Below are 71,905 nucleotides of genomic sequence, written 5' to 3'. Positions count from 1 at the left end.
CCAGTGAAGATTCAGAAAACAATGTAGTTAACTAATGATGCTAACTATTTTACTAATTTTAAAATATACGCTGATAATATGTAAGAGGTTAGCACTTAGCATGGTTTTAACAGTGAGTCACCTAGCAAATCCAAATAATGGCCCGGTTATGGCCTATCCATAATGCAATTTTAGAGAACATTGCACAATTCTTTAAAGTAGAACAATATGAATATCCATTTGCTGACCTGAGAACGAAGATTTTCTGTTCTATCCACCAGAAGCTCAATTCTCTCACCACGGTCCAGAACCTGAAAATTTTTGGTTAACTAAAAACACAAAAACGGATCACAAATGCTTTATCATCCATGACCCAAATTTTTGTAAAGCCAGGCTCTTCTCACTTAAAACCATTGTTCAAATAACCAAGCCAGATGTTCAAACTAGTTGAATTGAGAATCGGAAGTCCATTTGTCCAGCATATATCATTAAACCAGGAGTTTTTTGAACTGGCTGATAAATGGTTGAACCAATAACAACCAAAGCCCAGAAAAACTGTAACGACTAGTGTTAAGCTTTTCTTATTAAAATTCTTTATGAAAACTTTAGTGAATTTAATGATATTAGAACATTTAGCCTTTTGGATTTATAATAAAATTTACATCGTTTAGCCAAACACATATTTTATTAAATAATTACTATATTTAACCCTTTTTTATTAATAGTCCTTATTTAGTACAACCCTGAATTTATCTCACTTATTCAATCTCCTGTTGGATTTTTTAAACATTGCTTAAAACCGTCACATAGTAGTCAATGTTATCATGTACAAAAAGCCAACTATTAAAGATAAACTTGAGCCGATAATTACCTTCTCAATGTTTTCCATCATAACTCCTTTAACTTCTGAAACTTGAGCTTTCACTTTGGCAATCTTACTGATCTCCTCAGGATGATCAATGCAATACTGCATATGCTCCTTTAATTTTGGCCTATATTAATGATGTAATAAAAACATAGCTATCAATCTACTTGACACCAAAGAAGACATTCCTTAAACTATGTTAAATCTTTATTTTTATTGAAATATTCTTGTCTCACACAACATATATGGACATGGAGATGTGACCCTATTAAGATATTCCAAATACATGGAAAAACTTAGAAAAATTGATCATGGCTGTATTGGAAACTCACATCCGAGTCTACATAACATAGTTCTTTACGGTCAAGGAAAAGAAAATACCCAAACTCCTTGCTCAGGCTGTTTGCAGGGGCAGATGCAGCTTTTCCTCCACCATATCTCTTGGTGAAATCCTCTTTAATTCTCTCAAGAAATGCCATAGGAACCTGTCTGCCAACGGATTCAATAGCAACCACACAATAAGCTGCAAAGAGGAAGGAGTGAGGTTATAACTCAAACAAGTAAATAGGTAACCTTATATTCATGACGGAGGATGCAACAAAACACAAGTAGGGAAATAACAGGAAAATATATCATGTAAGTAGCAAAAGTACCCTTCGAAACGAATACCTAGGCTTTCCATCTTTCAACACATAATTAAAACATTAATGGAGCAAACCGCTCATTCTTCTTCTACAACCTATGAAGTACGAACACTTCTGCTAGGGGAGCATGCAAGTATCAATTGTGTTTGACACGTTAAAATACATGTTGGACACATGATGACACATCCAAAAAAGTAATAAAATCGGATTGATCAAAACATGTTCATGAAACAGATGGACAAACCCGGACACGATGAAGGTTTTCCTTTTACCAATAAGCATTTTGATTCAAATGGGTATTTTAAGATTCAAAATTTTAAATTAAATATTGAAAAACTATTGGCATGCTCATGTCTAATTAAAAAAATCACTTTTTTATTATTATACAAAATTATTTTTATTGTCTTGTCCTACCTAACCCAGCCCATCCTAATATTTTAAAAATTCACTTATCACCACTTCCGTATTATATTGTACCTACATTCCATGTCCATGTTCATGCTTCTCAGTCTACAACCATAAGGGATGTGATGAAAGGAAACTAATTATTTCCTAATGTAAACCAGCAATCAAACTGCATAGCAAGTTAACAATCCTCCAATATATATAGTACAAGCAAACAGAGCCTTCAAACTAAAATTTGGAAAGCACACAATCAGCCAATCATACACTTGACGGAAATGAAAATTGCCAAAAATTTGAATCATACTCAGTTATCACAAGAAGCAAGCAAGGTAAAAACTAAAATTATTCATATTTTCTTCCGAATATGCAATTATGATTAAATTATCGCATGCATCGATACATAATTGTTCATATAAAAGTAGAATCAAGGCAGTTCGATTGCTAATAAAAGCTTTTATGTTTCTCATTTCCAATTCTCCAAAAACGCTACAATTTGCTCTTATATCAAAATGCTATCCATTTCTTTTCGCTTCAATTTGTGGCTAAGAAAGCCGTAATCATCACAATATTTCTATGCGAGTTTAATTCATTTGAATCGGCTAAACACTCAATCTTTTAGACAAACTCAGTTTTCAGAAGTTTCAATTACAAGTTAAATCATCTCTTTTCCTGGGATAAAAATAATCCAACTGATCCTATCTCTTTTTCCTCTCTTACGAATTAAATTACGCTAAACACAAATAATTTAAATAACCTAAAACAAATAACACAAAACAAAACTAAGAAAAATCGACCAACAACAACGAGAACAAAAACAAGCTTCGTCATCAGATGAAAGCAGCAAAATAAGGCAGATCATGGACAGATCGATAAGCAAAATCGTAAAAAAAAGAAAAAAAAAAAAAGGAGAAAGACAGAGAGAGAGGAGAGATTACTGAAGCCGTTATCGACGAGATAGTTAAAGGTATGGCCATCGCAGTTGTAAGTGAACTTGTTGTTTGAAGAAGGAAGTTTCTGGAGACACTGAGAAGCTATGCCGGTGAAGTTTCCGGTGAACTCCGTATAGTCGGCTAAGACCACGGTGCCTCGTGCCACGAAGGCGTAGATCAACGATTGTTGCCCCATGAAATAACAACCCCTTCTTCACTAACTCCCAAACCCTAGCAGAAAGAGAGAGATATAGAATCGGAGGAAAGGGAGAGAGGAAGTATCGGAGGTTTTTGGAAAAGGAAAAGGAAAAAGAAATGGAAAGGAAGGAGACTTTCCTTTGTCTTTTTCGCTTAGATGAGAAGCTAAGGTAACCGGTCGGTCTTTAATTCAGTGTACATCCGATCCGGTTCGATTTTTAAATTTAAAACTTCCATATCTATCTGTACGAGATATGTAACTATCTATAAGGAAAATCTCATAGGAATAAAAATGTTGAACACGTGGCTTCAGCTTCTGAGCTAGTGCTTCTCATATTTGTTCTGCTTTGATAACGTATATATGTAAGGCTGTAGCGTCTAAAATTAAAGGCAGAGTTCGAATTTTGGATTGGATGAATTTTGGGATATTTAAAAAAATATGTTGATTTTAAAGATAAAAGTGAAAATACATTTTACAAGACCTATTTTTTAACTTTTTGATATATTAATTTTTTAGTTAGATAATTAAATATTAATAATTTTATCTTTGAATTTCGAGTTAATTTCTCTTCTATTCACATTTGAATTTTTATTTCATTTGTTTCAAGTTTTTCTTTTATTTTTAATTACTAATTTTAACATATTAACTTATTTGATTAAATGATCAATTAATAGTAGTTTTAACGTATTTTTATTTTATGTTATTTCTAATTTTTTAATTAATATCTTTAATTAATAAATATATTATTTTCAATTTTTCTATTTTAATTCCTCTTTTAATTAATAACTTTTTATTTATAAAATCAAATAATTATTATCAATTATATAATAAAAATATTTTTGATGAAATTAATCTTTATCATTATATTAAAAATATATATTTTAAAAAATATATATATATATTTTATATTTTAAAAACATCAATTAATTGTTTTGATATTTTTTCTTTATATATAATATTTACATTTCAAATATTTATTTTCTCCAACTATATGGTAATTTCTAATATTATAAAATTAAATAATTATTTCAAATATCATTCTTATTTTTATATGTAAAATATTTTAAATATCATTGTTTTTCCATCTACATTGTGAGTATGATATTTCAAATATTTTTATATGTGAAATATTTTAATTAATTATTTTAAATATCATTATTTTTATATGCATATTTCAAATACACATATAAAATATATAATACTAATATTTACTACACTTATCGTGATATGGATTGAAAAATAAATATTACACATAAAAATTATATTTATTAGAAATAATGATATATTAGCAATAATTATTTGATTTTATAAATAAAGTATTTATTAATTAAAAGATGAATTAAAATAAAAACTTGAAAATAATAATTAAAAAAAGGCTTGAAACAACATGAAATAAAAATAAAAATATGCTTAGAAGAAGATTTGAACCTAAACTCAATGATAAAATTATTATTATTTAACCATCTAACTAAATGAGTTAATATGTTAAAAGTAGTAATTAAAATAAAAGTAAAATTTGAAACAATATGAAATAAAATTCAAATATGAATAGGAGAGAATCGAACCTGAAACTCAAAAATAAAACTATTAATATGTAGCCATCTAACCAAAATAATTAATATATTTAAAATGCTAGAAAGCGCGTTCTATAAGAAACATTTTTAATGGCAAGTCTTCATGCAGGACGCGTTTTCTGTTTCTTTCTAAAAAAATCAACTTATTCCTCTAAATGTCTCAAAAATCGACCCAAAACCTTAAATGTTTTTTAAAATCAACATTTTTTTTTCAAAATGGGCCAAAATTAAATATATCTGATTTTGTTTTTTTAAAAAAGGAATTCTATATCTAATGTGAAATTAAAATATTGTTGGTATATATTGCAGCCTTGCAAATCAAAAGTGGTAAAAGTCTCAAGAAAGTTTTTGTATTTAAAGATGGATTGCATTTTGATTTCTCTACTAAATTAATGAATAAATTGGTTTTATACATTTTGAAATGTGTAAATTAACCCATTCGTTATTTGTTTGTTAAATAATGACATGGAACGTTAATGTAAATGTTAATTAGTAATTTAGTCCCTCAACTATAGCTAAAATATCATCTTGATTTTTAAAATTTTTCCTAACAATAATTTAAAAATAATTTAAAATTACTATAAATTATTAAAATTATGTTGAAAATTCAATAAATTTAGCCCTCAATGTTTACAAATTTTTTATTTTAATTATAATTCTAAAAATTTAATAAATTTGGCCTCAAAATTTACAAAATCATCGTTTTAATCCTAACTCTAAAATTTAAAAAAAATTAAAAGCATAATTTTTAACTCTTTGTAACCTATTGACGTTATGTAAAGATATTAAAATACGAAAAGGAATACATTCTTTCAAGTCACTTGCAAAATAACTTAAAAAGTTGAGATAAAACACACACAAAAATTAGGGTAAACTACACCAATTGTCCCTAAACTTTATTTAAAATTATATTTCAGTCACCCAACTTTCAAAAGTTACATAATAGTCATTAACTATTTTGGTGACTTGTCCATTAACTACCACTAAGAGGATGACATGGCACATTAATTTAAATAGTTAATTACTAATTTAGTCCTTGAACTAAAGTCAAAATTTTATTTTGGTACTTTAAGAATTCTTTTTTTTACCTTTTGTTATCTTCTTTTTTCCTTAAGAAATTAAAGCTAGATTTCCATTAAAACAAAACCAAGCCAAGTTTTATTAAATTTAAAACTTACATTTAAAGAAGCTTATGTTTTGGTGAATCATGATTTTTTTTTTTGTATGTGAAAATTTGAGCTTATTTTAAATAATAGGGAAACATTTTTCATTTCCAATAAAATTCTTGATTTCATGAGAATTATCTAATGCAATGAGACACTAACTTTACCTGTTAAATACGCTCTCCATTACAATTTTAAAAGTACTCATTTCAATAAAATCATGGTCTTGTTACTGTTGAAATACAATTAAACTAAAGAAACAACATATTTATAGTAAACAAAATCTTTCGATTTTGTATGTCTTTTTGGCGACGAAGAAGATGAAAACAGAGAACTCCTTTCATTGTTTCTTCACCTTTAGAGACGTGTTGATGGCTTTGGATTAAAATTCCACTTTTTATATTTTATTTATTCTCTTAAGTTTAAAACATTATTTCCTAAAATTTCAAAATTCATGGAGTTCTTATTTAGAACCCATAAATTTATATTAAAAATTCAAAACCCAGTAACTTAAAGATTAAAGCTTCTTAAGGTATTAAACAATAAGATCTTCAAATGAAAAAGTTGTAATAACCAAGGGGATGTGAAAATGAGTAATTAAAATTTTATAGCAGTGATTATACACCATCAAGACATATGAAAAGCATAAGAGATGCAAAACTGAGTATTCGCTAAAGTAGAATAAACTAAACGTTAAATAATTTTTTATGTATCTTTTAGTTGAAAGCATGAGTAGCGAAGATGCAAATGAACATTAATGAAAGCATAAGAAAATTGAAAGTGAGTATTTTTATGTATTTTTTTTCACTTCAATCAAGTTTTTATCTATTTACTTATTTTTGGATTCAATTCAGCATGAGAAATCTTTTTTATTTTTCTGGGTTTTGTAAAAAAAAGGAAGAAAGTCTTGTAAAAATATGATGACTTTTGGGTTTCGACTCGAAAGTTTGATAAATTTTTTAAAGATTTTTTATGTAAATTTTTAGATTTGTTTACGTATATATTTTGAACTTTTAGAATTTTTATTTAGAATTTTATTCATAAAAATATTTTCACATAATTTTAATATTTTTAATATATTTTCAATAATCTATATTTATTTTTTCAGATTCTTTTAATTTTTATAATTATTGTTAAAAAATTTAAAAAATCAAAATCACATTTAGCTATAGTTTAGGGACTAAATTAGTAATTAACCACTTAAATTAATGTTCCGCATCATCATTTAGTATTAAATTTTAATAGAGTGGCTAATTTGCATGTTTCAAAATATGTAAGAGTTAATTTTACCCTTTTTTTTTTTTTAATAGAAGGGTTAAAATGCAATCCGCCCCTAAGTTTAGGGGCTTCCTTAGTACTTCTACCAATCAAAAGCTAACATAAGATTTAAGTAACTAGGAGGATTTTACATAAATAGAACAAACTTTGAATTAGTAAAACATCATAAGTAGAGGGGCTATTTTGGAGATTACCGTCAAGTCGTGCTAACTCGTTAACACACCTGTTACCATTGTGAAAGACATACCTAAGTGCTTTAGAAGTCATACCCTGGATATCCCACACTTATCAATTAGAGGGATAAATACAAATTAGAATTTTTATCATAAGAAATGAAAGGAAAATGATAATGGCATCCATTTCAATTTCAAAATTAACAATGTGAAGATCTTCGGCTAAACGACAATATATATTTTAAAGCTCAAAGTTTCACTTCAATACTAGTGGCTTGTAAAATATGTTTATACGCTCTAGTTTATCCAACCACTTGTATTACCCCTAATAAGAGCTCCAATCCCGACTCTTCCAGGACCTATCAGTATTAAGTTTGCCACAAGTCATTCCTCCCAAGTTCCATCAACAACGGAAGAGACTTGTGCAAAAGAGTATATCCAATTCCAACATCTCCTAATAACTTGACAATTCTTAAATAAATGTCGTATATCCTTACGTGAAATGACGTGTAAAAGGTATTAGTTCTCTATCAAATGAATTTTATGTCTAAGGAACAATTTGGTGGGTAGGGTTGAGCGTTTGATTGAATTGAAAGAAAAAAAATTTGAGTTGATGAGGCTCATTTTATTATTCTAACTCGATTTGAAATTTTTTCAAATTGAATCGAGTAAAATTAAATTCGAGTTGAGTTTAATTGAATGGAATTGTTCGAGTTAAATTAAAAAATTAAACATGTCAAATTAAAATCTTATTACAATATAACTAATTCTATGTTAGAGCATATAAATTTAATATTTTTAAAAACTTTTTCAAAGCAAAATAAGAGGAAAAAATGATAATTTAGTATGATAAACTTGAATAATTAATTTACTTATTTAGCTCATACAAATTATTATTTTAGATTTTAAATTTTTATATCTTTATATTTTTAATACTTTTAAATTTTATAATTTTTTAAAAATATAAAATTTAGATTTTTATAAATATTTTGAGTTTTTCTTTTGTAATTTTTCTTTGAGAGCAACTAATTTGTTTATTTTCAAAATTGACATGGGCCAAAGGTGTATTTACACTAATCTATTATTTGAGTTATTCGAATTATAACTCAAATTATTCGATGTTGAACTCAAAACTCGAATAAGTAATTCAAGTTTACTTGAAAAAATTGAATAACTCAATTTGATTAACTCAAAATTTAAAATTTTCAATTTAAATCGATTTTTAATCTGCCTACATTTCCATTTGATAATTTTGGTTAAAAAATTAAATGATTTGAAAAATAGTCAATTAGATCTCAGCACCTATTTAATATTGAAACAGAAACAAAAAAGACGTAGAAGAAATAGTGTGCAATGAAATCAAAGGAGAAAAATTAAGGTTATGTTTGTTTGCCAGTAAAATATTTTTCAGAAAATGATTTATTTTTCTGAAAATAATTTACTTTTCTGGTGTTTGAATGAATCTGTGTAAAATATTTTCTGTTGTTTGACAGATTTTCTGAAAATAATTTTCGGAAAAACTGTTTTAAATTTTTAAAAAAATATGTATTTAATATCAATCATGTACAAGTTGCCAAATTCTTATATTACTCTAAAAAAGTTAGACAAAAAAATTTTAAACCATTATATAAGAACCATTGCCATGTTTTGGGATTTATCTTGGACAAAACAAAAATTCAAGCATTGAAACAAAAATAATTGCTTAGTTCAAACTCGAATGTAAGAACAATTGCCTAACTTAGAGGAAAGGGGAATAGAAAAGAAGAGAAGAAATGGTCATTTTTAACTGTGGAACTGAAACAGAAGAAAATATGTGTTCTTCTAATTTTCTTGAAAATGTCTTACTGAATTAGAAACGGTAAGACATTTTCCAAAATTAAGGGTTCTTTTTCCCGTGTTTTGTAATTGATTTTTCCTTGGGAAAATATTTTCAACCAAACAAACAACGAAAAAGCCTGAAAACCTTTTTCGAAAAATATTTTCATTTCAAACAAACAGACCCTAAGTGAAAAAAGAAAATCATAAATACGTGTCAAGTATAATACAATCCAACAAATATGAGGTGTAGGCGTTGTTTATCTTTATCTCTTTAAATTTAATATTTTTTAAATTAAATTAAATTGATTGATTAAATCGAAAATCGGATGAAATATTGATCTAAATTGGATAAATAAATTTTATATCGATTGAACCTAATTTTTTAACACACATTTTTTATAATTTATTTATTTGAATAGAGTAAATATCAAATCAATTAAATTGATGATCTAATCAATTACCGGTCGAATTTTGAAAATTTTGAATTTTTTTTGAGGAAAAAATTATTGGGCCTAAAGTTTTTTTTAATCTATGATCTTTTAGACTTCATGCTCCGAACTGAAGGCTCAAAGTCATTATTGTTTTTTCAATTTAGTAATAAAAAATTCAAATTACTGACATGGCGTAAATTTACTGGTAATTCTCCTTCGTTCTAGTAATACACCCATAGATCTGAGCGCACCGAATCACAGACCAGCAGTTCAACACTGGGTAACTGAAAAGAAAACCCTAGCGACCTCACTGTAATTCGTATATAAATCCGCTTTCTTCTTCGCTTAGCGATTCCTTCCAGAGAGAGAGAGAGAAGGGGAGCTCCAATAAGGCGAAAACAATGGTGTCCGGATCTGGAGTGTGCGCTAAGAAGGTGGTGGTGGATGCCCGCCACCACATGTTGGGGCGGTTGGCTTCGATCGTGGCCAAGGAGCTGCTCAACGGCCAGAAAGTGGTGGTTGTGAGATGCGAGGAGATCTGCATGTCGGGAGGACTCGTTCGACAGAAGATGAAGTACATGAGATTCCTCCGCAAACGGATGAACACCAAGCCTTCTCATGGTCCCATCCATTTCCGAGCTCCCGCCAAGATCTTTTGGCGCACTGTTCGCGGGTCAGTTGGCTGATTTTGAAACATCTAGAGCTAAATTCAATTGGTTTTTGTAAAGATTTCAATCTTACTCTTTGTTTCTATAAAGATTTGAAGCTGAATTCAACTACAATTTTCTAAATAATTCCTGGATAATGACAACATTTGCAGAATGATACCTCATAAGACTAGTTCTATTTTGAACTGGTTTTGAAACATCTAGGGCTAAATTGAACTGGGTTTTGTAAATATTCCTATCTTTTCTTTTTTCTGTGTAGAATTGAAGCTGAATCTAACTGCAATTCTGTAAAGATTTCATGGATAATGACAACATTTGCAGAATGATGCCTCATAAGACTAATGTCTTATTTTTAATTGATGTTGAAACATCTAGAGCTAAATTGAAATGGTTTTTGTTTCTGTAAGAATTGAAGCTGAATCCAACTGCAATTTCGTAATGATGACCTTTGCAGAATGATACCTCATAAGACTAAGCGTGGAGCAGCTGCCCTTGCTCGTTTGAAAGCTTATGAGGGAATTCCTTCCCCATATGATAAGATTAAGAGGATGGTCATCCCTGATGCTCTTAAGTAAGTTTCTCAATCGTCTTTCTTTTTTTTATTTGCAATATATAAGTCTGATTTTTCTTGTAATTCTTTCCTGATATGTTTCAAAAATGAAATTAGGGTTTTGAGGCTTCAGAAGGGGCACAAGTACTGCTTGTTGGGCCGCTTGTCATCTGAGGTTGGATGGAACCATTATGACACAATCAGGGTGAGTATTATCTTGTCATTCTGTGCGTTGCAATTGGCTATTCTTCGATCCATTCGTACCATTGTTTTTTTTGAGAGAAGCATTATTTAACTTAATGTATGGCTTAAGTTTGTGTTGGTTAACTTTGTATTTGCATGTTTTTAATTGCATGTTTAGTTGTTGAGATAACATTCAATCCAGGGATGTGTTTCTTTTTCCTCTTGGAGCTTTTAGGAAAGATTTGCATGTAAAATATCCATCTTATTTGGATGGTCGTATATATATTTGGATGATTATATCCTCATTTCCATGTTTTGAATGTCCGACATGGACATCGGACAAATGTACTTTAGGAAGAATGTAGAGTTGGAGTAACATAGATCGGTACTAAAGACTAGGATGTATCCTGTTTAAAGCTTTATGAATTTACTGTACTGATCTCTAATTAAAATTGTACTTGCATCAAGGAAAAATATCAGGAATCCGACCCAAAATATGTATTGTTACATTACTTCTTTACCTTTTAAGGGATCCCAATGGGATTTCGACTTTATGTCTTGCATTCCTAATTGTAAATATATGTTATTTATGTCAAGTGCCCTTATTTATATATTATTATGGCTTATCTTTTGAAAATTTTCTTAGAGGCCATTCTTTTGAACCTTGAGGATGTGAAATTAATAGATAAATTACATTACTAAAAATATTGTTTCTAACTAAACTGTGGACATCAGGAGCTGGAGAAGAAGAGGAAGGAAAGGGCTCAGGTTGCATATGAGAGGAAGAAGCAGCTGAACAAGCTTAGGGTAAAAGCCGAGAAGACTGCAGAAGAGAAACTCGGCTCTCAACTCGACATCCTTGCCCCAGTTAAGTACTGAATTTCTAGTGGCTAGCTAGTTTCATACAATTTTGTTAAAGGTTATTGGTTTCACTATTTAGTTCCGTTTGAGATGTGGAGGTTAAAATTTTTGTTGAATCTTGGGTTGTCCCTTTTTTTTAATGAACTTTTTGGTGTAGGATCATTCGAATATAATTCATATATGCTTTTTATAATTAGTGGATGCATTAAGACTATCGGCATTGCTACTGTTATGGAAGCTTCATATGTTTGATAATTGATGAAAATCAATTATCGGAGCAAGGGGTTACTTTGAACAAATATTTTATCACAGGTGCAATCTAAAAATTATTGCATCAATAAGCTCAAGCTCGAGTAATAAAAGATATTTGGTTTACATTTTCCAGACTTGAAAATCAATGTCTGCGACATTTATTTTGCTCTAAATATTTTCGGAAATCTGCCATTTCTATCTTGAAAAGAGAACACAATAAAATAAAAAACTGGATTGCATTTTGCAGCTTTTTTTTAATTACCTTGTCGACATTACATGAGTGTGGAAGAACTTGGTATCAATAAATTTCTTGTACTACAAGGCTACGTATAGTCGGTTTTGTTATTTTTATAAATTTTGTTTATGATTTTTTAAATAAATTTTAAATTTTAAATTAGCTTAGTTAATTTTTTAATTTATTATTAATGTCTTTTGACCTTTTACTTTTAGTAAAAGAATAAGAGTCAAATTGATTAAAAGTGTAAATATTTAGGGTTAAATTTGTTATTTATACTTTGTATATAAACACCAAATTTTAATAGATGCTAAAATGTAATCCAAAGTTAGTATAGGAGATTTTGTGATACTTTTGCTAGAACTTTCAAGCATAAATCACAAATAGGCATAAATAGTCTTATTTAAGCCAACTGAAGGCTATTAATTAAAGCGAGATCATTTTGAGCTAGGTTAGGATTCCTACACGGGCATGTTCAGGATTCCTACATTTTGGCTTTTGTTAATACACAGAAGAGTATAGAGAGAGGAGAATGGTAGTTGAGGAGTTCGGTTCACCTAGTCAGGTGATTGCAGTCGTAAGCCAACTAAAAATTTGACAAATGCAAGTGCACCTATCAATTAATAGTATAGGTACGGTGAGTAAAAATATTGTTTTCACGAGGACTAAAAGTACTAGTAATAACTGTTTTTTTATTATTTAACTAATAAATTGGAGTGATTGATTAAAATTAAAATGAACTAAATTAATTAACTAAAGAACACAACAAAGAACAAATCAGGAAAATAAACGATTAACGACCAAGAAGCAAAACAATACTTAGGAAAGAATCCACCTAGACTTCATCTGCCATTATCAATCTAAATTACGTAATTTCTTCACTTAGTATCTTGATTCATAAAAATCCTTAAATTATGCTAATTTCTCTTTTCAAGACTAAGAGCAACTGACTCTAGGTTGATTAATTGAAATTTTTTCTAATTAAAACTCCTATCATCGCATTAACTCAATTTATAAATTTCTTTATTAGATTTTACTCTAATTCGGTAGATTTATGTCTCCCTATTTTTAGGATTGCATGCAACTTCACTCAATTACACTAGAACTACTCTTAAACAGGGTCCATCAAACATGGATTAATAGTCTAAAAATATTAAATCAAGAATTAAGCACACATAATTGAGAATAAGATTTAAGTATTACTGCGTAAAAATAGAAATCAAATAACAGAATCTATCCTACGGTTCATCTCCCTAGATAGTTGGAAAATTAGTTCATGATAGCAAATAAAAACATCCCAAAGACAGTATAACCACAAGAAACAAAGAAACTCATAATAAACTTCAAAGAAATCAAAAAGGAGATCTTCAATCTTGATGGAAATCTATTTCAGAGTCGGCTTCAATGGTGTTTTTCGAATTGTTTTCTTGAGTATTCAATGATGGCTTACTCCTATTTTCTTATCTTTGTCATATATAGGTCTTAGAATGCCCGAAAACCCTTAAAAATTGCGTTTTTCTGCTGTTTAGAGCGCAGTTCGCGAAATTGACACGGTCTAGCACATGGTCGTGTGGAAGCCTGTGTGGCTCACACAGCCATGTGTCCAGTACGTGTGGAATGGCCCAGCTTGTATGGCTCTTGAAACTTGCTCTGATTTTTCGATTTTCACTCGTTTTTTGCTCATTTTGCTCCTAAATGCTCTCCTAAGTATAAAAACATGAATTTAAAGGATTAGGAGCATAAAATTCATCATTTTAAATTGAATAATCATCCAAAAACATATTAAGAATAATATTAAAACATGTTACTTTTAGCACTTATCATCAAGACAGAGAGCTGGAAGTTATTGAGAATAACATTAAAAAGAGTTTGGAGTATTTATAGCCAGACTTAGTGTCCTTCCAGGGTCCCCTATCTTCATCATTCTTGGAAGTATTTACAGGCAGGGGTCCTATGCAGGATGGTGTTAACGTGTTGGACTTGCCATTTAGCTATCATTATATAGCTCGCGGGATGTCTTTGATGGGCCAAAGATGTCTGTGACAAGATAGATCATATTATTCATTTCCACTCCAATGGGATAAAGCAATTGAGCCCATGTGATGTTTGGTAACCAAATGGCTTCATGTTCCCAATGAAGATTAAACTATTTTTTGTCCAAATAGTCAACTCGAAAGGGTGAGCTCATAAGAGATCACTTGGTTTGCTGGTGGTAGGCTTACTGTTCAGGAGTCTTCTAAGCTTGCCATGTGTCTTGTCAGAAATTGGGGTAAAAATATTCCCTTTTTTTTTTAGTCAAGAGGAGTGGCCTTCCTCGATGCGCTTCGATATAATAACTTTCTCTTTTCCTGGTCGCTCCAGATGGTGGCTTTATTTCACGGGGAAACATTATATCCAAATGTTTGAGGTTTTGCCATAAATGTACTTTAAGGACTGTATTTTCAGGGAGTGGTGATAATGATGATCAACAACCTTTTTAGACAGGCGATGAGTTGCCCTTGGTTGCTAATTATCCTTCAAAACGATGCGTTTTGGGAGATAGGTTTATATATATATCCCGGGTTGTCTTCTTCAAAATTACTTTACTTCCTTGTTGTTTGAAATTTTTGCAATTGTTTCTGGCCGTTTTCTTGCTTTTGTTAATTTTCTACAATGATTTTTACATTTTAGTAGTTTATTTGCTTCGATTCACCTTATGGTGCTTCTTTTTATCCTTGTTAAAGCTACTTCTTGCAATTTTGTTAAAAAATGGCTACGGGGAGATGAACGGTTTGACAAAAGTCAAGGTAAGGCTGGTGGTCGTTTTGGACGTGCTCCATTGAGATAGGAATCGAAAGGGTTAGAAAATGACATCGATAAAATTTGGCTAACATGTTGCTAGAAGGTCTGAGAGGGATAATGACAAGCTTGTTGTTAGCCTTAGTTATCCATGTTCTACGACCCCTCGGAAAGATCACATAATGTTAGCAAAGCTGGTGGAAGGCCAAGATTTTTCCTTCCATTGTTTCTTCTAGAAGTGGGTTTTACGCTTCCCCTTCTGGATTTCATTTGGGGCGTTTTGTATGACTTTAATGTGGCAGCAGGGCAACTGTCAATTCTTTCTTGGTGTCTACCTGTTGGATTTTTCATGTTTCACAAGAGGGGGATATATCATTTCGATCGGATGTTTTAGTATACGTATTTTTTGTGAGAGTTAAATAAAGATAGGCTTCTCGAGTTATTCGAGTTTGTCCCTAAGATAGAGAACCTGTTTTATGGTGAGACGGTGACCGTGCATATTAATTACAACAAATATATCCTAGTAGAGCTGAAGTTTGGTAGAAGATTTAATATTCCTATTAAGTAGACACGACCTTCTACTGGGAAATGTTATTATCATCCACGTTTACATGACATTCTTGGAGGTTCCTACCAATTCAAATTGATAAACCAAAAGGGAATTATGGTGGTCCATCTCAAAATTACTTTGAAAGGCGTCCTTAAATATTGTCTTGAGGAGGGAGGTATTAGGGAGTACACAACTCAAGACATGACGGATGGTTCGAGAATGATGAGACGATACCTTCGTATCATATGCCTTTCCCTCCCACGTTAGATTCGGGATAACTAAATATTTGCGAGGGGTGGCCTTGGAACCCATTTGCTATGTCAATAAGCTTTGCCACCTACCTAATCACAATTCGGCAGTACCTCCAAATATTGACCAAATTATTCCTTAGTTGTATGATGATAGCCACTTGGGTGTTCCAGAACTTCTTAATGTTAACAACGATGAATCTGGTAACAGTTTCTCAGATAATGCTTGCCATTTTGCATATTTTTTGGGGTTAACCCCTTTTTTTGGTATTGTGTAAGTAATGCTACCTTGGCTAGGTTAAAAAGGCCCAACAAAGGTGTTGGGGACTCTGAGAGGAAACGATTGAAAAACGAGTCATCTAGGTAAGAGCCTTTTGCAAGGTCCAGGGGAATAGTTATCGATGACTTCACAGGTCCTGAGCCTCACCTCCGACGACCAATTGCTTCCAGTGATGCTTTACCTAAGGCTACTCCTGTCAGGTCCTTGCCAAAATCCTTATAGCGTAAACAACATGAGCTGCCATTAGAGCTCTCGCTAGTATGGGGTACACACCTTCAAAAGTTGTGCCTCAAAGCGAGAGAGATTAATGGCAAAAAGAGACAAAGGATTTTTTCGCATAGATTCATGAGTGAGATAGGAGAATTTGTTAGTTAGAGGCACACCTTAACTTTTTTAATAAAAGGTTGGAGAGGCGGATCTAGGCTTTGAGTGGAGAAAAAGCTCGTCGAAGGGAAAAAATTGAAAAGTTGGTAAGTGGCCGAGAAGGTCGTAGATATCGTGGCAGCAATCATTCCTATTATCAGAATGCAAGAAATTCTGTCATTATTTCGGGAGGTGAGTATACTATAGGGGTGCTCTCACTGGAATCAATTTCAACACCCTGAAGATGCTACAATTGAGGTAGGACCATTTGGGGGAGCTACTGCAGATGGTGGTGTTAGCAAGGATGTTTCCAGCTCTTATGATGATGGTGACGATGGCATTGATCTTGGTACCTTTCTTGACAAAGGGAAGGGTCTCGCAGATCTGAACACTTCTTTTGACAAGGGAAAAGGTCTCGTTGTATAATAATTTTGTACAAATTTTTTCTTTGTATACATCATTTCGTTTTATTGAAATGTATACAATTTTCTTCAATCTTTGTGTTTCTGTATTTATATTTTTATTCCCGGTGTCATATATTATATTAATTGACAAATTAACATTCAAAAGGCGTTTTCTATTTTTTATGGTCTTCTGTGTTGTGAAATAGTGGGTGTATAATTCTTGTACTTGAGCAATTTGAATTGTTAATAGGGTGGGTGGGTCATGTTTTGTTGTTTGGCTATCTTCATTTGTTCTCTTAAAAGTGTTAGCTTTTGACATATTGATCATCATAATGTTGAAGCGAATTGTACAAGTCTTTTGGAAGGACATCAAGTACGTTTAAGAGCATTTAATTCGAGGCTTGATAGTGACATTTAGGGAAGTGGTACCAATGATAGCGCCTTACCTAAATATCCTGTTTGACCACATGTTATTCTTGTATTGGATAGTGTCAGGGCGCTATCATTGGTAAGAGGATATTTAGGTAGGGAGAGAGTAACACTCCGTGGTAAGAAGATATCATTGGTACCACGACGGACACTATCATTGGTAAGAAGAAGAGGGTTTTGAAGAGTAAGAGGTTTTTTTTTATTACTTTTATTCTCAAAGGAGATGGTTTTATATTATATATAAATATAGATTTATTTATTTATTAATTGGAGAGAGGAAAAAGATATTAGTTAAAAGGAGGTGTATTAAAGAAATTAAAAAAAAAATCATCTATTATACCTTTACAAAATCTTATCAATCCAAAAGAACTTAATTGAAAAGACGATTATGACCGTATTCATTTTAATGGCTCTCAAAAGTGTTGGTTTTATATTATATATAAAATTAATTTATAATTTTTTTTGGAAGGAGTCAAACTTACAATTTTATAATTCTATGAAGAGATTAAATTGATATTTTATCATTTTTAAAGGTCATAATTAAAGTATATATTGTTAGAGTTTAAAATGTAATTTTATCTAACTTACAAATTTATAATTTTAGAGTCACTAAACTAGTATTTCATTATTTTGTGGGCTAAAAAGCACATGTCACCTTTATCGGCACCCTCCTTTCTTATAATTTACAAAGAAAAAAAAACATGAAAATCTGTATGCTAAAACAAAGAAAGCAAGTTGATATATATATATATCAACTTGCTTTTATGATTTCAAAGTTTACTTTTAAGTTAATAATTTTATATTTTCAATAATGTTAAGATTTTGGAATACAGATATCTTAGTACCACCTCTTTCTTTAGTAACTTTACATTCTCATGGTACTATAAGATTTTCTACAATAGCACCCTAATTTTAATGAGTTTAATTCATTTTACGAGACATTTAGTTAATGGAATCTTATATTTCGGTAGTAATATAAGATTTTAAAAATGTGATTACCATATTTGGATTTTAAACATTAACATAAAGAGATAATCTCATATTTTCAATAGTGTTAATGTTTCAGGATATAAGAAGTAATCTCAATATCATATCTTCCTTAGGTAATCTTACAGTTTGACTAGAATATGGAATTTTAGATAATTTTAGTCTTTACTTTCATTATTTTAATTAACTTCATCTTTTTTTTTATATAAATAAAATATAAGTCTAATTAAAAACATTGTTTTAATGGGAGGTTTACCTTTCAAATATTGTTTTTCCAATTTGTATTAATTATTATATTTTTAAAAGGTTTAATATATAATTTGGTACTCGAATTTGACATTTTTTTTTCTAATGTGGTACATGTGTTATTTTTTTGTCTAATCTAGTACATGTATTTGACAAAAATTATATATTTCGATATCCAAAGATAACGGTGTCAGCTTTTAAGTATTTAATTCTGGTTTTAGAATTGATTTCATGAAAGTTCATAGATAATTATAAACTTTCATCGAATCCATCCTAAAACCCGAATTAAATCTCATCCATTTGTATTTAACAAATTAAATGTAAAATTAAACAAATTCACAATTTACGCTAAATTTATTCTATTAACAAATCATGAAAATATCAAACCTAATAATTTAAATTTCACCAAATCAACCGTAAAACCTAAATTAAACACTAAAAGTTAAAACCGTTATCTTTAGATACCGAATATATAACTTTTGATAAATACATATGCCAAATTAGACCAAAAAATAACATAGTATTACATTAAAAAAATGTCAAACTCGAATACCAAATTATATATTAAACCTATTTAAAATGATTATTTTAAGTTTTTTTAAGAGTAAAGTAATTGGTAACGCAATCAATTTTCATGAATTATTATAAGTATAATTTATAAATTTATTTCACACCACATATTTTCTTATTAATATATAAATTGCAATAAAAATAAAATTATCATAATTTTATAAAATTTGAAATTATAAAATTTAAAAAAACTAAACTTAAATAAAAAGAAAGATAATTTCTATAACTAAAATATTAAATTGCACATTCCATCAACTAAAATCAAATATTGCACAGATTAAATTTTTATTTTGGATTTCACATTTTAATTTAAAGGACTCTGCATTTGCAAGCCTCGATTGCTAGAATACAATGAACTAAAAAGGAAATTTCTAACTCTATACTATAAATTGGATTGTATTTTGACTTCTATACTTAAAAAAGATGGAGAAATTAGCCGTCATATGTTAGATCAATAAGTAAACTAATCATTTTGTTAAAAATTTCATCTATTTTTACTGTTAAAAACTAACCCTATGCATTAGCATGAGGCACATGTGGCACACATGTCATTGTTTGGTTATTCTGTCAATCACGCTAATTTTTAACCGTATAAAGAGATCAAATTTTTCAACAGAAGTAACCGAATTTGAGCAATATATATACATTTTCCGCCACCAGAATATGGAAATTAATGAATATTTAAATTGGAAATAGCAAATGAGGACAGATTTTCAGTGCTATGCCTTCTGCTTCTATTGCAAACAAAGAATGAAAACCAGACCGACAGTTGAACTGGTAAGACCCGAGCTAGGACGAGTAACGGCGCCGCAGGCACAGGAATAATGCAGTTGAAGCAGCCATAACATATGGAAACACAGTCCAAATTCCCTGTATGATATTTTACATTAGATATTTCTATTTACAAAAAATCAAACATTGGAGAAGCACCAAGAACCTGTTATACCACTACGGTTGCGACCGTTGCCAGGGCAAATACAGGGCGTTTCCTCATCAAAAATCCAATTCCAAGCTTGATTCCAGATAACCAAAGAGAATATAGCATTAGTTCCGAGTGATAACAAGTTAAAACTATGTTACTTAAAATCAGGTGTATCATATTCGAGATATGAATCAGACACGAGTAGTTCGATGAGCAGCCCATCATAATCATAGGTGTATACCATATAGACAAAACACTATATTTGATAAAACTCATACTCGAGTGTGAGTGGCGTATATAGATTTGTGTTTGATATGGATATATTTAAATTTTCCGAGTTTTTTCACGAATTTAGAGGATGGGTCATATTCCCATACGTCAGGATCGTGTTAGACGCTATAGGAAAACTAAAAGTGAATATGAAAAATCGGAGCAACATAAAATCGAAATCCAAATACCATAATACATGGGCAAAATAACACTAATGCCAACAGAAAATGACTGACCTGAATTGGAAGAGTGACCAAACCACCACAACAAACTCCAGCAAAGAAGAATTCAGGAGATATTCCCTTCATTAGATGCAGCATTGTAATCATTAGTTGTAAAAAACAATTTTATAGGCTGGATACGGATGTTATTTGGACTCGAATGTGAGTGTTGGATACGGAGAGTTCTTAGAAGGTCATATACCATATTCATATAACATAAGTATCATACACGAATACTTCAACAACGAAAACAAAGTCCGAGAAATATAGGTTTAGATCATTCTATCTTCAATTAAATGTCATGTCAAACAACAATGTAAACTTCATTACTAAGGCACCAATATTCTATGACATTCCGACTCTTCATATTCTTTTAAGCATTTGTATGGTTGTATTCAACCATGAGTATGCAAATATAATCTTCCAAAGACTCCAAATAAATAAAATCTTAGAATAAAATTAAATATACTTGTGCCAGGCACAAGTATACTCACACTCAATTCCGAGTACATAGTCAACACTATCGTGTAGAGAAATATAGAAGTATTTACTAACCAGAGACCCTGCGAGGAAAGCTGTGGGATTTCTTACTCCGAGTGAAAATCGCTCTACTGCAGATCAAAAAACAGGACCACTAGAAAACGTAAATTTTAATTCCACAAACATGTACATTAAAACCTCAAACATAATTCAAGAAATTTGTCTAATATGATTAAAAATATTCTAAAATGTTAAAAATATATATGTTCGATACGGGTATATCCAGATTTTCTTAAAGCTTCTTTATGTATTTTAAGTATCTTTAAAGAGACTATCTCTGTATGACTATATCCATAGCCGGATATATGTCAGACATGAATATCATACTTCCGAATATGCAAAACAAAAAGAGCAGAGTAAAGAAGCTCTTGTAACTCACTGAAGCCTATGAGATTGCCATATTTTTGAACAGCGCGTCTGATTTGCAAAACCTTCTCTTCACCGATTCCTAACTGTAGTCATCATCAACATTGAGAAAAGATATACATGATTATTGTGCAAATGCAGGAAAAGTACATGCTCGGAATAGAATGTACTTTTATCCATAAAAGTAAAACGAACTAGGATAATGGATATCTAAAGGTTAATATTTGCTTCTGCTGTAAAGAGTAACTATATTCAAGTCAGCAACAAAAATGAATGGAACATCCGCAAATATCTAAATACACACTACCTACGACATCTCTAATAAGTATGTGCATTTGTGAATAGAAATCCTGAACCCTAAAAGAACAAAACAAACCTTTGAACAAACATCATCAGATGCTCCACTTTCTCTAAACAGCTTTCCAAGGTAAAATGGTATCATATCACTGATGCAAACTCCCCTAAATTTTCAAGTTGCGTTTAAGCAACGAAGAAAGAAAATCGTTTAGGAATAACAGACAACCAAAAAGGAATAAAAAACATGAGCATACAATGCAAAATGAATTGGTTATAGATGGAAGGGTAACTTTAATATAAGATGTCAAAAGACCCAAATATTTCACAATTTAACAACATGAAAATCTCTATGCTTTGGGATACTTGAACTTCAATTTCCTAGAGATTTTGATTCAAGACAAGCCTAGTTGATCATATTAACAGTCAACACTCAAAGAATGTATTCTTATCTAAGTTGATAATCACATTCTATGTTACGCAGACTCGAGTACGTGTCTGAAACAGTTTAAGATTTTTTTCAAGTATTTCCATGTATTTGGAGGATTCCTATTGGTCATAGCCCCGTACCAATCAGCTGGAAAAAAGTTTTATATTTCAAGAGAAAATGAAAAGCCTGTGCAACATAGTTACAAAACACAACTAAAATAAATAATAAGATAAGGCAATCACTAACCAGTATACCCAAAGAACTGTGGATATTATGTATGGGGCATTTCTTGAGAGAGACTCAACAAAGGAATGCCATGTTCCATCCAATGATAGTAACCGTGCCAAAGTTATGCCAACCTAAATTTATCCAAAACAGATATATATGTTAAAATTCAAAAGAGAGTGCTTAGTTAAAGTAAAAAACCTAATAAAAGGAAACTATGTTATTTTAATTAGTTGTAAGTGTCAAATACATTTATAATTAGATTTTCTATGTTTGTCTATGTATTTAGAAGATCCATGATGGTCATATTCCCATATCCATGTATTGGATACGAGTGTCACACACAAATGTTTCAAGAAAAATGAAGAATCTGAACAACATAGCAAGCAAAAAAAGAGGTAGCAAAAATTTTGAGTTAGTGAAACATTAAGTACCAATGCAAAGGACAGACCCAAATATTTAAAGCCTCTTCACTAATGAAAAGTCCACAACCAGCAGCCATAAGCAACCAGAAGTATATCCATCTGAAACATGGCAAGTAGGTAAAAGGTACTTTAGAGCCATTTTAGTAAATGAAATACATATGTGGGAAGCATAGGCACAGCCTCAGCTCTTCATTTGTATTCATATCCAACAAATTTTCAGATATAAATATGAGAATATGATGCTTCAAAGACCCTCTAAATATCTGTTATTGACAGGCCTCTCAAAGCTATGTTACCCGGACTCAAAGTTGAGGGTGGGATAAGGGTTTTTCTCTTTGAAGTTTTTTCATATACTTTGAAGTATCATACTATGATACCTGTATACCGGACACAAATACTTCAAGCAAAGTAAAAAGTCGGAGTAACATAGATAAAAACTATAAAAGAGATGGAACTGCAGTTTATTGTAAATTCAAGCACAGAAGGCATACCCTGGTGCATATTCAGGAAGCATAAATCTATAACCAAAAGCTTTGAAAGTGAAACCAACAGTGGTATCCATAGTTGAAGAGGGTGAAACTTCAGCCAGGCGTTGAACTCCAAGCAATGATCCAAAACTAGCTCCTTTTATGCCAAATGATATGACAGTAAGAGCTGCTGCCACGCCTAATGCGATGGCTAATTTTGCCAGAAAAGAACTTCTTCTCCCTGAGACAATATTATATGATACAAAATCATTAGCTTGTCAAAAATTATATACAAAAATGTTTTAAACATGATAATTACACTAGAAAATACAAGAATTGTCATGTTTACCTGCAGTATTGCGATTTTGATTTTCAGGCAACTCGTCATCATCAGTTCTATCTCCTTTATCTAGCTTACCCATTGGCTCTACATTACCAATGTTTTCATCATCTTCATGTTGAAAACTTCTAATCCTGTTTTTTAACAATATGAATTGACAAAGATCCATGGATTATTTAGATAAAGTGTAACATTTAACTTTCACTAGACACAGTTTCTAGGTAAACAAGTCTAATCCAACCTAATCCAGCAAGTTCGAACAGTATCTCGAGTCGATCCAAGCTTCGAGACTCAATTCCAGGTTGAGCTCAAACCAAATTTGGAATTGAACTTGAGCTCAACTAGGCTTTGATTACTCTCTAATAACCATACCATAACAAAGGCTAAAAAACCGAAACTGATAAAAGCAAACAAAGGAATGGAAGTTACCTAAAAGAAGAGTGCCTTGTAAAGAAGTGGAAAGGTTTTAATTGTTTGGGTCGAGAAATGTGAGAGAAAACAGTTTGGGTTTGGATATGGGGGCGTGGTGAAGGGTGGAATGAAGAGAGAAGTGGTATTGAAGGGTGTAAGGAGTAGGCAAAGGAGAAAACCACCATGGTTGACATTGTTGGGAAGCTTGGAAACTGGATTGTTATGTTTTGGGTAGGAAAATGCAAGGTCTCATAAAAGGGAAGGGCGGGGGTGAATTTGGCTTAGTTTGATTGGTGCGGGGCGTACTGGAATAAACAATGGGATATACTGTTCTTTTTTTTTTTTTTTTTCTTTCTGATTTTTGTTACACAAATTGGGAGTGACGTCGAGATTTCCCTGCACAGGATTTTAAGAGGGGCAGTAATGAATCTCAAGATTAAGCTGTTCCTAATTCTATACTATTTTATAATTTACAATTTTTTTATTTTTTTAATTATAAATTTATTTAGTCACAAATCATTCAACTATAACATTGTGACTAAATTCTTTCTAATTAAATACAATTATAAAAATTACTTAATTAGTGCTCATTCAATAACATTATCGTAAGTGTAATAGTTTTATAAGATATCTTTAATCTTTTTTAGATAAATTCGTTCTCTCAATTTGATTTTATTTTATCTTATAGCAACCATTATATCTAATTCATCAAAAATTAATTACTATCACATAGTAATCAAGTTAATAACCATAAAGATAAACGACTCGTGATTATATTTAGCTTTATTTATTATGTAATGTAGGTGAAAGAATGTTTTACTTATTAGTTAGGCTATAAATTTCACCATTGTGAATGATGTTACATATTGCAAGAGTTCTATACCCAATGCACCAGCTTTCGGTTCCTTATATATATGAACTCAAGTTTTTACTTACATCAAAGTATATGAGTCACATATACATAGTCTATCATCCATTTAGGATTAAGACATGTCACACTATAAATGTCACACATAAATAAATCCATAGACGAATTTAAGATTTATTCTACCTAGGTCTTGTCCGATGTACTGTTAATCCAGTCAATCACATCTATGTCTCTATCATTTAAGAGTCATTCACTCTAATGTTCAAGACAAAAAATCTCCCCAATTGAATTTGATAGACAACATATTAGTCTTTCAATTGGTTTGCTCATTTTCGATTTGACTAATGATAATAGGACATGTTTAGATTCAACTACTAATACAAGTTGCCTTTTCGTATTACAATCTGACCACATAATATCACTTAATATTAGTTAAACGTTAGATAATCATCGAGTCAATATCTTATGTAATTACTGTCAATACCATCCCTACCAAGAATCAGTAAGTACATCTTATTTCCAATGTTTAGATCCCTAATTTTTGTACTATTTTTATCCGACGCTAATACTATATTTGATTAAACAATTTTTTACGGTTCTTGCCAAATTTTTTGCAAATCTTGCTCAAATTTTGATATCAATTGTTAATTGTATATATTTGTCGTTGAAGTACCTGATTTAGGGGAATCAGATCAAATTTGATTGTGAGGAATGTCGATTGGACCCCCAACGAAAGGTGTGTATTCTTTATCAAATGAATTAGGGAAAATCGTGTGTAGGTTTAAGGCCACACAGGCGTGTAGACCACACAACCCCCTATGGCCATGTGCCATGCAAACCCTAGTCTAGTTCGTGAACGATACAGCCATGGATCTTCCACATGGCTGTGTCTCTCCTATAGGTTAATTTTTACATTTGTCACACGGTCTGCCGACACGGCTATGTAACCCCTCTACACGGTCTGCCCACACGACTGTGTAAGCCCTTTACATGGTCTAACCACACGGCTGTGTACCTTTATTTTATAGTTTTATCAGAATTTTAAGAATTGCTTAATTTAGTCATTGTATAGTCCCAAACTATTGGTTGGAGTTTTATTTCACTCAATTAAGTCCATGATATTTTGAATACATTGAAATTTGTGATTTAATGACATAATTGTTACTATGATAATATGGGATGTGTGAATGATTGCTTATCTATCGTCACAGTAATTCTAATAATTTGATATTGTCATTATTGCTTCTACTCCACTAAGTGCATGTTACACATGTTAAGAAATGTGTCCATATTGTAGTAAAGATGTAATTGTTTTTTATGTGCTTGAATAATGAATAAATAAATTTCACATTTCACTGTTATGTTTTTTGTATTTTTGTCTTTTATATTTTGCATGCATAGCGAAATTGTGACAAACAAATATTAACTTATTGATTGTTTAAGTTCAAACTGATTATAAGTGGCATTGTAAGAATGTTTATATTGCGAGAAAGACAATTTACTTCAATAGATAATCATGAGTCCATAATCTCATAAATGAATCAAAGTAAGCATTTGATTCAAATATTAAGAATGATTATTATATTGTCTACAATTCCAATTGAGGAGATGGTTAGTCTTAGCTATCCAAGCAGTTGTGTAACATCTCGAAATAGGGCCTAAATGGAATAGTGGTTGCGAAAGCACAAATCTGAGATAGAAAAGTTTATTTCGATTAATTTTTTTTATGATTTACCGAGTGATTAGATGCATGTGTTAGAGTATTGATAAGAAATTTTATAGATTGCATGTTTAATTTGCCTATTAGGGCTTATTTGCGAAGTTCTTTAATGTACCGATTTAGGGCCTAAACGAACGATGGTTTTAGAACCACGAATTCGAAGTCAAAAAATTTATTTCGATTAAGTTTTAAGGTTTATTTATTGATTAAAATATTGTGTAAAAATATCGTTAAAAAATTTTACTGATAAAGTGTTTAATTGGACTTTTAGGACTAAATTGCAAAAGTTGCAAAATATGTGTTCTAATTCATAAGTACTTGATTGAAATGGGATTTTAAAGAGGAGGTCCTTAAATGGAATTATACCATTATATTTTGTTTGGAAAAAAATGGGCATGAATAGGACAAAATTTTAAAGAAATACCTTAAGGGCATTTTAGTTATTTGATAATTAAAAGAAATAAAAAGGGAAAATAAAGCCAAAATTGACTCATCTTTTTCATGGAGGCCAAAATTAGCATGGGGGAAGCCATGGCTAGGGTTTTCAAGCTTTCCAAGCTCAATAGTAAGTCCGTTCTAGCCCCGTTTTTCAAGTTCTTTATGTTTTTGGAATCCCGGTAACTTGATTAAGCTTATTCTAGCAATAATTTAAGCTAGGGTTCATATTTGGAAAAATACCCATAAGTGAAATGTGTTTATTTTGATGTTTTACGGTAGAATATGAAGGCTGAAATTATGTTAAACAACTTTTGCTAAGCGGTTTTAAGCAAAAATGAGTAAAACGGCTAAAAATTATTATTGTTCATAACTATGTGTTAGAGTGAGAATTTGATGTTGCTATAGAAGGGAAAAATGATCAGCATGTCATAAAACATAAGAATAAGGGATGAAGTTTAATTCCCGAGCCTAAGGGCAAAAGTGTAAATATGCAAAAGTTTAGGGGTAAAATTGTAATTTTTCCAAAGTTTTAATTAAGGACTGTTTTGAATATTAAATTAATTAAATAAGTAAAATAGGATGTTTTATATCCCGAAAAATGAGATTTGAACCTAGAATGGGAGAAAAATCAAAAATTGGGAAAGTTGGTAAAATGACCGTTTTAGTATCGAGGTAAGTTCATATGTATAATAAGCATTAATTTATGCATGTTTCAATGTAAAATTAATATATTTACTATGATTGCCGAGGTGTTGAAAGTAAGTATAATTATGATGATTTAAATGTTCAATATTATTTCGACATGGAAATGAGAAAGTATGTAAGTTTGTATGTAAATAATATATTATCTTTATTACGTTTTTATATTTCAACATATTTTATGTATTGTAGATGATTTTTGAATCATAATTGACTATTGGAAGAATGGAATAAAGTATTAGAAAGTGAGATACTTCCCGTTTGAACCTTCGGAATCGAAAGATACAGATGGTATGTAGCTAGGTCACATGTGTAATACGGGATGTATACCATGTGTACAAGAGAGCTACGAGACATTATGAGGTAGCTAGGTCACATGGGTGATATACAAGAGAGCTACGAGATAGATGTAGCTAGGTTGCATGTGTGGTTCTAGGTGAAGGACACTATGTAAACAAGAGAGCTACGAGATAAAGTGGCTAGGTCACATGGGTGATACTATGTGTACACCATGTGTACAACAGAGCCAAAATTATGTGTATAATCGAGCTAGGTCACATCAGTGGTGCTAAGTGAAGGCCACTATGTGTACAAGAGAACTTCAATTTTAAAGGTGGACTGTGTGCGATAGCATCGCGTATCTGTTATTATTCCAAAGTGTTCAATTGGGAAATTGATTAAATGAAATTGTGTATGACTTTGTGAAGATAAGTGTAAGTATATACGTATGTAACTTATGAGTAATATGCTTGATATGTGATTGGAAATTGGAAAGATTGTTATGGGTAAGTGATGAATACAATTGAAGTGTGAAAGATCAGAATTGACAATAAAACTGTTCTGGATAGTTGCAGTGACGAGAATCTAAAAATTTACCAAAAATAGTATAAATTGAATTAGAGACTGAATGAGATATCAAATTAAATTTTAATGAGTCTATTTTCATATAACAGAAACAGAAAAAGCAAATGAATTCTATATTCTGAGATATTTAAGTTTCTATGAGATTGGTTCAGAATGACTACGTGATCCCCTGTTCTGACTTTGAAAAATCATTAAAAATTTTACAAAAATAATTATGGGATATAATTTATATGTTTGAAATACTTAATGAGTCTAGTTTCAAATAAAATAAACGATAACATCATATGAGTTCTGTACAAAGAGAAAATTTATTTGTAGTGAAGAGTGGTCAGGGAAGTTGAGCAGTGAAACAGGGGTAACTTCAATGAATAAACTGTACTAATTGGCTAGACCAAAAATTATGAAAATTTTATGATAAGAATATATGTGAATCTAGTTTCAAGGAAAATTAACGATTTATAATTTGGAGTTTTGTAGCTCCAGAAATAAATAAATTAGCTGCTGGTACTCTGCTAGACAGCTTATTTTGAACCTGTTTATAATTGTAATAGTGAAAGTATGTGTGTTTGTGATGGTAATGTTCCGGGAACATATTGTGACTTTGTTTAATGTATGATAATGTATTTTTTATTAATATTTACATATTTACTTACTAAGCTTTAATGCTTACTCCCTTCCTTTCCTTTTTCCTATAGTGTCGCAGATGTTAGCTCGAGTTGGAGGTCGCCGGAGGTTAAATCACACTATCAAACTATTGATCGATATATAAAGGTTTTAAAGTATTTTTAAGTCTTTGGCATGTATGGGGACTTGTTTAATTATTATTAAGTTGCTAGGAGTTGGCCTAAAATACTGACCTATGTTATTTAAAGGTCTCTATTGTATAAAGTCATTTAATGTAGATAGTCTTGAATATGTTTGAAAAGTTTAAAATTGATGAAATTTTATGTCTCGGTTTTAAATGAGTACAAGTACTCAAGTCCAGTAATACCTCGTACCCTGTTCTGGCGTCGGATACGGGTAAGGGGTGTTACAAGTTGACTCCACAGGTAAAGACATTCATGGTATGATTTACCTAAAACCTAAGTTAGTCACTGACCATACTTATGTAATTCATATGCTTTGATATAAGTGGAGGCTTATGCTTTAAAGATGATTAAGTCGATAGCCGGTATGTTGGGTACATGACTTGTGTATGTCATGACTTTACTAGCAACAATGGAATTTATAACTCAATTAAAGAGTTAACGATATCCTCTCATTAGCATTGCGTGGATTGATAAATATGAAATGTAGCGACAGGTTGCTCGTTCTCAAATGAGCAATTTATCACAGTGATCATATTAAGAAGATATAATGGTGACAATGAGATAAAATATGATTGTATTGAGTGAACGGATTTAACTCAGAGGAATCAATGATATCATATGAGGGTAACACACACATGACTAGGTTATTGGACAAAACAGTTGGATGAATTGCTTTTGTAAATAGTATACAATAAGGAGTTTTCAATCATGATACTTCTTGTGGTTTGACTCCATGATTAAGTAATTACGAATTATCGAAACGATGCTTTTAGACATAATTGCAATTACTAGAGCCTAATTGTATATGTTTGATTGGTCCCTCCGCTAACTCGACTAAAGTTTGATCGAATTGCATTTGAACAGAAGAAAAATCTACGACTTTGAAAATAATTTAATTGAGTCAATTTATTCGATGTGGAATTAAATTGGGCAGTTGAAAGAATTATTCAACTAGAAAATTTGATTAAAGAATTTTCTTGAAAAATTAAATTGGAAAATCTAAGAGATTTTTAGAAGATTAATTTTGATCAATTAAAATTCAATTAATCAAATTAATTAAAATTAATATGATTATTTTGGAAACTAATTTTTCAAGCCAAATAATTGGCCTAGTGGGTAATTAAACTTGAAAATTGGATCTAAAATCGTAAATTAGGTCAAAAAGCCCAAAAAAGAGCCCAAAATTATATATTAAGCATGATTATTGCTACCGTAATAATCTATTATAAGCACAACAATTGCTACTATATCGACTTGTTATAAGCATGATATTTCTACCATGTTGATATGTTATAAGCATGTTATGTTGCATTGCATGGGGTGAGATGATATGAACGTAGGAAGTAGTTGACAATTTATCTACCCGACTAGTGGTTCATCCATAATGTATTTTAGTCGGCAGTTTATCTATACGACTGATGGTTCATCCACAATATATTGGCAAAATTTATCTGCATTGATGGATGGTTCATCCGCCAACATTTTTATCTTTAGCAGTTTATCTGCAACGATTAAATAAGTTCATTTAATTAGTTGACCTCCTTATGTTACACGAATCGGATTGGTTCAAGAGGGTCAAAAGAGTCCCATTTAATTAGTTGACCTTCATGAAATGTTTTGTATACATTCGTCGCGAGCTTAAATCCGCACACTTGACACAACTTACTTGTATCAACATAATTAATTAGGTATATTATATTATTTTGGTTGATTCATTGGATTAAAATGTTAGTGAAAATTAAGATTTTCTTAAACACATTTTATAAGAATGAAATTAAAAAAAAAAGTTATAAATAAACATTTTGAGAGTAAAAGTTAACCACGAAAATAAAAAGAAATATACACAAAAAAAAAAAATTCAATCCACTAATGTTAGCAACTTTGAATGTGAAACTGTTGTTTCATTGTATGTTATAACATCGTTTGAAACAATTTTTTTGGGAAAATCAAAGTTATTTACAGATGAAGCATTTTCGAAATTAAACTTATAGTATAGTTTGTGATAATTTGGATTAAAATTTCAATGCTTTCTATTTGATTTTCAGCAAGACCTTTCAAAGCTTAGTATATTATTATTATTAGTGAAGCTTTAAATTTTATGAAAGAGATTAGGGTTGACAAGTGTTCTATATGAATATAGTTAAATATTAAAAAATATATAATAATTTTTAAGTTTAATTATAAAAAAATACATTGTCAGTGTATCAAATACTAACCTTTTATCATATACTTATATAATATTTTTCAATATGGATAAGATGAAATCCGAGTCAATCATCAAATTTTATTTTATTTTAGCGGTAATTTTTGGCCCATTAATTTAGCAATTAGATTCATTTTGGCACCTATACTCTTTTATCCACTTTGTCACTTGAACTTAACAATTAGGTCCATTTTATCCCATTAACTTGAAAAATATAAGTTTGATGATGTGGCACTTTGAGATTGTATCGTATCATCACTTGAAAATTGAAAAAAAATTATATGATTTTTTGGGTGATGACATGATAATTGGTATAATCTCATAGTGTTACATTTAGTATTTTAATAATTAGATTGATGATTGAATCGATTAGACTACTGGTTCCTGATTCAATCAATTCGACTGTTAGATCGAGAATAATTAAAAATAATAATAATTCATAAAAAAAACTAGAATAATTTATCGGTGCAACCTGTTAAATAGCTAATTTTTGTTTCGAATTTCAAATTTTACTAAATTTGAGCAAATTTCGATCTAATTAGTTCAACCCTTTGTTTGGATCGTTAAATCCATAGATTCTTAATCTGATTGACTGATTTGGTTAGGTTCCAATAACAATGGTTACATCATCAAATCTTGATGAAATCTAAGTTTAGAGACAAAAAGGATTTTATTGCCAAGTTCAAATAATAAAGTAGATTAAAATATAGATATCAAAATAAACCTAATTATGAAGTTGTAAGCTATAAATTATAGGTTTAATGATAAATTTAGCCACTAAGGTTTACATATTTTGTCAAAATGGTCCTAATTGTATTTTTGAGTCTTTTTGGCCATAAACTTTTGTTTTTTTTCAAACTAATTTTTAACAGATTTAATGAAATTATCGTTAAAAATTTACCAAACATGTAAGATTTAAACTTTTAAAAAAATTAAAAAATTAAATTTATTCATTAAATCTATTAAAAACAATTTGAAAAAATTAAAATTAATTATTAAAAAAACTCAAAAATATAATTAAAATCAATTTAACAAAATATGCAAACATTAGTGCATTCTAATGTCGGCATTTATCACTCCTAAAAAATGCAGATATCGTAAATGCCAAACAAAGAAAAAAGGTCGAAATTTCCCAGTACCTCACTCACGATTTTCTAACCCATCATCAACCGTGCAATTTCCCAACTAATCAATCTTAACCGTCCATTCCCTTCCCACTGAAAAGGCCAAAATAAAATCCAATTTAACAGATTCAACGACTTTTCCAATTTTCCAAAACCCGGAATCCAAATCTTTATCAAATATAGTTAAATTCCAATTTTAAATTCCCCAGATTCAAGCGAGTATACGATTCTATAAAACTCGCTCAATATAGTACCCACGTCATCAACAAGCAGGTTATACTTTTAACAATTTGCCTCATTGTCACTACGCGAGGACCCTGCGCGTATGAGTTAAGAAACTGGGGCTCCACTTAGTGGTTTACAATTGTATATATAGCGTAAAATCAACGCTTTCGCTCTCTATTTCAGAGCTCCTTTCGGTCCTATTCGCTACGTACACGAGAAACCGAAGGGGAAGGAGAAAGAGAGCGGCACTGCAAAAAAAAAATGTCTGCAACGGGAAACGTCGGCGGCGGAGGACCAGAGGAGGATAAGAAGCCGGCCGATCAAGCTAATCACATTAATCTCAAAGTCAAGGGCCAGGTTTTTACTTTTTACGTCATTTAGATCATCTCTGTTGTTTTTCTTTTCGATTTTTTTTCTTCTTTTCATTTATTTGTTTTTTGATCTCGTTTTTGTAGGATGGAAACGAAGTGTTTTTCAGGATTAAGAGAAGCACTCAAATGAGGAAACTGATGAACGCATATTGCGATAGGCAATCGGTGGATCTGAACTCCATTGCTTTCTTGTTTGACGGGCGGAGGCTCCGTGGAGAGCAGACTCCCGATGAGGTAAATTTCCTTACGTGTTCTCGATGTTCCGAAATGATATACAAGTTTATGCGTAAGTTTATAAACTGCTAAATTCTTCAAGTGCCTTGATGATCCATCCTATAAATTTATGCATAATCATAATTTTCTACGACTAGCATATCGCACTTTTATGAATTAATGATTGAATTGCTTTGGTTTTGTTCGGATTTTTTTGTTCTTTATTAGCTGGAGATGGAGGATGGAGATGAAATCGATGCGATGTTGCACCAGACCGGAGGAGCGGAATAAAGCAGTAGGTATTATATATATGATATTGTTTCTTCTATATATGTAAATGAAAGATTTAGAGAACATTTGGAACAGTGGGTTTCTTTGATTTATAGCTACAGTAGTGGTGAATTTCCTTGCTATTAAGCATGGATAATTTAATGAACTGTCCTTTTGTTTTTTCTTTACTAAATGAAAATGATTGTATCCAATATTATGCTTCAAATATTTTTTTTCTTTGCTTAGAATTTCATCGTCTTTTGACAATTCGTTGGAAAAGCTCTTCGATAACGAGACGAAATGAGAAGATATAGCGTGGACGAAGTTATTTTCCTGTTTTTCGTTGACTGTTTGTTTTTAATCTCCATGCGCACAGCACAGCTCCTCCAAATTCATGATTATAAATTTAGAATATTTGTTTAAAAAAAAAAAGAAAGAAGATAATTATTTTAGTTAGGTTTGATTTTATTTAAAAACGCTTAATTTGATTTAAAAAAAGTTCAATTATATAAATAATTACTCAATATTGAAATTTAATATTTTTATCTTATTCGTTAAATCACTATTAATTACTCATTAGGTCACTTTTTCAAAATTTAAAATTATAAAAGTTTAAAATCAAAATTATTTAGAAAACTATTTTTCGATAAAAAACATTACATTTTATAAAAGTACATATTAAATTACAAATAAATTATAATTTTTTAATAAAATATTCTTTAAAAAAATACCAGTAAACAATTCTTAAATCAAATTCAAACTTTCTTTTTGTTTTATTTTATAAATAACATTTTATTTTATTATACGATTGACCTTGTTTTTTTATCTTGGTCATCACCTTTGGTCACAATCCTTGGTTCCAACAACCTTTAATTTTAACTCCATAATTTCTACATCCTCCATCACTGTACTATTGAATTAGAAATCGGCTTTGGAGCTACTAGCATAGCCTTTGGGTCTTTAGTTCCCCATCATCACCTGTTTATCTCTAATCATGCTTGTTTTAAACCATAATAAACTCATTTTAGACAACAATCTAAAAGTATCAATTCTTTTCTTTTTTAATTTCATACTGTAGTTTTTTATCCAACCTAAACATGGAAGTCATTAATTTTGAAAAAAAAGCCAAATTCGCCTAAGTTTTCTTCATGTTTTTCCTTGAATTGTTTTATTTATAAAATTATTATTTTAATAAATGAATGTTAGAAAATGAGAAAATTAAATATTTTTATAATTATATATATATTGAAAATTGAACTTTTAGATCATCATTTTTAAGTTTTTACTTTTGAATTTTTAAGAATCTAGATTGAATTGGCATGATGTGTAAAGTTTAGAGTTAAATTTATTTAATTTTTAGAATTAATATCGAATTGATAAAATCTATAAATATTGGTGGTTAAATTTATTATTATACCAATGAAAAATGGCTAGGTTAACACTTCCTTAATAATTCAATGGATAAATGACCAAAATATTAAATTTGAATAACGTTAATAACTAAAATAAAAAATTTTAAACACGAATAACCAAAACAAACACATATAATTAAATAATTGTTTATATAGTTTACTCTTAAAAAAAAAGCCACATGCCTATTAATGATTGGGTAATTTGAGTTCGCTTAATACTTTTCCTTTTTAGATTATGTACTATAGCTAATTTATCACTTTAGTTCATGTATTATTTTTTTATCAGTTTGCCCTCTATATCTTTATTCTATAATTTTCGTTATTCTCACTCAAATTTTTGTTTAAAAAATTAAACCAATCAATAACATCACGTGTTAAGAAAAAAAAAACTTCAAAAATTACTTTATTTAAAAAAAATAACAGAACGAAAAAAATCATTAAAAATCTAAGAAATCTCAAATTATATTTTTCAGACTCGAGATAAAAAAATTTACCTAAGGCCGGTTCATTTAAAAAATAGGTCTTATTTTTTGTCAAAGCTCATTTTTAGCCTTGTATTTTTGTTTAAACTCACTTACTTTTTGAGCGAGTCTTCGGATCGTGTCAGATGACCCGGACCATGAAGAAGTCAGAAGATTGCAATTTCTTAAAAGGAGAAATAAACCGGGCTTTTCTTACAGGCCGATTTAAACTTAATAAGCCCTGAAGGGTTTTTCAAAAGCCTGGTCTACCACTTCCATAAAAAACGCAAAAAGGGATTTTAGTCTTCCAGTCTGAAAATCCCGTAACAAGCTCTTGATATTTGCACGACTCAGTCAGTAATAAGAAGCTTATAATTCATCTATGGCAGCCGACGGTAACAAGAGAAAGAGGCCCAACATATTGGTGACGGGCACGCCTGGAACTGGCAAGACGACGACCTCTTCTGCTTTGGCGGAGGCCACCAATCTGCGCCACATCAATATTGGTGATTTGGTCAAAGAGAAGAACTTGCACGACGGCTGGGACGATGATCTCCAGTGCCACGTTATCAATGAAGACCTCGTAATTCGACCTCTTCCCTTATGCTCTAATTTCATATTTCTTGATTTTTTTTAAAAAAATTATTGAGGTTATTAATTTAGGGTTTATGGATATTAGTGATTTTAATAAACAAGTAGTTTTTGGGTATAATATTTAATTTAAGCAATAAACAGTGTTTAAACTTGGAAATCTTACGCCTTGTTTGATTGTGATTCTATTCGTAAATTGGTTTGGTATGCATGAATTTGATATTCTGGGTTTTGCGCATGCATTGTAGTAAGAAATGAGAAAGCAAATTTCTCAATAGCAAACGGAGTGCTAAATACTTAATTTACAGGATTTTGATTGTATATCTCATTACCTGGATTTGTGCAAATTTTGGATAATGATGGATACGCTCTGTGTTTTTTCATACATTTGGAGGATCATTTTCTCGTACTCATGTCCAGAATATGAGTTGGACTCTAATACCTTGGGGAAAAGTAAGAGTTTGGATGATATGGGTATAGGCTGTAGGGATATGACACTTCAAATACGTGGAAAAATTTTAAAAGAAATGAATACATACCCATGCTAAATGTACATCTGTATTCAATATTTATATCCAATTCTGTGCATCATAGTTCACTTTCTTTTCTTGTTTCAATTTTGGGTATGTTCTATTGTTTTTGGTTACTATTTTCTAGTATTTTGGCTTGTAGTTTGTTGCATTTGATTTAGATGTATCGGATTTTGAAGGTGTGTGATGAGCTTGAGGATGTGATGGAAGAAGGTGGAAACATTGTAGATTATCATGGTTGTGATTTCTTTCCCGAAAGATGGTTTGATCTTGTTGTAGTACTTCAAACTGACAACACCGTGTTGTATGATCGGTTGAGTAAAAGGTATCAATTTTCAGTCCATAATACTCTTTCCTGTTCGTTTCTACGTTGTTCCAACTCATCATTTTTCTTTAAGTATTCATGTCAGATGCGTTTTTGGACACATGTTGGAGACTTATCCATATTCAACATTCATACGATGCCAATGTTCTGTCTATACGATCATTTTCTTTTTATTCCCCGAGTCTTCATTTTTCTTGAAATATGTCTAACACTGTTTCGCCATATCTTTGGATGTGGGTATAGGGATATATTCCTCCAAGAACCCTCTTAAGTACATGGAAAAACTAAAACACACACACACACAAAAACTGAGCATACCCGTGTACATTTACCTAATTCAGACACACAGTTATGTGGTTTTGTTTTCTCATCAATTCTTTTTCTCTGTCAGAGGTTATGAAGGTGCTAAGCTTTCAAACAACATAGAGTGTGAAATCTTCCAAGTACTGCTAGAGGAAGCAAAAGAAAGTTACTCGGAAGATATTGTAAAAGCTTTGAAGAGTAATAATATCGACGACATCACAAGAAATGTTTCAAGTTTAACTGATTGGATCAGGAGTTGGCCCCCAACATCTTGAACGCTTGCTATTTTCCGCAATCTACCCTCTGCATATGATTTGTTTCACCATGCAAAAGAAGCTCTGGTGAGTGCCTTAATTAAGTATGTCTCTATCAAGTACCGGTTTAAATCTCTATTGCTTTTAAAGTTTAGCTCGAACACGAAATCAGTTAATTGTGGTAGTTTCGGTTATTTTCGTGGGCTAATCTCCAGGTCTGGGTTCGAGTTATGTGAGATTGTTATCTTTAATTTTAGTATTTTTGTTGATGATGTTTGTAACTGATAGTTCAAGGATGTATTGTGATCAGTGAAGAGACAATTGTTATGTAGGTTTTTCTTTTTCCCCTTTTAAAATATCTTTGCCCCTATTGTTTGATAGAGATATACCTGATTAAGGCACTCATAAGAGCTGGCTTGACAACGAATTGGTTGAAAAGGGATCCATTCAGTAGACAAATATGTAAAGCAAAAGATTCTAAAAGGTCATAAACGAGAGTTTCAAACATCACTTATTATGTAAACATTAAGAAAGATGGAAGTACAACAGATTCATGGATTTTGATGTGGGTGTCTCAAGCATCATCGTCTTATGTTCTATATCTAAATCCACGACGCAATATGACCTTCCTATGACTGAACTTTAAGGCAAAATAAGGAGCACATAAAACAAAAAAAAGAAAAACCTGAAAATTGATGGATACGGTAAACTAGATTATTTCCTCATCCTCGGCACTATACCTCATCTGGCAGGTTTCTTTCTCCACTCGGTACGGCCTCTGTTTATTTCCAGCCCGTCACAAGACACTCTCAACAGATGCAAAAACTTGGGGCAGTCTGCATCTTCTCTTGCAGCTGTAGACCCATTTGTCCCATTGTGCTCTGAAACCGTTTCGGTACCATCTATTGGTTCCAGACTGGTAAGCGAATCAACCACGTCATCCTGTAGGCATTCCCGCCTATAATCTAACGTGATACTTTGCAATTCATGTGTGTCAATGATCTCTTGAGGCATGCTCTGCCGAAGCGATATGCATAAATGACATTAGCTTCCAAAATCAACTGGAACAGTTAAAACCAATACGGAATGAAAGAATTTTCAGGTGCCCTTTCCACTGACCTCCAGAACCCATCCGATGTAGGTAACGTAATTGACATGATGGTTCATGTCCAGATCAGCTCGTCTTGGCTGCATCAAGGGTTTTAATGAGTATACAAACTGTTGAAATAAACAGACCAATTTGATCTCCAAGCCCTTTTCTTTTTAAAATTAGGTTAGATAAATCAGATGATCTTACTGTAAGCCGAAGCCGCGAATACTGAGCGGGATCTTCTAATTTGATAATTTTCTTCAAACTTCTGTTGTTCTTTTCAGGAAATGCTAACCTGTAACAGCCAAAAGAAGATCAATTAAATAAGAAACAACGCATCCCTTAAAACAAATTGCATAAATGACATGATTATGCTCTGAAAATTATTTGGGTGAGGAAAAGCTCCTGAAGATTATAGCTTTTCAGGGCATTCCATTGAAGTTTATAGCTTTTAATCCTTGGGTGAGGAAAAGCTCCGACCTCGGTTCTCGTGGACAGAAGATTAGATGTTCTTCTCGGACATCATCACTAACTTTCTGCAGCCGTCTCGTGTCCTGGTTCATCATCACCCACTTGCTGCAACCATACCACATGAGATTAGCTTTCGAAATAAACCTAATCTTAACAAATATTCAAAGTTAAAACTAGAAAAGATACAGCAGAAATGAAGAAATTCAACAGCATTCATATAGAAACAATAAATCGAAATGGAAATATGTCAGGAAAGAGCAACAGGCTCTGCAAAATGTTCACAGGACAGAATCTAAACAATCAGCAAATAATTTCTAATTTTCATGTAAATTTTCAATCTGAACTAAAGTTTAGAAAATTATCAATGCCCTTGGGTCTTTTCATGTTATGAATCCTATAATATGCATGGTGAAGGAAAGAGAACGAATAAAGAGACACACCCTGTAGCTCTTCCTATAAGTTCACCAGTTGCGGCATCCTTTAGGATCCAGTCCCTTCTGGTTCCAATTCTTCCCTCACTTTGGCACCATGTTTCAATTTCAACCACGTCACTCCTACACCACAGAATCAAACACCAAACTTTTCAAACATATACAAGAAATTGAAACCAGATATCAATGTCATTAAATGAAGGATAAAAAACCTACCAAGCAGGGTATTTGTATATTTCTATATGCATACGTGCGGTCACCCATATGAGATGCATTTTTCTCATGGTGGGAGTTGTAGCAAACCCGTCTGTCGAAAATCCAAGGCTTTGAGCATGGTTAGATCCAACCTCCTGCATTGCATGAAATCCCAAAAGATTAAACAAACAAAAGTAAAAAAATGAAACTTCATTCCATGATTTCATCTATAGTCGCTAAAACTTAGTATAACAAAATCAAACAAGCAATCTGACCAAGCCATATCAAAGCTGAATGGATCGGTTTTATATAAAAACTAGAATTACATACACTTGCTAAGCAAGTGAAAAGAAAATATGTAAAAAATAAATTAATTACCCCTGCACCCCCCCCCCCCCCCAAGGGATTCGCCCCTGCATTTTAACTTGTGAGAACTACACAACTGAAGAGTATTATATATAGTATGCATTTGAGTAATTTTAAAAGTTATAACTGTTTCATTTTGAACTTCAACATTCAATTTTAGCTTGTATTTAATCAATTTCTGTAGAAAATTCACACTAGTTAATTTACAAAGAAAGACCACACTTCCAAATTACAGAGAGAAAGCTTCAATACACCCAAAATCAAACAGTATTAAAAAAAAAAACCCAGAAATCTATGAAGTTTCATAACAATTTCCAATCAATAAATACACAGACAGCTAAAAGATGATCTCAAAATTCCCTTTTTGGGGGCGCTCTAACACTCCGGATTCAACTTTGAAAAACAATTCAAAATGAATTCAAACAAATAAATTCAACACGAAATCGAAACCCAAATTTCGAAACAAAAGAAGAGAAGACCTGCAAGAGATTAGCTAGCGTTTCAATAGTGGCGGTTTTGTTGATTCCAACTTCATAACACCTCACTATATACTTTTCGTTATAAGACAACCCATCTTCCGCCAAGCTACCCAAGCGGAGCAGGTCGGCCAAACTCCCCGACCCAGATTTAACGACCTCGGCAACTTCTTTTTGCTGGCTTGACAGCACGGCTTGAACCGGCGTCAACTTGAGTCTACTCAGCGGGGAACAAGAGACAGAGACCGGGCTCCGCCGCCGAAATGCGAAAGGACTGGGTGAACCGGGGAATCGACATTGAACCGATGCCTGAAGTTGGTCCGTCACACTGCAAGAGCAAAGCTTCAACATCTTTCTATGAAATCTTCTTCCTCTGCAAGAAGCTTTAGTTCTCTTCAGTAGTTTTTATTATTTTAGTTATTTCCATTTATTTATTGTCGATGCGACCGAGGTCGTGCGGTGGGTCGTTGGTGGAAACGTAATTGCCATGTTTTACGATATTGCCATTCCCCCAGCACCAAAATCTATGTGACGTAATTATTCAAACAATAATTAACTTTATTGACACACTACAATTTATATATAAATTCTAATTTTGTGTAAATTTATAAATAAAATTTGGATTTTATATGACACTGATGTAACACTCTTTTTATGTTTATAAATTATATATATAATTAATTATATTTATTTTATGTATAAACAAATTAATATATTTATTTTTAAAATGCTAAAGTTTCAAATATACATTTTAATCGTTATTAAAATTTTATGTATATAATTACACTAAATCAAAATTGATACACCAATTTAAAAATTAAATAAAAGATTATACATAATTTCAAGTTTTATCCATAATTTTATTTTATTTTTGTAATTTTAAGTTCTTAATTCTATAAAAGAAATTATTATTATAAAAAAGTAATATATTATTATGTTGTTATTGTTTTTTTCTTTTACATTAAATTTCTTCAACATTTAGGGCTTGATTAGTAGTGCTTAAAAATTACTTCTGATTCCAAAAGTACTTTTGAAAAAAATTGGGCTTAACAAGTTGTTTTAGCTAAATTTTTTACTTTTAAAAACACTTTTGAAAAACATTTCTTAAAAGAAAAACTAAAATTTCTAATTTTTCCTCTCCCAAAAACATTTTTGGTGCTTCATTATTTTTTACCCTCCAATAACATATTACTTTAACTTTTTTTTTTTGTACTTAATTACAAATGTGTTAAAATTATTAATTAAAAATAAAAAAATATTTTTAAAATAATACAAATGTGTTAATATCTAATTACAAGAGATCTACCGCATCAGTGACGCACAAAAGGCCAAGTCTCAAATGGCCTATCTTCCTCCTCTTCATCTCGGATCTATTACCATCAATATAATCTATCATGATAAGGCCTTTCGAGAGTAGTTCCTAATAGATTTGGCGGCATGCTTACTTTGTCAAATCTCAGATATATATATACATTAGAATATGATGAGAAACTAAAAATTAAGAATGAAACCAGATATGATTTTAAAGAAAACAAAATGGAAAAAATAAAAATCACGAAATTATGAACAAAACCATAATAATGTAGACTTCAGTTAGAAACAAATTAAAAACCATGATAAATAATATTAAAATGTTCTGAATAATAACTAGCCGAAAGCTAATGTCGCTGCTGATAAAAGCAAAATATTAATTTGAAAAAATTTAGCAATTGAAAAGGAAATTTTTTTTCATAGAAGTGTATTTTCAAACCTTTAATAGTTTAAAGAAAATATTTTTGTATTAATATATTATTAAATGTGAATATTGAATACATATTTTAGTGTATTAAATACAAAATTCTAAATTAAGAAAACATTAATCGGTACTAGGCCCTCATGAAGTGCTAGTTGGACTGTTTATTTATGTACTCTACATTTATTTTTCATTTAAATTTAACAATAAATATCAAGTTATATTATTTTAAAAATAATTCATTGACAATTAACTTTTTCACCAAAATTTTGACGGTTCCATACCTAATGATGTGAAAAATAAAGACATGATAGATGAGAACAAATTTTATTATGGATTTAATGATTTTTAAAGATAAATTACACTTAATGTCATTAAATTATTAGTAAATTTACATTTTGGTCATTAACTTCAGAAGTTACAAAAGTTTTCATTTAAGTTACCGAATTATTTATTTGTACTACCTGCACAAGTCGAAAGCTATTCTTCCTCCTACTCTTTTACAATTTAGTTTTTTTGTGAAACAACTTTGAACATCATGAATATATGAATCAAAATTCAAACTGCTTTTTTCTTTAATCTCCGACATCGATTGTCAGATCGACTTAGATCTAAGGTATGTTCTTCTACTTGTCGATAGGTACTGATCTACCGTACCATCGTCGAATCGTCGCTTGGTGCTAGCTAGTCGGACTTTAAAAAAAAATACTTAACAGCCTAATGACTAAAATAAAAACTTTCAAATAGTTCAGTGACCATTTGTAACTTTTTAACGTTGAGTGACCAAAACTTAAACTTACTAATAATTTAATGACCTTAAATGTAGTTTATCAATTTTTAATTATTTTACAAGCACCTTTTGAAAATCTAAAAAAAAATTAAGAATGCTAAAAGATTTTATTTTATTTTTGAAAGATTCTAGAAAGTTAAACATTTTAAGAAAATTTTAAAATTTCATAAAATTATGAAAAATTCTAAATTTTTTAAATGCTAATAAAATTTAAGAAATTATAAAATTTTATTAAAACTAAAAGAAAATTTTATAAAATAAAAATCAATAAACACATTTTTAACTTGCATTTACTTAAATATCTTTATATAAGAAATTACTCATTTAATTATGGCATAAAAAAACATATATTTTTTTAACGGTGTATCTAACTAAAATCCAAAAAAAAAAAAAATCTTAGAAAGTAAATATTGGGATATCTTACTATGAGAAAGGATTGTGTGAAACTATAATTCCACGTCATCCCTATCCCTTTCCAATAGGAGAATGACAAATAAGATTTTTTATCTTGATTTTCCGCTTTTAATTCCTGAAAAAATTCAAATTCAACTAAAAATGCTAAAAATTGGGAGGAAAAATTTGATTTGTCGTTCTCCTATTGAAAAAGAATAAGAATAACGTAGAATCACAATTTCATACAATCCCTTCTCACCTTACTATATTGTTTAAAGAAATAACTCCAAGATTTTAATGCACAAACCAGTATTTATGAAGCACTAAAAAAATTCTAAAATTATTTACTATCATTTATAGATGCATCAATCAATGAAATAAATTCTTTACTTGGACTGCCATTTTTTATGTTAAATTTTAATTTGATAAAGCAAATATTTAATTTGAAAAAAATTTAGCAATTGAAAAGGAGAGTTTTTTTTCATAGAATTGTAACTTCAAACCTTTAATAGTTTAAAGAAAGCATTTTTATATTAATAAATGTGAATATTGAATTCATATTTTAGTGTATTAGATACAAAATTTTTAAATTTTTTTGGTGAAAAAAGAACAAAGTAAAATAAAATTACATGGGATATTCAAGAGGAACAAAAATCCTCTCTTTGGCTGACTTAAGGAAATCTAACACTTCATCTGGAGGAGACTCAAATAGATGTAACTCCTCTTCTATTCCAAAAGCCAATTTGGCAATGTAGTCTGCACTATGGTTCTCCTCCCTGGGAATGTATCTTAAAATCCAATGACTTTCTTGGGACAAGATTAGGTGTATTCTCCTCATCAAAGCGGAAGTTGAGCTCTTCGAAACGTTATCATGAATAGCTTTGACAACTTCCAAGCTATCTGAATGAATAATCACATTGCTATGGCCTCTGCGTTGGATGAGTTTTAAACCATCTAGAATGCCCTAGAGTTCTGCATAAAAAATGGAGCAATTTCTTAGGAATCTATTATAACCCATCACCCAGTTACCAGTGCCATCCCGTACCACTCCTCCAGCAGCTGCTCTTCTTGATGTTTTTTGAACAGCACCATCAGTATTGAGAAAGATCTAATCCTTGGAAGAAAGCTCCTCATGGGATAAAGCTATACTATCACTCAAGAGTTCTCTAGTAGTCAAAGACGAATGCTTGGCCCAGCACATTGAAACTTTAATGATCTCACTAGAGCTCCATGATTTCCTTTGAAAAATAAAGAGATTGCGGTTCTGATGGCTGTCGATTCCACCAATATAAACCTACACCTAGTTTGCAAATTAAAGCAGTATAGGAAGTAGGGTCGATCCCACAGAGACTGGAATTACTGAAAATTGTTTGTTTCTTGACCAGATTAGTGTCTGGGCAGTTGTCGTGCCCGCGACGTTTGGGGGGGGAAATAAAATATGAAACCTGAAATAAACACAAGAAAACGTAAAATGTAAAAAGTAAAAGATGAAATAAAAATAAATAACGAAATAATTTAAAAGAAATTCAATAAAACTTAGCTCAGCCTTAAGTACGGGTTTTCCCATCTTTGACCCATTCCTCAAAATTAGGTGAACTCCTCTTTTCCGATAAGCTAGTTATAGCTACCAAGGACGCCTCGGACACCAACTCTTCCTTGTGTAAATTAGTTATAGAATGTCCTATAACTAACCCTTACCGATCGAACAACCTATGAAACGTTCGTGATTTAGAACTCCGGCAGCTTTGCGTTCTAGAAGAGCCTAGCTCAAACCAATGCCCTCAAACGTTTGGGACATTTAAATTCGGTTACTACTTCCCTTGACGGAACCAAACAGCAATCCCCACTTGGCACGCCAATGTGTTCACGGAAGACCAATTAGACAATCGATCCTTTCAGAATTCCAACTGTACGTCTAGCCACACTAACTCAAACGACGTCTTTTTTGACTTAGTGTTGTCTAGACTTTGTGAGTTGACGAAGTCATACTCTTAATCCGGAGAAATAATAAATATCGAAAGTTGGGAGTTAAACGCTCGGGTTCGTAACTCACGGGTTTTTTGACGGGGTTAACACCGACTTAAAACTGAAAGGGGTTTAGTGTGGCATGAATTTAATCATGCTTGAAGGTTATGGAAATGATAGAAATTATATGAAAAAGGTAGTGGAAATGGATAGGAAAAATATTTGCAAAGAGAATTAGACAAATTTTGTAAAAAGAAGACAAAATAATCTAATGCTCAATTGAATTAAGAAAAATAAAAACAAGGTGGATAATGGAATTCCAAAATGAAATAGGAATGTAAAGACAATTGATTAATGGATGATTTCCTAAGAACTAAAACCCCCAATTTATATAAATAGGGTTTACTAAAAATAACTTAAGAAAATTAATATAAAATCTAAAATAATAATAATTAAAAATAAATAAAATTAAAATAAACTTAAAATAAAATTTCTTATTTTTGGCTTTTTACAAAGTCAAATTTATGACTAGTCCTTGGCTTGCTCCATCTTTTCGCTTTGGCCCATTCCAATAATTTTCTTCTAATTTGGCCCCTTTTCAGCTTACTTTTGATCAATTGCATCCCGACAAGAATTAAATCATAAAAACACTTAATTAGCGAGGTTCGGTTCATCAATAAACCAAATTAAGCACAAAAATATGCAATTTGACATGTTTATCAAATCCCCCCTACTTAGTTCATGCTTGACCTCAAGCATGTTGTTCTTTCAAACATTAGAATTAATTCCACAATTTATTAAAAATCGAGCCCCTTTTCCATATCCTCAATCAATGCAAACAACATAGGCAAAAAGAAATTAATGTTCAAAATATACATTTTAATCAACAAGTGTCATAAAATTGAAATATGTCAACTAAACAATTTCGCTAAATTGAGATTGAATCCCATAATTTGCATGGCATTATTAATTAACTATGCATCAGAAAATTAATAGACAAGATCAAACTTTTTACGCGAACTAGGATGACAACCCAAGCACCCTATCCCGGTTACTCAGTTCAAACAGTCTTTATTTATTATGTATTATTTTTTCTCTTTTTTTTATTTTATGGGGTGTTCAGCTAGCGGAATGTTTGTAAGTTATTGACTTGTCACTCGAACCTTTTTATGCGAGACAAGATGACAACCCAAGCACCCTGCCCCGGTTACTCAATTCGGTCACGTTTTCGAAACTTCATTCATAGCCTGAACCTTTATTAATTTATTTATGCACAAACAAACATATTTTATTCAATCAATCAATTCATGCGAAAAAATTCTAGCTACATATACCAATTTTAAAACCTAAATGTCAACCAATCTATATACTTAAACGTTTAATTCGAAATTTGCCCAATTGCTTAAATCGACTAAGTATGAGGTTTTAAGGCTCAAATATTGAATAAATTGTCGAAAGAATTCATCGTAAGATTGAACACATGCAAAAGAGAAAGACATGCAGCAAAAATTAAGTATCAGGTCCTTCATCTGGATGAGGAGGAGGAATTCCCATAATGTGAGCAATAACCTCCTCTGGTAGCCAATCCTGCAAAAAATTAATGTTCCAATTGCCATCTCCTGTGACCAAGTCACTAAGCAAACAATCAGTATTAACATTAGCACGGCAGGTTAATAATTAATCAAAGGTCCAACAGTAGGAATCCACTAATCTTTCTAACACCGAATTTTATTACCATAACCGACAGACCATAATAGATTATCATGTAGAAGGTTCCAAACTTTTGAAAGCGACTTCTAAAGGAAAGAGCTCTTCGCCTTTGATATACTAACTGGAAACGGATCATTCACCCTATACTTAGACCTGAGAACACGAACCCAGAGAGTTTCGTCATCTTAAACTAATTTATAACCAAGTTTCAGCAGGAAAGCGATGTTCTGATCCTGTAATTGTCTCATGCCAAGTCCTCCACACCACTTTTGTAACGCCCCCACGCCCGAGACCGTCGCCGGAGTCGAGTATGAGGTGTTACTAAGCTTAATTTAACATATTTAGAACTTTGGATTATTTATTTCTACATTCACAGCTTTTAAGCTACTTGCATCACAATCACAAGAAAAATCATATCTCGAGTTAAGAAACTAGAAATCAAGATCCGTAAATTTTTCCTAAATCTAGACTCATATACCTATCTACTAATTTTTTTCTAGAATTTTTGGTTGCGCCAATTAGTACAGTTTATTAGTTAAAGTTACCCCTGTTTCAGGACTTGACTGGTCTGACCTCTGTTTACCACGAACCATATTTCTCTCTGTAAAAAATCCATATGACTATGAGGTTTATTTCTCCTGAAACTAGACTCAATAAGGATTCTGAGAATATAAAATACACTACCGAATTATATCTTTACAATTTATGGTGAATTTCTAAAGTTGGAATAGGGGATTCAGAAACTGCTATGACCCTGTTTCACTAAAATTAAAATATCTTGTAACATATAATTCCTTTCCCTGTTTCATTTGTTTCATGTGAAACTAGACATAATAATCTTCAATTTGATATATAGTCCATCACCAAGTTCAATTTCTATGATTTTAGTAAATTTTAAACTCGCATCAGTGTTGCTGCAGATTCTGTTTATGGCAAATTTCATCCCTTTTATGAGTTTTATGCACTAAGTATCTTAATAATTTTCCTTAACATCAAATATAATCTAAACTAACTATTTTCATAATTTATCATTATCAAGCATTTCCTCAACCATTCCATCACCATACTATAAGATCATTTACACAAAAAGGTATATTGCTATACATGCCATACTTAAATTTACAAGCCATTACCAAAAGTCTTAGGATAGTGTGGTGAGCCTTGACCTATCCCGACTCTGAGTGGCTTGTCCAAAACTACAATGAGTAAGAAGGAGGAGTAAGCATAAATGCTTAGTAAGTTCATATGCAAATAATAAGTAACATAACAAACAGTCATACCAATCAACATTAGCATGTATCACTAAAACACATATCACATTTTAATCATTTTCATCATCTTATTACCTTATCGTGGTTGTATCAATACTCAACCCGAGGGTTAAATACATACCTGTCTAAAATATCCATTTCACAACACTTACCAATACGTCTCTTTACATCTCGAATATTCCTCCATTTGAGTAGAACTTTACCCGTTGAACACATCGGAATATAATTTGGATACATGGATAACTTGCACATAAGTGCCATATATGCAATCAAGCAATCATGTAACCCGCCCATAAGCGAACTCGGACTCAACTCAATGAGCTCGGGCGTTCGCATCCATAAGTGAACTCAGACTCAACTCAATGAGTTCGGATGCCTAGTTACATCTCACGAACTCGGACTCAACTCAACGAGTTCGGACATTCGCATTCATAAGTGAACTCGGACTCAACTCAACGAGTTCGGATGCTCAACCATCCTAGTGACATGTCACTTGTATCCTAATCTATTCCTAAGGTTCAAACGGGCTTTTTTCTTGAACACTTATCCTTGCCGTCTTCCGTAGAATGCCGAAATCAATACTCGGTAACAATTATATTTAACAAGTAGTTCATATAATTTACATATTATTTGAAATTAACCACAAAGCATACATTTCATAATAAAATTTAGCATAACATATAATTAACATCAATAACTTAAAAATAACCATTATGCTACATTATTTACACATGAACTTACCTTGGTACCAAATACAAGGATTTTGCAATTTAGTCCACAATCTTTTCTTTTCCTCGATTGAGGTCGATTCCATGTCTTTCTTGATCTAAAATAACACATTTAGCTTATTTAAACTCACATTATCAAATTAATCCTTAACTCAAATTTTTGCAAAATTACAATTTTACCCCTAAACTTTTGCATATTTACATTTTTGCCCCTAGGCTCGGGATTAAACTTTATTCCTTATTCTTATGTTTTACAACATGCTGATCACTTTTCTCTTCTATGGCAACATCAAATTCTCACTCTAACATGTACTTGTGACTATTAGGTATTTTTACCGATTAAGCCCTTTTACTCGTTTTGCTTAAAATCGAGTAGTACAAGTTGTCTAACATAATTTAAAACTTCATATTCTATCATAAAACATAAAATACACAAATTTCACCTATGGGTATTTTTTCAAATATAAACCCTAGGTTAAATTATTGCTAACATAAGCTTTATTGAGTTAAGGATCTCAAAACGTAAAAATCATTAAAAACGGGGCTTGGAATCACTTACTATGGAGCTTGGAAGCTTGAAACAAACCCTAGCTATGGAGAACCCTTGAAATTTCGGCCTAATGAAGAAGATGGACAAAAATTGGCTTTTAATTTTGTTTTTAATTCATTTTAATAACTAAATGACCAAAATACCCTTACTACTAAACTTTCCAAAAATTCCTTCCATGTCCTAATTTTGTCCATGAACTTAAAATTGGTCAAATTTCTATTTAAGACCTCCTCATTAATATTCCAAAACAATTTCATACTAAAAACTTCTAGAATACAAGTTTTGCAACTTATTCGATTTAGTCCCTACTTTCAATTTAAGCACTTTAGGCATAGAATTTCATCACGAAATTTTCACACAATCATGCAATCATATCATAAACCTCAAAATAATTATAAAATAATTATTTATATCTCGAATTTATGGTCACGAAACCACTATTCTGATTAGGCCCTAATTCGGGATATTACAACTCTCCCCCCCTTTAAGGATTTCGTCCTCGAAAATCTTACCGGTAAACAGATGTGGGTATTGATTTCTCATAGTTTCTTCGGATTCCCATGTAGCTTCTTCTACTCCATGCCTTTGCCACAACACCTTCACAAGTGCAACATTTTTATTCCTTAGTTGTTTAACCTCTCGAGCTAAAATCTTAATCGGTTCTTCTTCGTAGGTCATATCTGGTTGTAGTTCAATTTCTGTCGGTGAAACTACATGTGAAGGATCCGAACGATACCGATGTAACATAGATACGTGGAACACATCATGAATCTTCTCTAATTCAGGTGGTAATGCTAGCCGATATGCTACCGGTCCAACTTTTTCAATTACTTCATATGGCCCAACAAAATGCGGACTTAATTTGCCCTTTCATTCAAATCTAAGGACTTTCTTCCACGGAGTCACCTTTAAAAATACTTTATCACCAACTTGAAATTCAATGTCCTTTCGCTTTAGGTCTGCATAAGATTTCTGTCTATCTGAAGCAGCTTTCAAACAATCTCGAATTATCTTCACTTTTCTTCGCTTTTATTAGATCAACTCCATAAATCTGATTTTCCTTGAGTTCAGTCCAATACAATGGTGTTCGACACTTACAACCATATAATGCTTCATAAGGTGCCATTTTCAAGCTCGTCTGATAACTATTATTGTAAGCAAATTCCACCAACGGTATCTTTCCCAACTTCCTTGAAATTCCAATACACAATATCTAAGCATATCTTCAAGAATCAATTATTCTTTCTGATTGTCCATCGGTTTGTGGATGAAAAGCGAGATCGAAATTTAACTTCATACCTAACGCGTCTTGCAACTTTTGCCAAAACCGCAAGGTAAACCTTGGATCTCTATCTGAAATAATCGATAATGGTATTCCGTAATCTAACAATTTCTCTAATATACGATTCAGCCAACTTGTTAAGAGAATAATCCGTGCGCATCGGGATAAAATGAGCCGACTTAGTTAATCATCAACTATTACCCAGATGGCATCTTTCTTTCCGAGTCAATGGCAATCTGAAACAAAATCCATAGTAATCCGATCCCATTTCCATTCAGAACCATAATAGGTCGGAGTAATCCTCAAGGTACTTGGTGTTCAACTTTCACCGTTGACAAATTAAGCATTTGGACACAAACTTTGATATATCTCTTTTCATTCCATTCCACCAATACATTTTCTTCAAGTCATTATACATTTTCGTACTACCCGGATGAATCGAGAAATAACCACTATATGCTTCCTGTAGGATCTTTTGAATCAATTCCTCATTCTTCGGTACACAAATCCGATCTTTAAACATTAAGCACCCATCAGAACCAATTCTGAAATCTGATCCCATATTAGCTTCACACAGTTTTCTTTGGCTAGCAAATCTTGATCATTTTTCTGAGTTTCAGAAATCTCTTGTAAAAACATCGGTCTTGCTCTTAACTCTGCTAGAATCGAACCGTCAACTGACATTTTCAACTGAGTGTTCATAACTCTCAAAGCAAACAACAACTTTCTACTTAAAGCATCGGCAACCACATTCACTTTTCCCGGATGATAATCAATAACAAGCTCATAATCTTTCAATAACTCCAACCATCTTCATTGTCTCAAATTCAAGTCTTTTGTGACATCAAGTATTTAAGACTTTTGTGATCGGTATATACTCTGCACTTTTCACCATACAAATAATGTCGCCAAATCTTCAAAGCAAACACCACTGCAGCCAATTCCAAATCATGAGTAGGATAATTCCTCTCATGAGGTTTTAACTCCTCAAGCATAAGCCACCACTTTTCTTTCTTGCATGAGTACACACCCAAACCATTTAGAGAAGCATCACTATACACCACAAATTCTTTACCTAATTCGGGTTGTACCAACACCGGTGCTTCAGCTTAATAACTTTTTCAATTCTTCAAAACTCTGTTGACATTCTTCCGTCCATTCAAATTTAACATCCTTTCGGATTAGTCTAGTCATAGGAGCAGCAATTATAAAAAAATCCATTTACAAACCGCCGATAATACCCAGCTAGCCCCAAGAAACTTCTAACTTCGATTCGTTTTGGTGGTTTCCAATCAACAATGGCTGAAATTTTACTAGGATCAACCCGTATACCATCACGAAACAATATGACCCAAAAATCCAACTTCCGGAGCCAAAATTCACTTTTACTAAACTTAGCATACAAATGCTTATCTCTCAAAATTTGCAAAACTATCCTCAAATGCTCAAGCATGCTCTGTCTCATCTTTTGAATAAATTAAAATATCATCTATAAACACCACAACAAATCTGTCCAAGTATGGCGAAATATGCGATTCATTAAATCCATAAACACAAGCAGAGCATTTGTCAACCCGAATGGCATAACTAAAATTCATAATGACCGTACCTTGTTCTAAAAGCGCTTTTAGGCACATCGACTCCTTTACCCATGATTGGTAATACCGGATCTCAAGTTAATCTTTGAAAACCATGTCGCTCCTTTTAGCTGATCAAACAAATCATCAATTCTTGGCAACGGATACTTGTTTTTGATTGTCACCTTGTTTAACCGCCGATAATCAACACACAACCTCATAGAACCATCCTTCTTTTCACAAATAACACGGAGCACCCCAAGGTGAAAAACTTCGGTCTCACAAAACCTTTATCACCAACTCTTACAACTGTGACTTTAATTCCTTCAACTCTGCTGGTGCCATTCTATACGGAGCAATCAAAATCGAAGTCGTTCCGGTTGCACCAAATCAATACCAAATTCTACTTCCTCGACCGAGGCAAACCCAGTAATTCTTCCGAAATACGTCCATAAATTCACACATAACCGCACTGATTCAACTTTCTTTTCAACTTCTTTTGTATTAATTACATACGCCAAATAAGCTTCATAACCCTTTCTCGATATTTTGAGCCGACATTGAAGAAATCACACTAGGCAATGCCTCGATTTATCCGATTCAACCCGCAGAGTTTCACCATTTTCACACTTTAATTCTATAACCTTTTCTTTGCAATTTATTTTAGCATCATGCAATGTCAACCAATCCATACCCAAAATAACATCAAACTCATCAAACGGCAACAACATCAAGTCGGTAGGAAAGTAATGATCCCGAATCATTAAAGGACATTTCTTACATACTTTATCAACAATCACACATTTGCCTAACGGATTCGACACTCTAATCATAAATTCGTGTTCTCAACAGTATATTCATACTAGACACCAATTTCATGCACACATATGAATGAGTAGAACCGGATCAATCAAAGCAATAACATTAACATTATAGAGAGAAAATGTACGGTAATCACATCGGTGAGGAAGCATCTTCACGCGCTTTAATAGCATAAGTTCTAGCCGAGCCCTTCCTTCAGTCTAATCGGTGCATCCTCGGCTACATTCTTCTTGCTTGTTTCACTTCCACTTTTCTCGGATACCTTCCCTCGAGTCCGCACCACTAGCTTTTACATTCTGAAATTTTTCTTTCTCTCTCTCAAGCGCGTCTCTAATAAAATGATCCGGAGAACCACATCGAAAACATTCATTTGCTCTTGACGGACCAAAATGATTTCTACCACACCACCGGCACTCGGGTTTAACAAATCTCGAGTTCCCTACACCGGTCGCTGTAGTATTCGAGATTTAGGACCCACATTTTGCTTCTTATAATTCCCATATGATTGTCCAAATGAAGCTTGGGAATGAGGATTCATATTCCTTGACTTTCTAGGTTCTTTGTGAAAATGAACTACTCATCGGTCTTTTCTTCCAATTTCTAGTCTCAGCCTCTACCTTTTTCTTTTCTTTAAGTAGTTCTGCAGCCTTGCAAGCTCGATCAACCAGTACTACCATTTCTTTTAGTTCAAGGATCCCGACAAATACTTTAATGTCTTCGTTGAGCCCGTCTTCAAATCGTCGGCACATCTTGGCTTCAGAGGAACATATTCCACAGCATACTTACTCAATCGAACAAACTCTCTTTCATATTTTGAGACTGTCATATTACCTTGCTTCAGCTCAAGAAACTCTTTACATTTCTGATCAATAAACCTTTCACTAATATATTTCTTCCGAAACTCTTCTTGAAAGAATTCCCAAGTTACCCTTTCTTTCGGTACCACCGAAATCAAAGTCTTCCACCAATTATAGGCTGAATCTCTCAACAAAGATGTAGCACATTTCAAACATTCTTCAGGTGTACAAGATAATTCATCAAATACCCAGATAGAATTTTCAAGCCAGAACTCTGCTTTCTCTGCATCGTCATCAATATTTGCTCTAAATTCTTCAGCCCATTGTTTACGAATTCTGTCAACGGGCGTTCTGTGAAATTTTATCATATCCATACCTTGAGGCATCGGGGGTACAGGTTGAGGAATTGGGGGAGGTGGGGCAGGTCGTACATTTGGGTTCGTCTTTAACGAACTCGATGTACCATGCACTCATCATTTGGAGAAAGGCTTCCGATCCCTTTCTCCTCCTCCCCGACCAACATGAGGGTGGGTTTTCAGTCGGCGCTGCTCCTTCATCCGGAGCTGGCGCATTACTCTCTACTTCATCTGCCACAGCTGGATCGGGATCCATTTACTATATAAAAAAAAATTCATTTAAAAAGGTCAGAAGTCGTCACACTATCACAATTCATACATATGGCATGTATAGCAAAATCTGTACATACAACACGTAGCCCGAGAACCGACTAAACCTGCTCTGATACCACTAAATGTAACGCCCCCACGCCCGAGACCGTCGCCGGAGTCAAGTATGAGGTGTTACTAAGCTTAATTTAACATATTTAGAACTTTGGATTATTTATTTCTACATTCACAGCTTTTAAGCTACTTGCATCACAGTCACAAGAAAAATCATATCTCGAGTTACGAAACTTGAAATCAAGATCCGTAAATTTTTCCTAAATCTAGACTCATATACCTATCTACTAATTTTTTTCTAGAATTTTTGGTTAGGCCAATTAGTACAGTTTATTAGTTAAAGTTACCCCTATTTCAGGACTTGACTGGTCTGACCTCTGTTTACCAAGAACCATATTTATCTCTGTAAAAAATCCATATGACTATGAGGTTTATTTCTCCTGAAACTAGACTCAATAAGGATTCTGAGAATATAAAATACACTACCTAATTATATCTTTACAATTTATGGTGAATTTCTAAAGTTGGAACAGGGGATTCAGAAACTGCTATGACCCTGTTTCACTAAAATTAAAATATCTTGTAACATATAATTCCTTTCCCTGTTTCATTTGTTTCATGTGAAACTAGACATAATAAGCTTCAATTTGATATATAGTCCATCACCAAGTTCAATTTCTATGATTTTTAGTAAATTTTTAAACTCGCATCAGTGTTGCTGCAGTATTCTGTTTATGGCAAATTTCATCCCTTTTATGAGTTTTTATGCACTAAGTATCTTAATAATTTTCCTTAACATCAAATATAATCTAAACTAACTATTTTCATAATTTATCATTATCAAGCATTTCCTCAACCATTCCATCACCATACTATAAGATCATTTACACAAAAAGGTATATTGCTATACATGCCATACTTAAATTTACAAGCCATTACCAAAAGTCTTCCTGATAGTGTGGTCGAGCCTTCGACCTATCCCGACTCTCGATTGGCTTGTCCAAAACTACAATGAGTAAGAAGGAGGAGTAAGCATAAATGCTTAGTAAGTTCATATGCAAATAATAAGTAACATAACAAACAAATCATACCAATCAACATTAGCATGTATCACTAAAACACATATCACATTTTAATCATTTTCATCATCTTATTACCTTATCGTGGTTGTATCAATACTCAACCCGAGGGTTAAATACATACCTGTCCAAAATATCCATTTCACAACACTTACCAATCGTCTCTTTACATCTCGAATATTCCTCCATTTGAGTAGAACTTTACCGTTGAACACATCGAATATAATTTGGATACATGGATAACTTGCACATAAGTGCCATATATGCAATCAAGCAATCATGTAACCCGCCCATAAGCGAACTCGGACTCAACTCAACGAGCTCGGGCGTTCGCATCCATAAGTGAACTCGGACTCAACTCAATTAGTTCGGATGCCTAGTTACATCTCACAAACTCGGACTCAACTCAACGAGTTCGGACATTCGCATTCATAAGTGAACTCGGACTCAACTCAACGAGTTCGGATGCTCAACCATCCTAGTGACATGTCACTTGTATCCTAATCTATTCCTAAGGTTCAAACGGGCTTTTTCCTCGAACACTTATCCTTGCCGTCTTCCGTAGAATGCCGAAATCAATACTCGGTAACAATTATATTTAACAAGTAGTTCACATAATTTACATATTATTTGAAATTAACCACAAAGCATACATTTCATAATAAAATTCAGCATAACATATAATTAACATCAATAACTTAAAAATAACCATTATGCTACATTATTTACACATGAACTTACCTTGGTACCAAATACAAGGATTTTGCAATTTAGTCCACAATCTTTTCTTTTCCTCGATTGAGGTCGATTCCATGTCTTTCTTGATCTAAAATAACACATTTAGCTTATTTAATACTCACATTATCAAATTAATCCTTAACTCAAATTTTGGCAAAATTACAATTTTACCCTAAACTTTTGCATATTTACATTTTTTCCCTAGGCTCGGGATTAAACTTTATTCCTTATTCTTATGTTTTACAACATGCTGATCACTTTTCTCTTCTATGGCAACATCAAATTCTCACTCTAACATGTACTTGTGACTATTAGGTATTTTCTTGATTAAGCCCTTTTACTCGTTTTTGCTTAAAATCGAGTAGTACAAGTTGTCTAACATAATTTAAAACTTCATATTCTATCATAAAACATCAAAATACACAAATTTCACCTATGGGTATTTTTCCAAATATAAACCCTAGGTTAAATTATTGCTAACATAAGCTTTATCGAGTTACCGGATCTCAAAAACTTAAAAATCATTAAAAGCGGGCTTGGAATTACTTACTATGGAGCTTGGAAGCTTGAAACAAACCCTAGCTATGGAGAACCCTTGAAATTTCGGCCTAATGAAGAAGATGGACAAAATTGGCTTTTAATTTTGTTTTAATTCATTTTAATAACTAAATGACCAAAATACCCTTACTACTAAACTTTCCAAAATTCCTTCCATGTCCTAATTTTGTCCATGAACTTAAAATTGGTCAAATTTCTATTTAATACCTCCTCATTAATATTCCAAAACAATTTCATACTAAAAACTTCTAGAATACAAGTTTTGCAACTTATTCGATTTAGTCCCTACTTTCAATTTAAGCACTTTAGGCATAGAATTTCATCACGAAATTTTCACACAATCATGCAATCATATCATAAACCTCAAAATAATTATAAAATAATTATTTCTATCTCGGATTTATGGTCACGAAACCACTATTCCGATTAGGCCCTAATTCGGGATATTACAACTTTGGTTGGCAAATAGAGTCCCAACCTGCTAATGACATCTTTTTCTTACCATCCGACGTCCCTTACATGAAATGTCTTACCAGACATTCAATCTCGTCACAAATCTTCCTAGGAATCATCATGGACTGCATGAAATAACTGGGAATGGCTAGAAGAACTGATTGCACAAGAGTAGCTCGACCAGCAAAAGATAACAGACGAACATCCCAACTTTGTAACTTTATACAAACTTTCTCGATCACAAAATGAAGAGTGTTGTTAGTGACTCTCTTATGGAATAGGGGAATTCCAAGATAATGATCAAGATCATCCACCTTCTGGAAGCCAGGTAAATTATTGAGGAAGTCAGTCATGGGATCCTCAACTCCTTTGGAAAGGAAGATATTAGTTTTCTTGGAATTAACCTTGTGACCTGAAAACTCACAAAAGCCATTCAGAATAATTTTTGAAAGCCTTCCAAGCTGTTCATCCGCTTTGCAAAATATAACAAGATCATCAGCGAAAAAATGTACGAAAGAACTGGCCCAGAACAAGATAAACGTATAGGTTTCCAAACCCCTTTGGATAAATCTGATCTAATAAAATGCCCTAACCATTCCATACAAAGTACAAAAAGGTAGCGGGATAAGGGACAACCTTGCCTAATTCCTCTAACAGGTCTAAATTTAGCCGTTGGAACTCTATTCCACAAAACCTGCACGGTAAAGTTAGAAATAGCAGAAATAATAACTTTTCTGATATAATTAGGGATACCTTCCGCTTGAAGAGATGAATCAATAAAATCTCATCGCACCTGATCATAGGCTTTTTCCAAATCTATTTTAATTTCCATCCACTTCCTGCTCTTATAGCTCTTCATAGAATGGATAACCTCTTGCGCAATGATAATATTATTAGTAGTATTACGCCAGACAATAAAGCCTATCTGTTCCTATGCAATAATTTTTTGGAAAAATAATCTTAAACCAGTTAGCTATTACCTTCATCACCAACTTGTAAAGAACAGAGCAAAGGCTTCTGGGGCGAAATTGATCAAACTCCTCGAGATTCATAACCTTGGGAATAAGAACAATCAAGGTATTATTAAGCCTAGGGTCAATATCGCCTCTACTAAAGACCATTTTCACCCAATCACAAACATCTGGGCCTACCGTATCCCACTACTTCTGGAAAAAAAGAGCATAAAAGCCATAGCTGCCTGGAGCTTTCAAGGGAACCATGTCAAACATAACTTTTTTAATCTCATCGTCAGTGACCACTCTTCCTAAAAAATCAATATCAGTATAATTAAATTGAGGGAACCCATTAGGAGGCAAAGATATCATGGGCCTAGGATCTTCCCAATACAAATTTTGGAAAAAATTGGATGCTTCCAACTCAATGGCTTTAGGATAAAACAACCAATCACCTAGAGAGTTACGAATAGCAGAAATACAGTTATTTTTTCGCCGTTGCATAGTGCGAGCATGAAAAAACTTAGTATTCCTATCCCCTAAATGGACCAATCACATCTAGCCTTTTGCTTCCAGAGAAGTTCCTCATGATGTAACACATTTTCTAATTCATGTCTTATCTCCATTTCAAGGAGAGCCAAATGATTAGTACCTAATAGATCCATTTTCTTCTGTATGGTTGACAACTTATGGATCAGGTTTCTCTTACGGGTAGTAATATGACCGTAGGTGTTCTTATTTCAATCTTTAAGATTTCCAGTGATCTTATCTAAAGAAGCCGACATGTTTCCTTGAAAGTCCCATTGATCTTTCATGAAATTATCAAAATCAGGGTGCTCGGCCCATCCTGCTAAAAACCCAAACGGTCTTCCCCTAGGCAAAGCAAGAACCTAGTTTAGATTTAAGAGAAGAGGTCTGTGATCAGACTTAATCCTCAAAAGATGAGCAATTAAACTATTTGGAAAATAATTAACCCAAGCCTCATTTCCCAAAGCTCGATCCAATCTTTCAAATAGATTACCCCTGTGCCAAGTAAAAGGAGGTCCCTAAACCCCAAATCATGAAGATTAGCCAAATCCACAAAATCACCAAAGTAAGGACATCTCCTTCCATCCGAGAGACCACATGTTTTCTCATTAGGGGAAGGGATAGTATTAAAGTCTCCGATCGCCATCGAAGGAATTTGAACACTAGGAATAGAAGTTCTTAGATCCTACCAAAGAACTTTTCGCTTTTGATGATTTGGGCTCCCATACACAAAGGCATTCCAAATCGGGTTTGAAGAAGAATTAGGCCAAACCCGCGTAAAGATAAATTGGGGTGATTTCGTATAACTTCAACTCGAACAGAAATACAAAATTCTTAATTAAGAAAGCATTAATTGATATTAGGCCCCTCATGAAGTGCTTCTTCGACTCAAATTAGGGTTTAGTACCAGTAAATGTTCATTTCTGAAATTATTTACAGAAATAAGTCGTTTTAAAAAAAAAATTACGAGTATGGACCGAAAACTCAAAAACGCATTGACGTGGACGCATTTTCAATAGAAAACCCAGAAAAACGCTTCCACGTCAGTGCTTTTTTTTGTGTCAGGCAAAAACGCGTTAACGTAGACATGCTTTAGTAAAAAGCACTGACAATGACGCGCTTTAGTAAAAAGCACTGACGAGGACGCATTTTTGGTTATGTAATCCCCAGTGGGTTATTTGCAAATTAGGGCCTAGGTTTAGGGTTTCTGAATTTGATCATGGGTTAGTAAAAATTTAATTAGGGTATTAAGTTTTTAGTTGTTTCGGGTTTTAAGGTTTAATTTTTTTTAATTGCTAAGTATTGTTCTGGGAAAAATAATTTTGTCAAGATGGGTTCTGAAAAAATAAATTTGACGTAATGTGTTATGAAAAAATTATTTTGACGAGATAGATTTTTTTTTGAAAAAATACTCTAAGTTGAATATAGAATCACTAATATATTTGTACAAAAATACCCAAAGAAACTTTTATTTTATTAAATAAAACAATATAAAAACAATGAGTAAAAAATATTGAAAAGAACTTATCCTAGTACAACCATTTATTCCTTTATTCACTTAGTTCCTTCCTCCCTTTGATGTTTACAACTTTTACTGATTTCAATTTTTGGTACCACTCATATTTGTAATCATGATTTTTAAATATAATTTTTCATGTATTTTCGGTTTTAATTTTTACTTTCTTTTTAGGTTTAAATGCAAAATTAACCCTTAAATTATATCATTTTTTCGATAAGGTACATAAACTTTTTTTGGTCAAAAGTATTACCTAAATTTAATATTGGGTTAAGATCCACTTCATTTCCTTTTCATCTATTAATATTCAATACAATGATCATAACTATTCAAATATGTAGAATTCATATATATATTAAATGTGAAAATTAACTTGTGAATTAGTGGCGGAGTTAGAAATTTTTTTGGGTGGAATTAAAATGTATATTTATATGATAATAAAAATGCAATTTCACCATTTTAATAGTTTATATCTTTATAATTTTTAAAGGATTAAATTAAATTTTTATTATTTTTGGGGACAAAATGTAATTTTACTATTGCTAATTTAAAATTTTATAAATTGTAAAATATTTAAATAGAAAATTTTTTATTTTAAGAGGAGTCGAGGCCCTGCCAGCATCCCCTTTGGCTCCACCACTGCTATGAATGGTGATTAAACATGTATTAAATATAGATAGATGAAAAAATAATAGGAGAAAGCCAAATCCAATTAAATTACCCCAACCTCTATTGAAAATATCATTAACCAATTACATGGTAATATCTAATCATACATTTTAATTAATTTAAAAGATATTTTTTCACCCAAATTTTCACATATTCTCTCAACTTATTTTCGGTTAGCAACGTTATCAAATATTAAATCCAATTTCATAAAAAAATCGTCAATACCAATCTATATGATGAAATACAAGTACTGAATAGATATTTTAGACCAAGTTAAGGGTAAACTACATATTAACCTTTCAATATTTGTCTATCAAAATTTTGGTTCTAGACGATTAGTCTCATGAAGTAATTAGCTGCAAAGCAAACAAGCATGCTAGGATTACTAGTAATGTCCACAGCATGATAGTCGATATTGTTATATACCGTTCATATCGATTGGAACACTCTGTTCTGATAGTAAACCAAAACAATAAAATTTAAGTTTTATTTCAGTTCAAATTTTGGTCGTATCGATGCATGCCGATTGATTTTGCCCGTACTAGCTAATACAAAAAAAAACCTTAAAAAATACTTTAGATTTACATTTAAATTTTTATTATTTATTTGTAATAAAAAAATATAATATACAGTCAACCCTCTCTATAGCAACCTCAATTGTCTGCCCAGATTTTGCCTATTATAGAGAGGTGATTGTTATACACCATGACATGTTATAGAGAGAATATTGTTGTAAACTTACAATAGAATTTATATCGTGAATTTTCATTAAATAAAGAAAGTAAGAATTATGTTCAAAAAAAGAAGAAAGTGGGAAGGAAATCAACAAAATTAAAAGACATATAGCAGTGTGCATTTATTATTGCTTTTATGCATATTTTATTTTACATTCTTTCACCGATTCATTATAAAGTTAATAAATCTAACAATTTCAATCAATCAACATGAGTTATCAAATTAAATTAATCAATTTTTCATTAGTTACTAAATTCAAATAATCAATTTATAAATCTATGATGCTCCAAATTCATAGTAGAATATTTAATTAGTGAACTTAATTGTTTATTGAATTCATATCTTTAATTCAACTCATTAAAATTATTTTCATTTAATAAAATATGATTAATTTTCACATGAAATTTAATCATTTTATGGAATTATTATTTTAATTAATATCATTTTAATATAATATGTTGTTGTTATAAGTAAAAATTTGTTATAGAGAGTTAAAATAAAACATAAAATTAATTCTTTTAGAAACTTGGTTGTTTTGGGGAAATGTTATTATAGCGGAGGTTGTTATATAGAGATGACTGTATTTTAAAATTGAATTTATTATTATTATTTATTTTGAATTTGTTGGATTATGAATTTTTACGTGCATAGTATTGTATGATCTTGAAAAAGAATCAATTGAGCCCTTAAAAAAAGTGCATCTTATTGAGTCTTTAATGACCAAAAAAACAATCAATTTGGCCATTCTGTTAATAGAAATCGTTAGTTAATCAGTTTGACCATTAAAAGTGTTGATGTGGTTGACGACGGCCATCAAGAGATTGACATGTGACATGCCACATGGAAGAATGTTGACGTGACATGTCACGTCATATAAAACCATCATTTTTTTAAAAAAAATTAATAAATATTTTATAAAATATAAAAAATAATTAATAAAAATTACACGTGAAATGAATCTGGACATAATGGTGAGAAAGGAAAATCAGAGTAGGGGAAGGGATGGTGAGGAAGAGGGATAGGGATGGAAAATGGAAGTCTGTAATGGAAAATAGTACCTTCGTTACGTCTGTAACAGAAAATGGTTAGTGGTAACTGTTTTGTTATTTTTCAAAAGTTGAGTGAGTGAATTGAAACCTGAGTGCTTGTTTTGCCAACTACCCCAAAATTGAGTGACTGTTGGTGTAATTTACCCTAAAATTTATTTAAATTATAATTACTAAAAATGAGGGTTCAATAACAATAAAGGCTCATTTCTGAAATTATTTATGAAAATGGGCCGTTTCAGAAAATAATAACGGGAATGGATCGGAAACTCAAAAATGCACTGATGTGGATGCGTTTTCCGGGGAAACCCACAAAAATACTTCCACGTCAGTGCTTTTTTCTTGTGTCAAGCAAAAGCGTGCTGACATGGACACACTTTAATAAAAAGCGCTAACGAGGACATGCTTTTGACCATGTAATTCCTTGTGGGTTATTTGCAAATTAGGGCCTAGGTTTAGGGTTTTAGGGTTTAATTAGGGTTTAGAAAAAATTAAATTAGGGTATTATGTTTTTAATTGTTTAGGGTTTTAGGATTTAGGAAAAATTAAATTAGAGTATTATGTTTTTAATTGTTTAGGGTTTTAAGATTTAGGAAAATTTAAATTAAGGTATTATGTTTTAATTGTTTAGGATTTTAGCGTTTTATTAGGGTTAGGAAAAATTATATTAGGGTATTAGGTTTTTAATTATTTAAGGTTTTATGGTTTGATTAGAGGTTAGGAAAAATTAAATTAGGGTATTAGGTTTTTAATTGTTTAGGGTTTTATGGTTTAATTTTTTAATTGCTAATTATTGTTCTAGGAAAAATTAAATGCTTTTAGTAGGATGTACAAATCACTAATATATTTATACAAAACTATTCAAAAGAAATTCTATTTTATTAAATGAAACAATATAAAATAATTTGTACAAAAATATTCGAAGAACTTCTATTTTATTAAATGAAAAATATTAAAATAATTTGTACAAAAATATTCAAAAGGACTTCTATTTTATTAAATGAAACAATATAAAATAATTTTACAAAAATATTAAAAATAAATCAATGCATGTGCCGGTTGGAATCAGTGCCACATGGAGGTGGTCAACGGTTACGCTCTTGATTCCTTATTAGTTTAGCTTCCGGCCAGGGTTTGTGGTTGTTTGGAATCAACTTCTGGTTGTGGGCGTTGGGAAGATGACCCACCTTGATAGAACAAAAATTGCTGATGTGTTTGTATTACCCACGATAAATGAGTGTAACCAGTTTGAATCCCATAAGGCGATGGGGATTGGAAATGAGTTGAGCTCCCCGACAATGCTTCGTGCGGTCTCTTCTATGATGATGGCCTATATATCATCGATTGACTCGGAGTCATCGAAAAATGAGATGCACAGGGCCATACTTTCCAACTTGACATAGGAGTGGAAAAAGGATACACATAAGGGTTAGGATACGCACCTTGCATAATCTGAAGGGGCTGTGGTGTGGGCACCGTCACTTGCTCCATTGAGGCCGGTGATTGCGTGGGCACTGTTGATGGGCCCTTCTCGCCATCCCTTGTCCTTGGATTTAAAAGACCACATCATTCCCTTTCGACACGGATTTGCCAACGCCTCTTCTCTTCCAAGAGCAAATATGGTTTGCCATAGAACCTAAACCATGGCATGTAATCCGGATTGCACGCTAACTCCGAAACGATGATCGATACGCAAGTAGGTATATTATTGTACCGATTTTCCTACATTTTGATATATTCCGAGTGGAAGAGCGGCCAATGCATACCCAATCGCCATAAGTCGATTTTGTGCTCATCATTGAGCACCTCAAGTGCCACCGGAATCGGTTGTAGGAATCTGAATTGCCGCAACACTCTATCCATCTTGTGCATGTCGATGGCGATGTAGCTGACCAATGGGACCCTAACATGCTAGATGTTCGGATTCTGTAGGAATTCATCTGGAATTACTACCCGAATTGTTGTATCCTCATTTGATGTCCATTGAAATTATATAAACATGATAAAAATATTAGTTATATACATAATACTAAATACGAAATCTACTATGTTATGTGTATATAGCTCAAAATGAAAAAAATACATACATGTGTTTCTGACCGTTAGTCTAATAGAATCTGTATATCTTTAAGAGCGATAGGTATTCCCCTATAACTCGACGAAATGTTCCACCTATTTAAATAAAATTTTGGCATAAAATTTTATTTTAAATTTATTTAATAATTGTAAAATCTAATATAAATTTTACCTTGTTACGAGTGAGAATGTATACGGGTGGTCCACTCGAGGATGTAGAAATGGAAAGCAAAATTGAGCCTATGATTGTAGTAGTGAGATGCAACCTTCGATTTTAATTTTATTTAGTTGCGTCGCCTGACACATCTCCCAATACAATGTCGCCAACACGGAAGACCCCCAACTAAGTTCACCATCTGCTCTAAAATCAACGAGTTTCAGCAGCCACGTCAAATGTACGAGATTTCATGACTTTTTTGACATCAGATAACCTCCGATGATCTGAAGGATATACACCCAAGCGTATCGTACTCTTTGTATTTCAGTCGATTCATCCCCTAGCATCGGAAACGTCTCTCATAACCAGCCCATATCGATCTGACCTCCGTAAATAATATCCAGAATTGCACCCAAAAGATTGCAACATATGGCTCCTCAATCAACAGATTGAGCGGACCCGGTGAGTACGAACCCATCTACTGGTAACCCCAACTGTAATTGCACATCCTCCAAAGTAATGGTATGCACCCCACATGGAAGATAGAATATGTGCATCTCGGGTCTCCACCTCTCCACAAACGCGGTGATGAGTTTCGAGTCCAACTTGCACCCCCGACCTATATTGTCATGTGCCAAAAACCCGCTTCCCTTAAGTAATTTTCAATCAACGGTGATGGAGGACTAGGTAGATTACGAATAAAACATTATAACACTCAATCTGCCAACTATTATAAAAAATTATAAAAAAATATTAATTAAGTTAGAAAAATGAAATAAAAAATAAAATAATATTAAAAAATAAAATTAACCCTTACTATTTACATTAGGTTGACGGAGATTTATTTATTATCGAGACGAATTAATTGCTGGGTCATTGCTAACACGATCAAATTTATTAGAAATTACAAAAAAAAATAATACTAATTTAGACAAAAAAAATTAATGAGCTTTGAGAGCTTTTTTGAGAAATTTGGAAGAATAATAAAATTGGTGTGAAAAAATGAGTTGGGGGAATTTTTTTTTTTTCTTGACCATTAGGGGATTACACAAGGAAAAAAGCGCTGACATGGAAGCGTTTTTCTAGGTTTTTCCTAAAAATGCATCCACTTCAACACGTTTTTAAATTTTCGGTCCATTCCCATTATTATTTTTTGAAACGGCCCATTTTTTTAAATAATTCCGAAATGGGCTTTTATTGGTACTAAACCCTAAAAATGACATTGGTACATAAATTACTAAATCTACATCCGATGCAGCGGTGGACCCAATTCTTTGCAGCAATGTTAATTAGCAACAATGGCAATGAAACTCAATTCTTGCTTCATTCTTTGACTGCAACTAATTTTCATTCTCATGGTGGCCCACATCCTGGTCAGCACCTTGGCCTTGCCCTTCCGCCATTTCCGAAGTGGTGGCTGTGCCATAATCCCACTCGCCAGTACCACTGTCGTCTCAATCATCAACCATTTCACCACCACCAGAATAAGCTCCACCTCTTCCATCACCTCCTCTCCCACCGCTATCTCTATCTCTGCCATAATTTCTATATTTGAATATATAAAAATTATTAATAAAAATTAAATATATATATATACTTGATTTTTTCCAATTTTCCAATTTCAATTTTTTATAACTTTTATAATTTTTAGAATTTTAAATAATTATTAATATTTTTTTATGATTCCTAATTTTTTTTTGAACTCATTTATAATGAATCTGAACGATTGGTTGTCTAGATTCAAATGAACCTAGACAACTATATGTTCAGGTTTATTCCCGATGTGAATTAATTAATTTTTATATATTTTTTAAAAATATTTATTTAATTTTAAAAAAAAATCAAAAAAAAATATTATGACCTTACCACATCAACATTCTTCCACGGCTTATCTCTTGGTGGTTATCGTCCATCACGTCAGCGTCGTTAACAATCAAGCTGATCAACTAATTGTTTTTGTTAACAAAATGACCTAATTGATATTTTTTTTTTATCATTATGGACTCAATAGAGTGTAATGCTTTCTAAGAGCTCAATTGGTTTTTTTTTAATTAAAGGCTTTTTATACTCTTGCGCTTGTAATTTATGGAGTAATTTTTTGCATATTAAAATTTATATATGACGAAATTTAAACATATGTCACCAACATTTTGAAGTATTTTATATTTGAGATTTATTCAATCTAATTATTTAATATTTATAAATATTTTTTATATACATAGTCGATTTAAAAAAAAAATCACTGACTAACAACTTGGTCCACGGACCTAAAGTCGAACACCAGCTTCAGTCTTAACGTCACCCACATACTGCAACGCATGAAACTAGATTACGTTTGGTGACTTGTGTTGGAGTAATTGTTGGAACAAGCAAGCAAATTAGGTTAAAAATTCATATTTGTATACAAAATAAATAGAGTTAATCGGGTCTGATCTAACCAAACAAGGTTTAGCACTTAAATTTTTATCCCAAATCAAAGCTTGGGCTTCCAACATCTTTGAACTCAACACCGCTTGATACAAACCTAGTCGAAGCTAGGTTTCACTATTAAATAGTAAAAATACTAAAATAATATTAAAACACTTTCATAATTAAGTTTGAATATAAAAATATCGGTTGCATTATTGAAAAGGAAAGGAAAATATAAACAATTCATTCTAGCATGAATTATAACTTGCCTTGGCAATTAACCCAACCCCAACCTTAGACTTGGGGCTTGTATTACCTCACTTATTTTTAACATTCATATCCAAGACAAGACCACATCATATTCGGCACTAAACCAAATCCAAACTATGTAAGTTTGAGACTACAACAAAGGCAAAAAACCATGATAAAAGGTAGATTTTCCCAAAATAGAATGCTCCCTATCCAGAAGCCTAAAACACTAAATTGTATGGTGAACAAACAAGAATTGAATCTACAATCCACGACCACCCAAAACCTTTCAGTATTACATTGTCAAAAGACAAAATGGGCTTAATGAGGAAGCGAAAACCCTAAATGAATCTCACAGCCAAATTTCCTCTGCTAAGCTTTCAATGCTTTCTTCTAAATGATATTGCAACAATGTCAATAAATCACTACACTACATACCAAAAAACTATCTTTGATCACTCCCAACCAATTTCCAAATTAATGTCTTCAAGCAGGGGCAGATACCCTTGGTGCCATGTTCTTGGCTGCTGCATTAACAGCTAGTCCACCAGAGCGGTTCATGCGGCTGCCGCCATTACTCCCCATGTCACCCCTTTGATATCCATCACCTCTGCGGTTGGAATACCCTCCTCGGTTGTTGCTCCTGTTTCCAAACTCACCCCGGCTGTAGCCCCTGCCACCACCACCATAGTTTACCCTCCCTCTTGCTCCATCATTTCTGTATCCAGCCCCTGAACCAGAAGACCGTCCTTTGTTCCCTGTAAATGAAGACAGTCTTATATCATGCAAAAGAATATCTTTGACTAAATTCTATAATCTGGACCGATCAAAAAACTTGTTCTTCAATTAAATACGATTTGTATCCAACCAAGAATTGAAACCATTAGTCCTACACCAATCAAATATTCAAATGTTGTAGGATGGAAACACTTCTTGAATGTTAACCTAAAAGAACCACCTAATTGGAGATGACCAAATCTCATTTTTAGCAAATTCTCTAATAACCATAAAGTGTCATATATGACAAGTGAGAGAATCTCATACCCAATCAATCTTCTTTTGCCAAATCATGCAATATTATTCACTAAATTTTTGGAAATTTTAAAAATAAAAGCAACTTGCCTCGAGAGGTAGACCGCTTTTCTTCAACAATTGCATTACGCCCACCAATATTTATAGGTGAAGCCTGAGAAAAATGTCAAAAGAAAAAAAGAAATAAGGTAAAATCATGCAAATTTTTGCACAAAAGAAATTAATAAATGCAGCTGAAAAACATTTGGGACATTAATATAAACTTGTAAGATTGCATCCATGATGCACATCAAAAATCAAATATAAATCATGAATTAAGTTGCATTTCATATAAACTACAGGAGGATAAACAGACAAAAAAAATAAAGAATAAAGATTCAACACAATTCACATAACCTGTTGCAACAAATGCCATGATACAAGATGTACATATGAACCAAATGCAATATGATGGAAAATAATAAAAAGAAAAAGCAAAGTACAAAAAGATAAATACCTCTATGGCACTTTGAGCAGAACTTGCAAGTTCAAACTCCACAAAACCAAAACAGAATCCCTATTGAGAAATACAAAGAAAATATTAACTGAACATACTGACACTGAACATTTAATGCATTGAAAAATGAGGTAGATGTCTACCTTCTGACTTCGAACTTGAATACCACCGTTCTTAATAGGTCCAAACTTCTTAAACTCGTTCTCCAGCATGCTAGGTGTGGCATGCAGGGGCAGACCTTTGACATAAATGGAGGGGCCCTCAGCTGCCACACAATCGGACAAAATAAGTAATCATATACAAAGCAAAAACAAATAAATGAACAAAATAAAGCAGATTACAAATAATCCGCCTGAGTTCTTTTGAAAGTTGTGCAGGAAAGATGAAAAACTGATACCTTCCACATCTTGATTGGTCCCATTTTCTGTAATACTGTTGTTGGATATCTGTGCATCAGACACTGGGGCCGGAGAAATAGGTGGTGCCACAGTTCCTGGTTGGTCATGGCTCTTAACTGCAGACTTCACAAGGGAATGCGTAGGGGTGGATAAAGGAACTGCGTTCTCCTTCATAAACTTCACCTATAACAATAACAAAAGAGGCTAAATCATCACCTTAAAGTTGGGAATATAAACACTAAAGAGGTCATTTTGAGAAAGATTAGAAGCCTAGCATGCAGCAGAGTGCTACGTACAATAGACGCATATGATTTCTTTGGCACTTCCTCAATTTTGGAGTTGGAATCATCAAACATTTGCGAATCATCAGGAATTTCATCTACAACCTCAGCCACTGGTACTTCCTCTTCTTCAATAGAAGCATCTCCATTTTCAGAAGGGTTATACACTTCTGGCCCATTAGCTTCTTCAGGCGTTGCAGCCAGTTGCTCAACAATGTGATTCTCAGGAGCAGAAGGATCTGCAGACAAATATCTACATCAATTGAAGAAATCATTACAACTCTGTATTTCTTAAGGAGGCCTGGGTTTTCAATTACCATTCTCGGTAATAAGAGAAGCTTCAATATTACTAACTAGTTCCTGGCTTCCACTTTGATGTTTGGCTTCATCAATGTATCTAAATACATCATTTAAAACAAAATAGCCCTTGTCTTGAGGTGCCAAAAAGAAACTCTGAGTGAATTTCCGCTTTACTTTGTCCTTTCCAGTTAAATGCCCAGTCACAAGAACAATTACTCCACCATTGTGTGAGTCTTGTGCATCTACAGTTGTTATCTCAGCCAGAAATTCTCCATAACCAAGTGAGAGTATCTTCTCATTGATGGCCTGGTCCACAAAATGAAGCACCATGGTTTCAACTCAAACGTATAAAAGTAGAAGAAAATTAGTATCATAACTGGTTTTTATATGAATATCAATCCATCTCGTGGCTGGAAATAAAAAAAATTATCAATCATAACTTTTTTTTATTTTTTAAAGCTCTTAACATAATCTTCACTTGTAGAAAAATAGTTTGGGCATCAGGATCTTCACTATAATGGCACATTTCCTTTCATTTTTGCACAAGTGATCCATGAAGAGAGTAGATTTTCACACCAGAAGCTAAGTAAACCTGGATCTACTAAGGCACATACTTTCAAAAGGGTAGAAAATATAGTTTCCAATACAAACATTGTATTAAAGAATGAAAATAAGCATGAACATGATGGTACACGTACAACATAGGCCCTCATTTAAAAAGTCTGACCCAAGCCAAACCCGTGTGTGAAAGGGACAGGCATAGAGAACTTACTTGCATGGTTGTTGTGATACTCATGCCGCCATCTTCAACATTGTATTAAAGAATGAAAATAAGCATGAACATGATGGTACAAGTACAACATAGGCCCTCATTTAAAAAGTCTGACCCAAGCCAAACCCCTGTGTGAAAGGGACAGGCATAGAGAACTTACTTGCATGGTTGTTGTGATACTCATGCCGCCATCTTCTTCAGGGCGACCGAGTTTGCTGTTATCATGGTAAAATCGGTGAACCAGTGCAGGGGATTGGTGTAATATAAGGTAGTATTGATGAACAAAGGCATTACCCACCTAAAATCACCGACAATATAGATTAAAACCTAACTCCATATGTATTCTTATTACTAAAACATAAAATAAGAGGAACCCAACATACAACATCAGCCGTAGGAGCTGCAATTCCAGATGGGACTTGTTGTTCAGTAGATGCCATTGCCAATTTGGTGCCTACAAAGCAACGAAATACAAATTCAA

General features: G+C 32.2%; 7 protein-coding genes and 1 long non-coding RNA gene across 9 annotated transcripts in view; 4 read left to right on the top strand and 4 right to left on the bottom strand.

Annotated features, from left to right (window-relative positions):
* The window catches only part of LOC108470108 (vesicle-associated membrane protein 721-like), a 4,175-nt gene extending 825 nt beyond the window's left edge, over window positions 1–3,350 (bottom strand). The window contains exons 1-4 of the mRNA XM_017771325.2: window positions 2,829–3,350; window positions 1,226–1,367; window positions 851–971; window positions 228–290 (exon numbers count right to left, since the gene is read on the bottom strand). Of these exons, the coding sequence (XP_017626814.1) occupies window positions 228–290; window positions 851–971; window positions 1,226–1,367; window positions 2,829–3,018 (516 nt within the window). The 5' untranslated portion in view covers window positions 3,019–3,350. The remainder of the gene's footprint in view (window positions 1–227; window positions 291–850; window positions 972–1,225; window positions 1,368–2,828) is intronic.
* A 6,340-nt stretch (window positions 3,351–9,690) lies between these two features.
* LOC108467648 (60S ribosomal protein L13a-4) lies at window positions 9,691–11,913 on the top strand. The gene is made up of 4 exons (XM_017768364.2): window positions 9,691–10,131; window positions 10,581–10,697; window positions 10,794–10,881; window positions 11,595–11,913. Exons 1-4 carry the CDS (start codon window positions 9,860–9,862, stop codon window positions 11,736–11,738), a joined length of 621 nt encoding a protein of 206 aa, XP_017623853.1. The 5' UTR covers window positions 9,691–9,859; the 3' UTR covers window positions 11,739–11,913.
* A 7,619-nt stretch (window positions 11,914–19,532) lies between these two features.
* LOC108468182 (uncharacterized) lies at window positions 19,533–24,392 on the bottom strand. Its single transcript, XM_017769062.2, has 11 exons — window positions 23,992–24,392; window positions 23,572–23,696; window positions 23,247–23,463; window positions 22,782–22,854; window positions 22,352–22,464; window positions 21,758–21,842; window positions 21,395–21,467; window positions 21,031–21,086; window positions 20,491–20,556; window positions 20,009–20,074; window positions 19,533–19,932 (listed from the first exon to the last, which is right to left on the bottom strand). The coding sequence occupies exons 1-11, from the start codon at window positions 24,165–24,167 to the stop codon at window positions 19,852–19,854; spliced, it is 1,131 nt and encodes a 376-aa protein (XP_017624551.1). The 5' UTR covers window positions 24,168–24,392; the 3' UTR covers window positions 19,533–19,851.
* Window positions 24,393–27,018: 2,626 nt separating this feature from the next.
* LOC128296293 (uncharacterized) lies at window positions 27,019–29,504 on the top strand. The gene is made up of 2 exons (XR_008286852.1): window positions 27,019–27,126; window positions 29,258–29,504. It is a non-coding gene; the product is annotated as an uncharacterized LOC128296293 (long non-coding RNA).
* A 3,576-nt stretch (window positions 29,505–33,080) lies between these two features.
* Window positions 33,081–33,989, top strand: LOC108468863 (small ubiquitin-related modifier 1-like). The gene is made up of 3 exons (XM_017769723.2): window positions 33,081–33,280; window positions 33,379–33,528; window positions 33,736–33,989. Exons 1-3 carry the CDS (start codon window positions 33,185–33,187, stop codon window positions 33,796–33,798), a joined length of 309 nt encoding a protein of 102 aa, XP_017625212.1. The 5' UTR covers window positions 33,081–33,184; the 3' UTR covers window positions 33,799–33,989.
* A 1,904-nt stretch (window positions 33,990–35,893) lies between these two features.
* LOC108469850 (adenylate kinase isoenzyme 6 homolog) lies at window positions 35,894–38,009 on the top strand. Its single transcript, XM_017770913.2, has 3 exons — window positions 35,894–36,233; window positions 36,951–37,096; window positions 37,488–38,009. Exons 1-3 carry the CDS (start codon window positions 36,033–36,035, stop codon window positions 37,672–37,674), a joined length of 534 nt encoding a protein of 177 aa, XP_017626402.1. The 5' UTR covers window positions 35,894–36,032; the 3' UTR covers window positions 37,675–38,009.
* Window positions 38,010–38,151: 142 nt separating this feature from the next.
* LOC108469849 (oleoyl-acyl carrier protein thioesterase 1, chloroplastic) lies at window positions 38,152–41,110 on the bottom strand. Its single transcript, XM_017770912.2, has 7 exons — window positions 40,686–41,110; window positions 39,862–39,995; window positions 39,655–39,768; window positions 39,224–39,319; window positions 38,951–39,038; window positions 38,773–38,841; window positions 38,152–38,670 (listed from the first exon to the last, which is right to left on the bottom strand). Exons 1-7 carry the CDS (start codon window positions 41,031–41,033, stop codon window positions 38,395–38,397), a joined length of 1,125 nt encoding a protein of 374 aa, XP_017626401.1. The 5' UTR covers window positions 41,034–41,110; the 3' UTR covers window positions 38,152–38,394.
* Window positions 41,111–68,332: 27,222 nt separating this feature from the next.
* LOC108470052 (nuclear transport factor 2-like) overlaps window positions 68,333–71,905 on the bottom strand; it is a 4,171-nt gene continuing 598 nt past the window's right edge. The window contains exons 2-10 of one of the 2 annotated variants that reach the window (XM_017771233.2): window positions 71,808–71,878; window positions 71,585–71,722; window positions 70,670–70,958; window positions 70,368–70,591; window positions 70,071–70,254; window positions 69,817–69,938; window positions 69,674–69,733; window positions 69,268–69,331; window positions 68,333–68,903 (exon numbers count right to left, since the gene is read on the bottom strand). In XM_017771233.2, coding sequence (XP_017626722.2) covers window positions 68,632–68,903; window positions 69,268–69,331; window positions 69,674–69,733; window positions 69,817–69,938; window positions 70,071–70,254; window positions 70,368–70,591; window positions 70,670–70,958; window positions 71,585–71,722; window positions 71,808–71,864 — 1,410 coding nt within the window. In that variant the 5' untranslated portion in view covers window positions 71,865–71,878 and the 3' untranslated portion in view covers window positions 68,333–68,631. Of the gene's footprint in view, window positions 68,904–69,267; window positions 69,332–69,673; window positions 69,734–69,816; window positions 69,939–70,070; window positions 70,255–70,367; window positions 70,592–70,669; window positions 70,959–71,424; window positions 71,554–71,584; window positions 71,723–71,807; window positions 71,879–71,905 lie in introns of those variants that run through there. The other variant, XM_017771235.2, reaches the window with a different exon arrangement.

The sequence above is a fragment of the Gossypium arboreum genome, chromosome 8 (assembly GCF_025698485.1).
Source record: "Gossypium arboreum isolate Shixiya-1 chromosome 8, ASM2569848v2, whole genome shotgun sequence".
Lineage (NCBI taxonomy): Eukaryota > Viridiplantae > Streptophyta > Magnoliopsida > Malvales > Malvaceae > Gossypium > Gossypium arboreum.
The sequence above is the reverse complement of the archived record's forward strand: the minus strand, read 5'-3'. Positions and strand labels throughout refer to the sequence as shown.

Bases quoted from the DNA above. Each gene is read 5' to 3' on its own strand.
- LOC108467648 (XM_017768364.2), top strand. From the start codon at position 9,860: ATGGTGTCCGGATCTGGAGTGTGCGCTAAGAAGGTGGTGGTGGATGCC. The intron at 10,698-10,793 runs GTAAGTTTCTCA...AAATGAAATTAG, and splicing joins GTCATCCCTGATGCTCTTAA to GGTTTTGAGGCTTCAGAAGG. The intron at 10,882-11,594 runs GTGAGTATTATC...TGTGGACATCAG, and splicing joins ACCATTATGACACAATCAGG to GAGCTGGAGAAGAAGAGGAA.
- LOC108468182 (XM_017769062.2), bottom strand. From the start codon at position 24,167: ATGTCAACCATGGTGGTTTTCTCCTTTGCCTACTCCTTACACCCTTCA. The intron at 21,843-22,351 runs GTTAGTGATTGC...TTGAAAATTTAG, and splicing joins ACAGTTCTTTGGGTATACTG to GGGAGTTTGCATCAGTGATA. The intron at 21,087-21,394 runs GTGAGTTACAAG...TTTGATCTGCAG, and splicing joins TGGCAATCTCATAGGCTTCA to TAGAGCGATTTTCACTCGGA.
- LOC108468863 (XM_017769723.2), top strand. From the start codon at position 33,185: ATGTCTGCAACGGGAAACGTCGGCGGCGGAGGACCAGAGGAGGATAAG. The intron at 33,281-33,378 runs GTTTTTACTTTT...TCGTTTTTGTAG, and splicing joins ATCTCAAAGTCAAGGGCCAG to GATGGAAACGAAGTGTTTTT. The intron at 33,529-33,735 runs GTAAATTTCCTT...GTTCTTTATTAG, and splicing joins GAGAGCAGACTCCCGATGAG to CTGGAGATGGAGGATGGAGA.
- LOC108469850 (XM_017770913.2), top strand. From the start codon at position 36,033: ATGGCAGCCGACGGTAACAAGAGAAAGAGGCCCAACATATTGGTGACG. The intron at 36,234-36,950 runs GTAATTCGACCT...CGGATTTTGAAG, and splicing joins ACGTTATCAATGAAGACCTC to GTGTGTGATGAGCTTGAGGA. The intron at 37,097-37,487 runs GTATCAATTTTC...TTTCTCTGTCAG, and splicing joins TATGATCGGTTGAGTAAAAG to AGGTTATGAAGGTGCTAAGC.
- LOC108469849 (XM_017770912.2), bottom strand. From the start codon at position 41,033: ATGTTGAAGCTTTGCTCTTGCAGTGTGACGGACCAACTTCAGGCATCG. The intron at 39,996-40,685 runs GTCTTCTCTTCT...CATGCAATGCAG, and splicing joins CGCTAGCTAATCTCTTGCAG to GAGGTTGGATCTAACCATGC. The intron at 39,320-39,654 runs GTGTGTCTCTTT...GTATGGTTGCAG, and splicing joins CTTATAGGAAGAGCTACAGG to CAAGTGGGTGATGATGAACC.